The sequence below is a fragment of the Thermobia domestica genome, chromosome 11, assembly GCF_964235325.1.
Source record: "Thermobia domestica chromosome 11, izTheDome1.hap1.1, whole genome shotgun sequence".
Classification (NCBI taxonomy): domain Eukaryota; kingdom Metazoa; phylum Arthropoda; class Insecta; order Zygentoma; family Lepismatidae; genus Thermobia; species Thermobia domestica.
Window position 1 is genome coordinate 113,391,343 of NC_137464.1, and position 72,089 is coordinate 113,463,431.

The 72,089-nt window shown below is 36.2% G+C and overlaps 1 long non-coding RNA gene across 1 annotated transcript; it reads left to right on the forward strand.

The window, feature by feature from the left end:
* Nucleotides 1-46,194: 46,194 nt before the first annotated feature.
* LOC145663648 (uncharacterized) lies at nt 46,195-59,509 on the forward strand. Its single transcript, XR_014127210.1, has 2 exons — nt 46,195-46,607; nt 59,276-59,509. It is a non-coding gene; the product is annotated as an uncharacterized LOC145663648 (long non-coding RNA).
* Nucleotides 59,510-72,089: the final 12,580 nt, after the last annotated feature.

Sequence of the window (72,089 nt, forward strand, 5' to 3'; positions counted from 1 at the left end):
TAATATTAGCGGTACTCAAAACAAAGAATAAGAACGCAACCGGCCCGAATGAAATACTTGTGGAAATATGGATATGCCTCGGCGAAGACGGAAATGTATATTGTTAAATTTGATGCAGGGCATTTGCCGAAGAAAGAATACCCCAAAGAATGAAGAGTATAATAATACCAATTTTCAAGGAGAAGGAAGATATTCATGGCTGCGATAATTATAGTGGGACTAAGCTAATGTCCCATAAAATGAAGATTTGGGGAAGAATCCATGAGAGATGGCTTCAGGAGGAGACATCAATAGGAGAGGAATAATTCAGATTGATGGATGTCGAAGAATAACAGATATGATTTTTGCAATTATACAAATGATGGAAAAATATCAAGAAAAGAAGAAAGAACTACATGTAGTGTTTTTCCACCTGAAGAAATCTTTGTATAACGCGTCAAGAGATCTAAAGATTCAGAAGAAGTAGAGTTGTGCCAGAAAATTTGTTCGCCTCATCCAAAATACATATAAGGAAGGTATGAAAGACCAATCACTTTTGGGGTATGCATATGTAGATGACACTGTTTAATATAATATCAACAGAAAAGAGTTGGAACAGTGGAAAAGACCTTTGAGGATAGAGGATCAGAAACCAGTGGGGAGAAAACTGAATATACGAACTTTAGAAGAGATGGATACGAAACCGTACAAATGGAAGGACAGGTTGTAAAGAAAGTAAACAGACAGATTTGAATACCTAGGTTCCACAGTGAATAAGAATAGTAATTTAGATGTGGAAGTTGAGAGAAAATTAAGATGGGATAGATGAGATGGAAGAAGATCTCAGGTATTGTTTGTAATAAAAGGAAGAGCCTACAAGCATAATAAGACTCACAATATTGTATGGAACAGGGACTTCGGAAATCAAAAAAGATGTAGGAGAAGAAACTAGACGTGGCCAATACGAAAATGCTCAGATGAATTGTGGTGTTACCAAAAAGATCAATGTTGGACAAGATCATAAACGAAAAAATAACAGATAGTTTTAAAAAGACTGAGATATCTAAAAATAAATAAATAAATAAATAAATAAATAAATAAATAAATAAATAAATAAAAATTATGAGAGAGAAGATTCCAGTGGTATAGTCATATTATGAGAGAAAAGGATGATTATGTCGATAAGAAAATGGGGAAGCAGAAGCCAAAACAGGAAGAGAAAGACCAAAAGGAAGATGGATAGATTGTATAACTCCTAACTTAGAAGAAAAGAGGTTAATAGAGACTGGGGTTTGCAACTGAGTAAGGTGGAATCAAATTTTCAAAAATATCGATCCCACATAAGCAGAGAAAGAGTAAAAGAGAAAAGAAGGCAGTATATCACCGTCCAAAGTTCATGAGTAGAACAAGCGCTTTCGCGAAGAACGGACGTCGCTCGGGAATGACAAGCAGGATGGTGCACCGAAGCGTGTTACAGACCAGCATGTTGCTAAAGTGGATGAACTCATCAAGGAAATGTAACAGTCATCGAGTAACAACGAAATTTCAGGCTCACCCTTCAGTCCTTGTAGTCATACATCATACTGGACGCTATGAGCAATAACATACACAATGCAATATCAATGATAAACAATTCCAGCTCCACACAGAAGTGACGCCACTCGGCTAGTGACATGCTTTCCGTAACCACAAAATGCGTGCATGTTGTGTTGCAATTCTGGTTGGTTTGGGTATTCCCTCTTACTTACGAACTGAAGTGCTAGAGTGCGCGTATTTGGAAATATCAGTGTAATGTAGTATATTTATGTAAAAAAAAAAAATGCGGCGAGGTTCAGTGCTAGAGCGCTCACTTCTGATGCGTGAGTCCGTGGGTCAACCCCAGCTCCAGCCAAGTAAGCTATATGATGGACAAACACCGTGTGCATGGATTTTCTCAGGGTTTTCCGTTTCCTCCCACTTCCGTCATTCTATCATTATCATCCATCTCATCATCACCGTCTTCCTTAGCCTCAGTGCATAATTGTGAGACGTTAAACTAAAAAAACAGTTTTAAAATCTCTACAAATTGCAGGTGTCTCCGGTTCCACTATCGGTGGAAGATCAAATGGTTTCGATTTCATGTTAAGCTATAGATCCACGTCTCATGTAGTATGGGTAATTAAGGTAGAAAGAAAAAGACTTGAAAATAATAAGTTGTTACTATGTATATGACTTTTACGTATGAAAGGGTGTCATTATGCGTAGTACACATGTTGATGAGTAGAAATATGTAAAGTCGAGATTATGATACGAGATGATAGAAGCAGTGATTGAATTAAGCCGGTATGAGTCTGTGTGGCACACTGGCGGTAAATTGAAAAGCCAAAAGCTCATACCAGCTGTAAAAAGTTAAAAATAAGCTTTATAATATTAAAGTATATCAAAGACATATCTATGGATATAACCATACGGGTAGTATTTTATTTCCAACGTAACTATTGAATTATGGTGAATGTCGGAGTAAATGAAACGAATAGTTAGAAAAGAACAGAATATTGCGAATGAAAGAAGAGCGGGATAGAAATTTGATAAAAAGATGTAGATTTAGATAAATGATTATTATTAAAAGAAAGATATGGTGAAAGCTTCAGGAAGTAAAAGAATTCGAAAATAAATTATAGAGAAGTGATTATATCAAAGGATTTGAAACAAAAGAAGATAACACTAAACTCTTAATTCATTTGGAATAAAAGTTGTAGAGAGAGAACGAAAAAAAAAACAATTATAGATATTATAATGAATATAATAAAAAAGGATAACAAATGCATATTTAAAAAATAATGATAGGAATAACACTGGATTTAGTAAAGAATGGATTAGACGGTTGTCACTGTTTCCCAAGTTCAAATTAAGATCAAAACAGGTTATTATTTATACGTCATTTATGGAATTTGGTGGATGAAAGAGAAGACTAATTTACGACATCATTTCTCTATATTATGTAAATTGAATAGTATCCTTGTACGGTTTTAGGAATGGAGAGAAAAACTGTAAGAAGCAGACTTACTTTTAAAAAAAATAAATTAGTAGCTATTTATAGATGCGATTGGAATTATATTAATGTTTGATGATTGTTGGTACGAAACTGTAAGGCACAACCATGTAAAAAGTTAGGATTACTTGGATATCCCCATGATTCAGTTAACAAGTATCTTCTAGAAATGACGTAATGGATGTGGGTGTCGCAGTGTCAAATGTGTGTGTGTGTGTGTTAGATATTTGAGTTTAACATTCTTTCGTTAGCAATGAGGCTATATGAGACATGAACTACAGTTTAACATTAGATCTAAATAACTTGAGCTCCTGCCGAAAATCGGTCCCGGATCTCCCGCGTCAAAATGTGTGTCTCATATCTATCTATCTATCTATCTATCTATCTATCTATCTATATATATATATATATATATATATATATATATATATATACATATATATGTGTGTGTGTGTGTGTGTGTGGATGGGTAGGTATTTGTGGGGTGGGGGTGTTAGTGATGTAGATGAGGGGCGTGTAGTTTAATATATTTATACATATGTACGTGTGTATGCGTGCATGGAAGTGGTGTCGTACGTGTATATGTTTATGTGTAGATGTGTGTGTGTCAGAGTAATACCGGTCTGCCTCTTAATTGGGATGTCTCTAGACTTTAGTGGCATTGCCTCTGTAAGACATCCCACGCACCCAATCTGGTGCCACCCAAGAAAAAAAAAGATCAATATGTAAAGTGCCGATTTTGAAAAAAAAAAAGACGTAACTACATCCGACCGTCTGCCCAGCGGCCCAAACGCCCTCCTTCCACTGCCTGTTCCCCTGTCTGTTAATCCAACCACCATCAATCTTCACCTTTGACCCCTTGAAGTCTCCGAAGATTGATGGTACACTATCCCCACCCACCCATTGATCCGACCACCCCATTCAATCAAAGCTACGTAACCTAAAATCAGTTCTGCATACCCCTAGTGATCTGAAAATTTATAAAGAAATGGAATTAACTCGCCAAATATTGAGAACTGTTAAACACATTTATAATGAGAAACAAATAGAAACAATAGGAATCTATTCTTAATTCAAACCATATATAATATATAGTATACATGTAAAAATTAACAATTGCTTGCTTATTTATGTGTTATATATTATTTTATTAACCGCAAACTAAGGTTACCAAATACAAACTATCATCAGAAGGGCCAAAGAACTAATGCAGATTATGATGAAAGCGTTAAAAGAAAACCAAGAGAAAAAGATAAATTTATTTTTTCACGAACAAACCTTTTTCAAACCAGGATAGTAAATCACTGAATGTTTTAAAGGATTTGTAGTTCAATGTATGGATAATCCACTCTATTCACTATGATTATAATCTATTTACTAACATAGACTGAAATTTTGAGAAATTCAGACATTATAAGTACAAAGAGTAGTTTTCTGCAGGCCAGATAAAGTTATTAAACAATAATGCCCTAAATAACCATATATGTAGATTATTCCCTTTTTTTGTCACTTCTCAACCTCTTTCGTACTCTCAATACCTCTTTCGGTTAAATTATTCTTTTTAATATTAACTAATTTTATTTGTTTGAATTTTACATTTCACATCTATAACCTTAGGAACAAAGATGATGGTGAGAAATTATGATTATGATAATGAAATCAAGATTAACATTTTATAAACCTGAGCTCATGACATCTTAGCCTTTTACCACAGAACACTTAAGTATGTACCTAGTACAAAGTATTCAATAACATTAGTTAACATATGGACTTATATGCTAAACTATATATTTTAAGAAAAAAGAAAAGAAAAGAAAAAGAGTGAGTGTCAGCTCGGGGTAAGGTTCGTCATCTCTGTAATATTACGAAGTTTACCATATTTTGTTACTACATAAACCACCACTGAATTTTGTATATTATGGTTGATTATTATTACTGATGGATAATCTTACTTATGTTTATATACTAATTGGACATTGTCTATTGCTTGTTAGGTTTAACGGCAATAGAATAATTTATTATATTCTCTTCTATATCTAAATTCAGTACTGAATGTATGTATTATTCAAAGAATACTTATGTTTGACTGAAGTGGCTCACAGAATGTACTCTGTATTATACGTTTATTCAGTGGAAATAGTACATCGAAAAGTTCTACGATGGAATGAACTGAAAGGGGAAGATATGATTGCTCAGGATGAGAAAGAAGATTCTATACTGCTCGCTGAATTTGACAAGACCATAAACAAACAGAAGAAAGGAGGTATTGATATCGTTCCAACAAAACTTATCAAGGACACAGGTTGTCAAATACACAATGATCTGTTTCGCCATGTGCAAAAGGATCCATGCCATACAACAACTTCTCGAAGGCTTTAAAAAGTGTCTTACTGTATATTACGCAAAACAGCGTCTGGCGTCAAATGTGAACGATATAGAACTATGAGTTCAGCAACGTGGCGAAAATACTAACGGCCAAAGTTCTATGGACAACTGAAAGAAAGCTGTAATCTATCATTCAGATGATCAATTTGAATTCAGAAGAGGAAGGGGAAACGCGAAGGAGTATTGGGTTTGCATTTAATCTTGAAGAACAGGATACGAAATATAAATATACGTATAATGCCTTTGTCGATGTGGAAAAGTCACTTGGTAGAGTTGATTGGAAAATAATGTTTAGAATGCTGAAAAGGTTGAGCGTAAATCATAGAAATAGGCGGGTAACACAACGGTTGTATAGAGATGAAACCACTGTGATAAGATGTGGCGAATATATTGAGGAAGATGCTATCAAGCAAGGTGTAAGGCATCCTGCGAGGTTCCCGGTAAGGTGTAAGCAAGGTTCTTTATCACCTATTCTATTTAATGGATATATTCAATAGAATGGACGAATTACGAGAGAAAATAAGTAGAAAAAAGTAAAATAAAATAAAGGAGTGAGAATACATAGTGAGAAAGTGGATTTCTTTGGAAGTGCCGGTGACATGGCTGTGTTAGCAGAAGATAAACAAGAGTAGGAAGCCATGCTTAATATGATTAGTTAAAGTACTCAAAAAATATAATATGAAGATCAATTGCTCTAAGACAGCTAAGACAAAGATAATGGTAGCAAGAAAGAACAAAACAAAGTTAAGATGTTTTATTGAGAAGTTGGAGAATGTGCCAGCTTTCACGTGCCTTGGTTGTAACATAACACCAGATGTATAAGGTAAAAGTTGTTAATAAAATAAATCAAGCTAAAGCCACCTTTAACAGTAAACAGAATATATTTACTTTCTGTAATATTGGTAAGAGAATTCACAAAAGCTTGCTAACTACCTTTATTTTTAAATGGTAGCGAGACCTGGATGCTCGTCCAAATAGATAAGAAACGCATAACAGCCTTTAAAATGTGGTGCTACACAGTGTTGAAAGTGGGAAAAAAGCAGAGGTGGTATGTTTTATTATGATTTTGGCTCAACATACCGGCTATTTAAATATTGTATTGATCACTCAAAAAACAGAGACGGTATGTCCTCATTACTGAAAAACCAGAGGCGGTATGGCATACCACCGCATACCGTCTCGCTTCGATTACTGGTGCTACAAACTTGTTTTGAAAAATCCAAGAGTGGACAAAGTAACAAATCAGAAAATATTGAAAGGATTAGATACGGGAAAAGAGGAATATCTGGTGTGAAGACATCTTACGTCATGATGACTAGTTAAAAGGTTGCTAGAAGGATTTAGAGAAGGAGAGAATCCTAGGGTAAGACCTAGATTATAGTACATAAACCAGATAATTGAAGACACCGGTTGCAAAAGCTACGAAACACAAACAAAAGGCACACTGACAGGGGCTTGCAAATGACCGTGTATTATGGACTGGTTCACACCAATCATAAGACTAAATACAAAAGAAGGAGATTCCGTTTAATATACTACCCAAGATATTTTCCATGGGACGAGTTGTGCTGCAGAAAGAAACTGAAATAAAAACTTTTAGTCGATAGATTCACGTGAATAATTTTGGGGAAAAAAGTTAGGAAGTGGAAAAAATAGGAGAATCTGCGGGAATAATGTAATTAATTTGAACACACATGGCCCGAGATTAAAGTACGATACTTTAAGCCAGAAGAGAATTTTATAACACCGAGATGCTATTCTCACAATTATGTGGAAGAAAACTAGAACTAAAAATATAAAGCAAAATTTTTTAAGGACTAAAACTATAAAACCCATATGTTCCTTTTGTTTCCTTATACTAATCCAATTTAAAGTATGAGAACATAGTTTATGATCAATCCAAAAATTCCAAACGAGATTAGTTCTTCGCATTATTTTTGTTATAAATCATATTTACTACCCAACCAAATATGGACACGACGGCAATATGTCTGTTACGAAGATGGTGCTAAAAAATGTAAGTACTCCACTGCTGACAGACGTCATGACACAACACACACATATGCATATATACATATGGGCCGCCCGATTGCACATATGTATATATGCATATGCACATTGCACCGCCCGATTGTCATGGATTCCCTGCCAAGAAGTGATCAAGGTGCCAGAAAAGACGATAGTCGGTGGGAGAATCATCAGTAGAACAGAAGAATATGGTTGGCTAGGAAGGGTTTCATACTGCAACTTATGGAGAGTCTGCACGGTCCTTCAAGAGTAATATAGAAGTTCATTTTCATGAAACAAAAAGATATCATATCTGTCACTCATTGTTGGATGGTTGTGGACAAGTTTTCGGTGATTTGATGGAGTTGTCCACTATAATGCTCAGCAGTAACGGTTTCACCTCGATGGAGAAAAACATGATGCGGGTGAAGAGGTGAGTTTGGACGTTATCACGATCCAACCAGTCCTGACCTTCTGTGGTTGTCGCAGCAGAACCGTTTTTCATCCAATTGACACTCTGATGTAGGAAATCTTCCCGGTTATTAAGTACACTCAGAGAACTGCACACCTCCAGATGAGGATCCTTGTCGCCCAGTGTCGACTCATGTGACACCCTCCAACTGTTCCTCCTTATCGATTACAGGAAACCACCGAACGACAGTGGTAGAGTCTACGTCCAACTCGTCTGCAATGGCACGAACACTTTTTCCAGGGTCCGCTTCCACGATATTGCTGAGGTGCTCATCAGAAATCCCTTTTGTAGAGTGCTGTATTTCTCATTTATCAATCCCTAGTTATAGGCAAGAAAATGCACTGTTGATGTTTTCCGCGACTAGATAGTAGAATGTCTCAGTTTAATCTCATAAAGGATAACTACTCATAATTGTGTGTTAAAATTCATAGTTTATACTCGTAAAGTGTAATCACTCACAGCTGTGTGCTCTCCATGATGCATTTTCAAACAACCCTGTTGAACAATACACTTCATCTTGACTGACTGGGCACCTCAGTTTGTTTCGTGAACACCTACTGAGTTTGTGACGTCGTACGCGTGATTTCGGCTTATCCATTGGCTGCATTATAGAGAGTGGTTTCTCCTGCAGACATAAGAGCAGACATTCCGATCGTACAACCGAAAATATATTGTATTTCATTTATTCTTTTTTTTTTCAAATGTTTTCTATCTTTCTTGGAAAGTGGTTAAATTCTTTCTAAACCCTATATATACTATGTAGAATCAGTGATTTTAATAATATCGCTAAGCTTCCTCGTGGCTATACGCATCTTCGATGCTCAAGTCCCGGGTTCGATTTCCGGCTGGAGATTATGTGGTTCGGATCACACACTCTAGGTTCATGTCTCATATAGCTTCGATGCTGAGACGGACGCTAAATCTAAACTCAACCAATTAATAACATAGCTAAATGAATAATAACCACTACTATTTTGTCTTTCTATTATTTCAACCCAGGAAGTATTATGGCCGATTAGATGGATTTCAGTTTGTTGATGTGTGGTCAGCCCTTCACATCACTTCGTTTTTGGCTCATTCTGTATAGTCTGGAGTTCCTTTCCATTTAATCCAATGGTCCCGATTGTATCACGATGGTGAGACAACAAAAGAATGCTATGCATTCGTCAGGAATCGAGCTCAACACCATATTTCATGAAAGACATTGCAAGAAGGCCCTGTGGTTCGATGGGGTTCGCATAACAAATTAGTAAACCGTTAATAGAAATAAACATAAAGCGCTGTGATCCTCGAGAATATAAGTAACATTTTAAAAATATACATAAAAATCTCACCCTTTGTAATCGAAACCAAGTAAAAGAAATGTCTATAATTAAACAAAGATAAAGAGAAAGCTTACTTTCTTGAGAGGGATGAGATACATCTTGCTCTTCTTTATGTTGAATTACAAGGTAGTTCGCAAGATTAAGGTGACTCAACCATAGTTTTTTTCTCTCTCTCTGAAGACATCTAAAACCTGAAAAGAAGGAAGAATATTAAGATTTTGTTCACTTGATTCAATGATATTTAAGAAGTTATATGTTCTCTGTAAGAGTTTTCTTACCTTGTTTACTACAGTAAAACCTGGCTTCAAGGGACCTTTTATTAGACGGAAAACTGTCTTAAATGGAAATATTTCATAATGTCATGAATTTAGGAGTAAAACAAACGTATGAAAGTCGCTTCATTAAGTGAAAACTGTGTTATGTGGACAACGGAAAGCAAAATAAACATTTAACGGAAAATTCTGAGTTCCGGACTACAGCGTTTAGAAAAATTTTTAGACATCCTGTGGGGGACAAACATATACATTATACTATCTGCATTAAATTCTTCATTCCTTTGTTAAATCTTTCTGGACAATTTTCCTTACGGAGAAACGTCTCTGATTTATTAAAGTGTAGTATCCGAGGCTAAAGTGTGTGCGGAAAATGGAGCAGCCAAGCAGCAATATATACAAAAATCGCTACTTGACTATTGGAAAAAATAAGGGTAACGTGTGCATAGCATATATTATGTTTATTTGAAGATTTTGTGTATTAATTTGTAGAAGAAAGAAGTACTGTAATTGAACAACGTACGTACAGCAATATATTTTCCCAGTATGTCCGTTATAAGCATATATTTTTAAGGAAAATTCTACCTCCATTAAGCGGAAACCTTATTTTAACGGAAATTTTTACGACTCCTGCTTGATTCCACTAAAGACAGGTTTCACTGTATTAGATTTAAGTTGGAATTCAACATTCTCAATATCAACAATTATCAACGGATTATCCCTTTCATATCATTTTTTCATTGCAGTTGTTTTTACTTGCTCTTTTTATCTTGTCAGTCAAAATCATGGATCATACAATTCAATAAATGAATAACTAATAAACATAACTTATAAAAGTAAACTATAAATAATAAAAAGACCATGTTCAAGAAACAATGTGTGTAGTTAGTTCAAAGCATTGAGTTCACTCCTCCTTCCACTCCAGTACAGAAACGGTTCCTTTTTCCATCCAAACAACTTGAATACAGTGACACCTGTCAAATTGGGTTTTACAGAACAAGAAAACTGTACGCAACGTGAGTCAATCTCTCACTTATGTAGCAGAGTGAAGGTCTTGCAGTAAGGCAAAATGCCGATAAGAAGATACGTCATGGCTCTGACACATGGAAACTTTAGAACAGTGTCAAAATAATGGCTTTGTCATGAGATGGGCCAATGTTAGTGATTTAATTAAACGTTATGCATAGCATTCTTCTCTACAACTCTTATTACCAAAGGAATTGCATCCAAAGAAGACATCAGTGGTACTTACAAGATCTGTACTAAAGAAGATCTAAGATATGGCTGCCTATGAGAATCCACTACCTCTGCACGTTACGGTGAAACGGTTACATGTGGCCCAGTCACAGTCAGTCGTGCAATCCATCACAAATTGAGGCTGTAAACTGTCCGCAAGGGCAGCTGCATCCGTTAACATTATGGAGCAAAAGAGCAAGGGCAGAAGGATGTACGAGCGCCACCTATTTAAGGGAAGTTTGTTGTGACAATGCAGGAAGCTTAAATTTACCTAAAGGTCAAGGGTTTGTGGAAAAGTCGGCCATCACCTACAGAGCTGTTCGTCAAAAAGATCTATGTAACTTGGTACATCAATTCAAATTTTCTCGAAAGGTTTTATGACTTTTGCTTTCTCCTGCTATAGAGGAAAGGTCGAAACACAAGTCAAAATTAATGCTACTTATTCACAACATGTTCTATCCCCAATTTATACAAATGAAATACGACGTTGTATGGCGACGACATCCATTGTATGGAACTGCATCAGGACCATGGCCACCGGAAAGGAAAGGGTAAACGCTAAGTAAAAGCAACACTGCCATCACCATCTGCTTTCCCATTCATCTCATCTAAGTATTGCCCAAGTTCAGCAATGATTATACAGAAATCGATACATCAGAGACACTAGGGTGTTGGGCTGTGCTACTGGACAGTTCTAAGGAAGCTTTTACTGGTGAAAGCAAGGTGTGTGTAAAATTGACTAACAGCTTTTAACTCGTGTCTTCTGAATTGTTTCTTTTGATTGCCTAACAATTACCACCAAATAAGATGAATTCACATGTTTCGGGTAAGTGAAAGCGATTTAACTAACTCTTGACTTCGGGACAGTCATTTCGAAGGAATTTGTGAGAGTCTGGACCTGCGATAAATTTGAACTTGCTCAGCGAGTTTCCTGAAGCACAACTGAAACGATTATATGTATATAATTTTTGACTCTTCAACAAGTTTGTTTCTTGTTCTGAAAATAAAGAGAAAGATGCTACAGTAACTTAATGTTTAGATCTATCATTATACTTACTAATATCCATAGCATTTATAGCAGGCGTAGACAGTAGTTCTAACGTAGAAGTTGGTTGCAAAATCCACAACTATAACACCCATCAGTAACAGCGACACTTCATTGCAGGTACTGGATATTTCAGTTCTTTGAACATGTAACGTTAGAATCTTCTGCTAATTGCATGTAATATTGAGTATGATAATCTCAAATGCATTATAAAGAGTTAATAGCAAAGTCTTGAAGAGGTTAAAGAGTGTTGAACAGTCAATCATAAGCGCTGAAACATTACAGAATATTTCCTAAAATAATCACGGGAGGTTATTCAATGTCTCGACAATCATTTACTAAGCGTTGAGAAGCAACTTTGTACTCTAGATTCTTCTTTGGATGAACACTGTTAGTTAAAATTTGAATTTCTTTGTTTATTCACAATTTAAACCTTAATAATTTTTGAGTTTTCGTGTATACTGTTCACATGCAATTAGTCATAAAATATTTTGTACAAAATGTTTTCTTGATGTAAGTGTATTATGAAGTTTTCGAAGTATTCCATCTCATATCGGGACTTCCTGTCCATGTAGTTTATAATTGATTGAGTATATATTTTTCCATCTTCAACAACGTTATGTCCATGGAATAAAGAAGAAAAATATTGTATTGTTGAAGGTTGTATACAATTGTATATTCTTTCAACTTCATCTTTTCTAGATTCTTCTGGTCGTTTATTTGAATTGACTTGTTCTTCACTTTTCATTGGCATTTATTGGCAATTCAAAAAAAGTCTTGGTGTGTGATAGATATTATCGTTTTACACAGTTTTAGTTCCTTTTATATTTAAAACCTGATAAATCCCTTTGAAATTAGAAGAGCAACTGTTTTTGCAAATGCAATGGTTTTATACGGAATGTTTCTTCTCCAAATTTAGTTCCGTTACAATCTTCTGATAAATGGATCACAAAAATTATAGAATCCGTCTTAAAATTAACTTTTTTTTTTTAAAGCATATTAGAAGTACATAAGATCAGTGCATTCAAAGCAAGGAGTTATCGTATCTGTTTCATAGATGTGTTACTCATGATCATGTCGAAGCTATCTACTTTATCGAACTGTATTTTTCAGTATATTTTACTAATTTCTTTCTATAATATGAAGTTAGGCGGTATATTATTCTCTTAATCATCCAATCCAAGCATTTCTTGAAGATGTAATTAAGTACCATATGTACACATTTTCCCTCTGCATCACAAGTTATCTCTGTAGGTTTCGTACTCATGGCACAAAGAATATCAGTTCTTTTCTTCAATTCCATTCTGCGAAGAATATATCCAAGGTAAGTTTAGATCCATTACTCCTTCTAAACACATGTAACTCCTTCTTCCATCGTTTTGATTCCTTAAGGAGTATCTTTGAATTCAAGTATCTTTGAAATCAAAGGAAGACCTTTGATTGGTAGATCTGACGAATGAGAATCTGCCTGTAAAGACAAAACGCTTTAAAGAGTCTACACTTCTTAAAATATTAGGTATTTCAATTATGTTGTCTATTAATCAATGTACCATTATCACATTTTGGAAGAAAGTGATTACTAGCTGAGAATTGTGCTTTGCTTTATTGTACTTATGATTGCATATCTCATCAATAAGTATAAAACATCAATATGATTTTGTCGATGAATATGCAACACAGATATGTTGCTAGTGGAGAATATCTTTTGACGAAAAAACACACTTGTTGCTAATGTTGGAGCAAGTTTTCATAAATTCAAATGCTTAAAATTTATTAATATCTGAATAAATTATTATTTCGTATATTCTTAATTTTAGACTAGAAATTGAAAACAAACAACAGCAAATAATTACATATAGTAGTTAATATTGTGCGAACTCTCTGAAACTCTCTGACAGGAAGACAGAACGCACTAATTGCCCAGCACATCAAAGTCTTATCTGTTCTTAAATACTGTATTTTCCGAAATACATTTTGCTTTCAACTATGATAATCAGAAATACAGCCCCCTCTCAGGGAGCTGCTATTAATATTTGTAATTACTATTGTTTATTATTCTTGTATATCTTATGTATTCTTAGTTAATATAGATTTAGAAAGAAATCCCGGCCGAGTAAATTAATTATTACAGTATATTAATTCTTATCTTTAATATAATTTTGTTTAGCTTAATTGTTAACTAACAGCAGTTTTCCTTCTTTACGAAACAGATTTTTTTCTAACAGCTCACTTAGGGGAGAGTCAGTTACGAACGCTAATCTTGCTTCTTTTTTTAAAAAAAAATCGTTAATTTTAAAATATTTTAAACCAAGCGTCTGACTGGTGACCGTTGGCTGTGACTACTATATAAGAGAATCATAGGTAGGGGAGGATTAGGCTAATGTGATGTTTTCGTTAAAACGCGATTCTTTAGTATTCTTCTGCCAATTTTGGAGGATATGCACGGTAAAGGGTTCTCTCCTATAAAGGACTGGATTCATTACTTCCAGATAAAATGATCTGAGACATTTTTTCCTCTTAGTATGAATAAAGATTTACTATAGGGTAGTCCTTGGGCATTTTCCTTTTTATTTTCCCATAAAGGTTATTAGAATTTTTTTTTATTATTTTGAAGCATTGTTTAAACCAGAGATGTGCGGCCACGCGTAAAAAACGATAGTTTACGTTTACGTGTCAACTATGCGTAGACAATGTAAACAACGTAGACTATGTAGAATATGTCAACAACACGTAATTTAATATGGCATCGTGGACAATAAAGGAGCTTTATTTTGTCGTTACCTTGCGAAATTAAGTACAAAATAAAATGCCTAGACCAGCGAATAGTAACTTTCGAATATTTAGTTTCGTCTTGATGAAGGAAAATGAAAAATATTATGCATTTTGTAAAATATGCAAAAAAAAAAAAAAAAAAATTGGCAAATACAGCATATTCAAGCCTGAAAGCTCACAGGTGAGAATTAGTTTTGTAAATTTCATTATAAAAGCAGTGCTCGAAGTGGAAAATCTAAGGAAGTGGTATGTGCAGAGCAGAATAAACATACAGATTAGATAATTCCCTCTACTTTGTATATGTTACTCGTTTCCCTAATCTTTCGCTGCACGCATATTTGCGGATCCCAAACGTTTTAGATATCATCTGATCTGATTGGTCGATACAGATACGATATCACAAGACATAATCTACATATAGCACAAAGTAAAGAGGAAATGGCGTCGGCTCTGGTAGCCGAGTACGCAGTTGCTCGGCAGACGCCGTGCCGTTCACCTCGTTGTTCCGGTAGGTGTTCGAGTGGAAGTAGTGAGTGTGTTAACTTGCTTCAACTCAACCTGCATTGTCAAGTGGAGTATTTTCTACTACCAAGTAGTTCGAGTTATATTTACTCTTTTCATCATATTGTCTAGTGTGAAGTACAGGTTTACCTACTAAGTGCATTATGTCTGTTATCCGAGTGAATACTTTACGTTTGTCATTTCAAGATGTTGTGAACAAGCCTAACACATTGGTCTTGCATGAATGGATCCGCAATACTTTTCATCTGCTTCCTGATCAAGTTGTCAGTATTGAGTTTGATTATAGTCGCAAACAGTTATATGTTAAGTTAATCTCACAAGTGCTTTGTGAACAAATTTTGTTTCGAGTGAATGGAAAGGTTAGTTATTCAGATGATCTTGGTACTTATAACATTTTAATCGATTCTGCCAGATCCAATATTATGACTGTCCGTTTACATTTGGTACCCACCGAGTTGGAAGATCATCATATTTCTCGTGTGCTTTCTCAGTACGGTGAAATTAAGTCAATTGCAGACGAAATGTATTCTACTGGACACATCTATGAAGTAAGGACTGGGAGAAAGATAATACGTATGAGCATTAAGCGCCCCATACCTTCTTATGTGACTATCTGTGGTTTACGTTTGTGGTTAAGGTATGGAGGTCAAGTTAAAACCTGCGCCATTTGTGACTCACCAAATCATTTTCTGATGGAATGTACAAAGCGTCGTCTTCCTCCAACCGTACCAGCTTCAGTATCCAGTGTCTCACCATCCAGAGCCCCGCCCATGCCCGGCAATTTGAATAAAGTGGATACTCAACCGAACGTTAATTCGTTTACTAGTTTTCCTGTGTTAAGTGAGAAACGTCCTCCAACTTTACAGGAGAACCTTCCACCTTCAACTGCAACTGCTGCAAGTCCTTTTGCTACGGTACTCAATGAAACTGAATCCACTTGTCCGCTTGGTGTCCCCCCTAGTTCTACAGCTGCATCTCACACCAGTTCTCCTGCTATTGCCTCCCAGCAGACCCTTGCTTCTAATGCAACGCAGAGTGACTCTTCCAGTTCCACTACCATAGCGCCTAATAGTTCGGATATTCCACAACAGAGCATTACTGTTTCAGCATCTTCCGCATCGGAGATGGATACGCTACCTGAAATCACGGTAAGTACCCCACCGTTAGTGGGCATTGATGACTCTCACCAGGAAGTGACGGATTCTTTCGATAGAGATTCACCATCTACAGAAGCATCCCAGCTTCCCTCTCTACCCGAGAAGAGACGTCGCAAAGGTCGATTTCAGTCTTCCCCTCGTGATACATCCAGTAGAGCCAATAAACTTCAGAAAACTAAGAGTGTTCCCCCTGTAAACAACAATTGTGTGTCTGGTTTCACGAGGTCACGAGTAGATCCCCATCATAGTGAAGCAAGTACTAAGGCAAATGATAGTGCTACCTCTTCGGACAAGTGATCATATCACCTTCCAGTATAGAACGGGAATGTGTGCGAGTGTTGCCCCCCGTCTTTGTTTTTTCAAGTGTATTGTGTCATTTCTTTGTGTCGTGCTTTTTTGGTGTCTTTTTATTTTTCTGTTGCCATTAAATATGTATGCCACGCGTATAGCCACTCTTAATGTCAACGGCATTTCTAGTCTCACCAAGCAAAAAGCGCTAGCCGATTACATCAACCAATCGTCTCTGGATATAATTTTCCTTCAAGAATGCAATATTGACAATTTCTCCTTTCTTTTTAATCATTTGTGGGAAGTCAATCCTTCCGAAACTGGTTCTGGAACAGCTATTATATATCGCAAAGATATCTCATTAACCGCTTTCTCAAAATTTCCGTCAGGACGTATTATCGCAGCCAATTATGAAAGCATACACTTTTGTAATTTATATTCGCCGTCCGGGAATAACAAACGTGCTGAGCGAAACTCCTTCTATCTCACCGTCGTTCCAATGGAGTTACATTCTGGTACCAGAGATTTGATTTGTGTAGGAGACTACAATGCAGTGTTAGATCCTATAGACTCAAGTTTTGGTTACAATACTTCTCCTACATTACGTAAATTGATTCAAGACTTCAAGTTAGTTGACGTATGGCGTCATTATAAAGGTAACACCCCAGGGCACACTTTTTTTCGACGAAATGGATCCTCACGTTTGGATAGGATCTATGTCAGTACCACTTTAATTAATTTTGTGCGCTCCATAAAGGAGTAGACGTATTCCCTCGTATTAAGGAATTTAAGGCACTCCTACTCACTTTACATCGAAAAAAATCAAGGTTTTTTCACGAGAGGCAAAACAACGATGCTTCAGCATGAAGTTCCCTCTTTACATACAGTTATCTGTGAAAGGCGCAGAGGTAAACAAAACCTTATTTCCAAGGTCTCCTTTCCTAACGGTGTAGTTCACATACCAGAACCTATATTCCCCCGCTCCAACCCAATCTTCTGACCCTTGCTTCGAGCGTCCGACCGGTACTTTCAGCCCGGAGGCTCGTAACATATTCAATGCCCCTTTTACAGAAAAAGAAGTCAAGCAAGCTATTTTTGCGGGGAAGTTAAATAAATCTCTGGGACCCGATGGTCTTACACTAGAATTTTACCGCCAATTTCACAGCATCCTTACGCCTTTTCTCACAGAAATGTATAACGAACTCCGACTCACGCCCACGTGCATCTCTTCCTTTACCTCGGGCATAATGGTACTTGTACCTAAACATGCAGGTGCGCATGACTTTGATAATTTTAGACCGATTACCCTCCTTAATGTTGACCAGAAAATTTTATCTCGTTGCCTTGCCTCTCGTTTAGAACCGTTTCTGAATCAAGTCTTACACAATGATCAGTATGGTTTAAAACATACAAAACCTATGTTTTTAGCACTAAGCAATATACGAGAAGGTATTCATTGGTGTCAGAAAACAAGTTCTCCGCAGGTCGCTTTATTGGCGCTTGATTTTCATAAGGCATTTGACAGATTGTCACATGATTACATGTTTAAGGTACTTGAAAACTATGGTTTCGGAGACAGTTTTCTTAATTTGATTAAATTTCTTTATACTCAACGATATGTAAGATTAAAGGTTAATGGTGCACTTACATATCCTATCAATGTACGTCGAGGTATTGCACAAGGTTGCCCCCTGTCTTCCATTCTATATAGCTTGGTTCTTGTTCCCTTTCTTTTAACACTGGAACAACACATTCAAGGTATACAGATTGGTGCAACATCCTTAAAATTACAAGCATTTATAGACGATATACATTGTTTCATTACCAGTCCACAGGAACTGTCACGTGTTGAACTTTTCATATCGAACTATGAGTGCGTTTCAGGTGCTATTCTCAATAAACAAAAGTCACGCCTGATGTGTATAAATCCGGCTGACCAACACGTGTATTTGTCTACGTTCCCCTTTACTGATCGCATCAAAATCTTAGGCGTAACTTGGCAACGTCGCATAGCAGATACTATAGACTACAATTTTCATACCACAACCTGTACTTTGGTTGCACTCATACACCAAAGTAAAGTCCGGCAGGTCAGTCTTGCAGGCAGAGTATACCTTTTAAATGTTTTTATTTTTAGTCGTCTTTGGTTTCTGACTCAATTTTTTTCCTTGCCGAAAAAATACCTAAGTATCATACGAAAACACACAGGGCAACTGCTGTGGCATAATCACTGCCTAAGGGTAAGTCACGAGACTGCGTGTTTATCAAAACGTGATGGTGGCCTTGGCCTTAAAGATATTAAATTTCAGAGCTACTCGCTGCTGATTCATCGCGTCTGCCAAACATTATACTCCTACTCCGAATCCTTTTCCAGCAAGGCGTTATGTGTACCACTACGTCATATTGAGTTACAAGCTCCCCTGCATATACAACCTTGGATTTCCCTTGTGCCATACCTCAAGGACGTATTTCTTGATATTAGTTACTCGCTTATCGCACGGAGTCACCTTGAAGATCTTTCTGTTAGACAATTATATAATCATTATCATGGCACCACAACTTCGGTTCCCCGTATTGTAGAACATTACCCAATGACACACTGGAAGAAAATCTGGGAAAACATTCATACTCCGGTATTGTCTCCTGCCATGCAATCTCTTTGGTACAGTGTTGTTCATAATATATATCCTACTAACGGGAGACTTTATGAATTGGGTATCTGTAATATTTCTTTCTGCGGTACTTGTTATATTCTCGATACTCTCCACCACCGGCTCGAAAGCTGCTCACGAAACACAGCTATATGGTTTCATTATCTAAAAATCATTGCCCGTATCTGCAGAACAACTCCTTCTAATATTCACTGTACGTCATTCATGCTGCTTCCGGATTATCAATTTTATCCCAGCACTAAACATAACGCAATTTTATGGATCACGTCCCAAACTATCGATATTCTTTTATGTAATGATTTTAATAATAATGTGACTTTGTATGTCAATCAATTATTGTTCCGTATGCAAACTCTAGCACTTTCAATTCGTAAACAAAAGTTTGCTAATTTTCTAGCAGCAATTTATTGAGTTGTCTATTGTACTTTTTTTTTCTTTTGTTGGTATAATTGGATGCTCACAGTACAATTTTCTTTGTTAATCCTTTCTGATGTAATTGGCTAAATAAGAGTACAATAAAGTATTTAAAAAAAAGTGGGCTAGCGCAACATGCTAGAAAAAAATGTTTTTGGCGTGGGTTCAAATCCTGCCTACGGACAGCTTTTTTTACTACTTTTAAAAATTTTAATAACACTTCTTTCGTTAAAATAAGATTAAAAATAATATTCAAAAAGTGATTTAACGATATTTTTTTAAAAAATTTTCATTTAAATAAGTTTGCCCTTGTACTATATAGATCCACAGCAAATGTAGTAGCAGTACGTTGCCCTTGTACTATATAGATCCACAGCTAATGTAGTAGTAGTAGTAGGAACGGGTTAGAAGCAGGGCCGTGCTGGGATACTAGCGAGGGCGGTGGACAAGTCTACCAAAAGGGCGCCCATACAAACGTGAATATATATATATATATATATATATATATATATATATATATATATATATATATATATATATATATATATATATATATATATATATATATATATATATGTGTGTGTGTGTGTATGTGTGTGTGTTATAACTTAATTAATGTCTTAAACGTTCGAAGGTGTTTCCTGTCCCCAAGATGAAACGGAAAGTATAGACCAACCTGGAGCTATGAGCACCCGGAAATTTTCGGAAAAATTCAGAAACAGCGATACTCGAGAACAAAATGTCGGATCGAAATTGGGCAAAAGAGAATGCCCATTATATTTAATTGTACATTCCATTAGTGTACAATCGGGTGTAGTGCAATGGCGGTGCAAGGGTGACTCCCAAAGAAACTGCAGTATGCCTTCGAGTATTTTAGCAAACGTTGAATGAGGAAATGTACAGTACAACAATAAAGTACAAGATTTCAACAATCAAAAGTAATAGTACAGAGTTCAAATTAGAACACTTAGAGTTCGAAAGAGAAATACACATGTGTGATTGATCTATTTTGTCTCAGCTTAAAATAAACTCTCGGAAGAAAAGTTTAAATGAAAAGAAGTCTTTAACGCATCGCAGTTATATCTTCTAGGCTAATGGTAACGGATGACAAATTAACTGCTTCCTGTCCAAAGTAAGAGTGTGTGAAAATGGAAAAAATAACTTTGATCCAGATTAGGTTTATAACGACTGTGCATAAGACAGTCAGGCAGCAAATATCATGCATGATGAACGAAGAGTACAAGAAGGGATTCTTCACATCACAACAGTGATTGTCACAAATTATTCCAACACAATTTGGACGAAAGTAAGTTGTATTAAAAGATTTCCTCCTTGTAATACGTAATTCTGTGAAATATAGTAACTCCGAGCACAGAAGCAATGAAACTCGACGAAACAAGCTGTTGCGTGTGTTGCACAATGATGCAAAGAAATACAGTTTCAAACTAGCGATTTATTCTGTTTTGTAAATTTACAAAGTATTATAACTATGAAATACTCATAGGTAACTTGTACAGCATTTGTGCAATGCAGTTTGTGTACACGAGACAGATGTGAATGATAAGAGTTCACCGTATTGCAAAGATGATATTGGCGAAGAAAATTTTTCCACATGCGGTGAAACACACCTGAAATTCCGGAGATGATTGCCGCAACTATATTAATTCGAGCAACAAGTTCTTCAGCTGTTGTAGCTGGTGTTGCATACAAAACGCGTTTCAATCACCCCCATAAAAAGGAATCAAAGGGGCATGAGGTAGGGTGAACGAGGTCGTCATAACACAGGTCGTTCTCCCCAGTCCAAAGATCTGGAATGTTTCATTTAGGTAGGTCTGCATATTTTTGTTAAAATGTACAGGTGCACTGTTATGCTGCGATCACATCTGCTGTCTTATGTTCAAGGGTATATGTTCTATCAATTTCGGGAGAACATTACGTAAAAATAAAAAATACGTCCTCCCACACAGGTGAGTCCGTAATAAATAAGGTCCTACCACAAAATTATCCACCATGCTGCTCAGCACGTTCGCATTAAATCTCTGCTGCTGATCCTTCACTAGAGTTGTATGTGGACTTTTACATCCTACACTTGGCTACTGCTAGCTTCAGGACGGTCTTTGATCATGCCAAGTTCGCTGTCTTCAAATTCAACTGCCCACATGGTGCGATTCCGATTTCACGTAAGGGAAATTGAAGAGACCTTATCTCTCGAATGCGAATATGGACGTTTGAAAAAAAAACTACAAGGAAAATTAGTCTCCTTTGAGGGCGACGGTCATGATATAAACGAATCGCCTCTGGGCTATTTCTTTAGCCTCTCCATAAATGAGGTGCATATCTGCTAGCTCATGGATAGGGTAATCTGCCATTGCGCAGGCACATACAGATTAACACAATCAATTTTACTTAAACACCAACGTCTACGCTTTTAATCGACCGTAAATACCTAGACACAACCCTCTAACGTTGAACGCATCACTTTCTATTCTGTTATACAGCAATTCCATCGGACTACGTATATCACTCAAGTTACGTAGATGTCTACTATAACACAGCCACGCTAACTGACGCTATTCCACAACAAAACTGCAAGACAGTCTTCTGCGAGCCACTCGTAATAGACACACAAGGGACGATAGTTCCGTAGTGTGCGACCAAAGCATAATGCCCTTAGTGAAAGTAATATAAGCTACGTATGTACTGCTACATGTACGGAAAAGTGCCACATTCTCTTTCTTCCATGTAGGTATTCCATCGAGGTACAAGGTACATTAGAACGGAGAAAAAAGATTTTCCCCCAATTTTGGATGAAATTCCAACGAGCTTTCTTCTAGAAATTTTCTACAGTAGTGACAAAATCAGAATGTAAGTGAGCTACACTAGGACACGATTTTGGTATATTCACAATAGCAATGTAGTTTTTCGAAGCTCATGGATAAGGGGCGGTTTTCCAACTTCATGGGAGGGGAAAAGTCCCTCGAAAGTATCCCTGGAAAAATATTCACCTAACGGATAAATCAAGTACACTGTTTCAGTGAATTTCTTCGTATCGATATGTAACGTGTACAACAACTCGTGTTTCGTCTACTTGTGTTGCTTTTGTGCAAAGAAATAATATATACCACGGAATTATATATTACGAGGATAAAACCCTTTAATCCAGCTTACTTTTGACAAGTATATATTCAGGAAATATTTGGGAATCCTAGTGTTATGTGGAGAATAAATTGTACATTCGTTCATCACTTATGATCTTTGCATTTTTGGATATTTCATGTTGTGTTTATTTACATGCCACCTGGCTGTCCTATGCACAATCGTTTTAATCCTAATCTTAATCAAAGTTTTTTTTTTTTTTATTTTCACACACTAGTAACTTGGACAGGAAGCTGTTCATTTATCATCTGTCACCATTAGCCTAAAAGAAATAACTGTGGTAAAAGACATACAGATTTCGTTTCATTTAAATTTTTCTTCCGAGAGTTTATTATGTGCTGAGACAAAATACATCAATTACACATGTCTATCTCTCTTCCTTTCGAATTATAAATATTCTTCTAACTTGAACGATATACTATTATTTCGCCTGCGATGAAATTGCGCACACTTTTCCGATTTTATCAGTTTTATCTGATAAGCCGTTGATAAGCTGTCATAATGTACAAGATTGCGCACAAAAATATTAAGCAACGTTGTCGGATGGATAGTATTTTCTCTTTTGTTATGTTTGTATATGTGTGTGACTTTATTGACAAGTGTAATTTTGAAAATACGGAGGAATTAACACATAAGCGTATGAAGAAGTGCAGAGAAGTGAGGTACTGTATTCGAAAATAACTCACACCAGTTCGTCCGAGAAATAGTACAGAGGTTGTTCAGCAAACGGTTGAAAGAAAAGATGAGTTAAGTCATGATGGAGAAAAAGTTTCTATTTGCAAATGAAGAAGCTAAGATTATCGTCCTTGGCTAGTAGTGGGAAGTATGCCGTCATATTATTATTAATAATAATAACTTTGAGAATGTCATCGTAATGGTTTGCTTCGTTTTATTTAGGTTTCCACCTAGAATATGGGTTTCAGAACCCTCAGTAGCTCTTCGATTACAATGAACAAGTCTATTCCCCGGATATAAATATTTATTAAGTGATTTCATCTTTGGTGAAGATACAATCAGAAACAAAATTGAAATTAAGATCATTTACGAAAGGATATACCAATACACAAAGAAAGGAAGATTTGAGGAGACATAACTTAATATTGAAACTATATCAGATACTTAAAGGTGATACATATTCAGTGTATCAGACGGGAACCGGTCAAAACCCCCACAGCCAAAACACCCACACTCAAGAAATGTCAAAACGCCCACACAAACGGTCATAACCCCCACACAAATGGACAAATCTCCCAAACGCACGAACGGTCAAAACCCCCACAGCCAAAACCCCCACACTCAAGATATGTCAAAACGCCCACACGATCGGTCATAACCCCCACACAAATGGACAAATCTCCCAAACACACGAACGGTCATAACCCCCACAACCAAAACCCCCACACTGGTAGACGGTCATAACCTCCAACGGTCATAACTCCCACACAAATGGACAAAACAGCCACACATAGCAACGGTCACAATCCCCACATAAATGGACAAAACCCCCACACAAATGGACAAAACTCCCACATGCAGAAATAGTCACAACTGCCACACAAATTGACAAAACCCCCATACTCATGTATTGCCCTTGTACTTTTTAATAACATTTTTTATTCCACTTAAACTGATGTTGCAACTATTCTTCTTGGGCGTCATAAAGAGCCGCAACAAAGACGTGAAATGACGATCATTTCAGAGTGTGGGGGATTTGTCCGATTTTGTGGGAGTTTTGTCCATTTATGTGGGGATTATGACCGTTGCTATGTGTGGCTGTTTTGTCCATTTGTGTGGGGGTTATGACCGATTGTGTGGGCGTTTTGACATTTCTTGAGTGTGGGGGTTTTGGCTGTGGGGGTTTTGACCGTTCGTGCGTTTGGGAGATTTGTCCATTTGTGTGGGGGTTATGACCGATTGTGTGGGCGTTTTGACATTTCTTGAGTGTGGGGGTTTTGGCTGTGGGGGTTTTGACCTAGACCCTATCAGACAAGGAGAATTAAATTTCTAAAAATTGTAGGCTTAAAATTGCAACCAGGAAAATTATAAATATGAAAACTTGGTTTTGGAGATACCTTGACTTGTATTTACTGATCAAATTATATTTAATTAAGACGCAATATAATTTGCATTTTATTTCTAATTTTTGTTTCTATCCTAGTCTGAAGGAAAATCCTATTTGCGCACAGATTTTAAAGCTATCATTGTGGCAGTGTTGGACAAAAATCTGTGTTCAAAAAGGCCAACAAGGATTTGTGCGCAATTTGGGATCTAGAGTGTGCGCAATCCAGTTGCTCCCTATTATTCTGATTGATGAAATCTTGAATTTGATTTTTTGTTCATTTCCCTCACTCAACGTTTGATAAAATACTCAAAGGAATACTCTACTTTCTTTGGGAGTCACCCTTGCGCCTCAATTGCACTATATTCCATTGTACACTAACTGAAGCTAAAATTAATGGACATTCTCTTTTATCTGACTTTGATACGACGTTTTGATCTTGAGTTATGGCTATTTTTACATTTTTCGATAAATTTTTGGGTGATCAAGGTGCCGAAAGGAGGCATTTTTACACCCAGCTTGGTTCATATGTTTCGTTCTCTTTCGCTGTCAGAAATCACCGCCCGAAATTTGTTATAATAATTAAGTTACACATATATAATGGAGCATATAGGTCTCCATTTTGTGTATTAAATTCAGCCAATTTATTTAGTAAAATAAATAGCTAAACCGTGAAAACGTCTTTATTAGAGAAACATTATTATTTCTTCTAATAAATTTTTGTCCAACAAAATGAAGCTAAATATATACTAATAAATGAATGTAGTTATATTGTAGAAATACAGTAGGCACTGATTGTTCGAACACTGTTCTAAAAACACCCAGGAACAATCAAATTTGTAAATAAAGAGCTTAAAATAAACTTGAATTCTTTAAACTGCGCTATATCTATTAGGCTTAACTTCTGAAACTTTTTTTTGCCAATAAATGACTAGCAGCACAAAAAAAAAAAAAAAAAAAAAACTCCTACATTATCTTATCAAATAGACTTGCATGATAATTGCTTTACTAGCTTTATATATAATTTGAAAAGTGATTGTACTCTTTACCTGTTCTTCCTCAATAGCAATTCTATGTATGAATGCATAATAGAAAACTAGTACACAGAATTTTTTTTTTAATATATTGTAATGATATTTCGTAGGACGTCTTTCATAAGGGCGTACTATACCCTTCGCAGGTTCTTTACCAACAGTCACTATAAGAATTTACTTTACGGTACTGAAATGGTATGCTACAGAATAACTAAAGCCACTAATATATAGTGATATTTCGCAGGGGGCTCTGTGCGTAGGGCGCACTGTATCCTTCAAATGAGTCTTAATCAACAGTAAAAGTATGTATTCATTGTACAGAACTGTGCTATACAGAAGAATAAATAAAACCGTTTATATTTGATGTAGTTTCGCAAGGGCGCCTTACATAAAGGGCGCAGTGTACCCTTCTCAGGTTCTTTACCAACAGTAAAAGTATAATTCATTGTACAGAACTGTGTTATACAAAAGAATAGATAAAACCGTTTATCTTTGATGTGGTTTCGCAAGGGCGCTTCATATAAAGGGCGCAGTGTACCCTTCACAGGTTCTTTACCAACAGTAAAAGTATGTATTGTATAGAACTGTGCCATACAGAAGAATAAATAAAACCGTTTATATTTGATGTAGTTTCGCAAGGGCGCCTTACATAAAGGGCGCAATGTACTTATCACAGGTTCTTTACCAATAACAACTATAAGAATTTATTATACAAAAAAACTCCTACATTTATTTATAATGTGATGGTTCGGAGGGCGCACCGGGACATGTCCCGGTGTCCCGGTGTGCCAGCACGGGCCTGGTTAGAAGCCCCGCAGGGGTCGTTTGGGTTCTGTTCTCGACATCAAATTGGCAAGAATGCTGAAGTGTTTGGGATCGGCAAAAATGCTCGCTGCACCGAAGCGAAACAACGGAATGAGGAAATATGAACAAACGAGCAACGAAATTGTTCCTTACATTTGATAGTGGTTGTCTACATAGTCTACACGGGAAAAGGTGTAATGTAGATTACGTATAGATTACAGTAGACAATCGCGTAGACGTAAAATTATAGTTTACGGCACATCACTGGTTTAAACCTTATGCATCTAGATCAATCTGAGTACATTGCTTAGAGAAAGATACTTTGAGGGCTCGTTTTCGTTTTTTTTATTTTTTTTTTTTATTTTTTGTTAACTATGCTATTCCTCCTGAGTGCACACAGATGTTAAATGAGCCGCTTATACTCTGTGGACACAAGTTCTGTTCTCGGAATGTTTCCTTAAACGAGGAATGGTGATTAGTGAATGGGGGACGAACTTGGAGGTGGCAGAAATAAACTCTGAATAATTCAAGTACAGTAATTAATTGTAAACAAATATAACTTTAGTTTCATAATTTAAAAAAAAAATGTTTAAAACCTCTGTTTGTTGGGGAAAAGTTTCTTCTAGTTACGCCACCCAGAGTTGTAATTGACCCAGCACACATTACGGAAGAAGTAGAAAAACTAATCGTGCAAAAATAAAATAATTGTTCCTTCTGGGAGGAGGAAAATTCGGTGTAGGAAAATTCGGTGTAAGAAAACTCGGTGTAGGAAAATTCGGTGTACAGAAAATTTGGTGTACGGAAAACTCGGTGTGGGGAATGTTAGGTGTATAGAAAGATTCGTTGTAGTAGGCCGTAGGATTTATTAAAAACTCAACTTTGAGGACAAATGAGCGTATTAGTTTTAAGTTCAAACTTTGTGTAGAACGTACTTTTACTGTCTACTATAACAAATTTTTAAAAATTGTGATGGTGAAATAATTTGAATTCTAGATTTCAACGGATTTTAACATTTCATGGCCCTTACATGACGAGAAATTTGTTTTTCGATGTCGGTTCGTGTGATTTAGCGAAGCGACCATCGCTACCAATCGACATTTAATTTAAAACTTAAGTTTTTATGCTGTTTTGGAGGATGTCTCCTACAATTTTCTACTTTAAAAAAAGCTAGGTTACTGAACGGGTAAAGTTGAAAATTGTAGATTTTTCAAAAATGTTCTGACGATTTAATGTCTATTAAACGACATAGTTTATTTATATTACTCAAACGTGTAAAAATAAATGCCTCAACTAAAGTATCTACGCCTGATTGGAGAAGAAGTCAATAAGGAGTCAATAGGGTTGCAGTACTTGTTTACCTTAACTTAAGCAAACAAACTAAAGTGTCTGATTGGAGGAGAAGTCAACTATTTGTACAAATATTGTCTGATAAAACCATCCTGCTTTATATTGCCCTTTCCACTAAGACTTTTTTGATCAATATATTTTTGCATCTTACATATGTATATGCAGAGTGATTCTTTCAAAACTCACGGATTTCATTTGGCTCTAGAATTTCTAACTGAAGTCCGGTTTTCATGCGGTTTGTTGCAAATCATCAAGGGAGGATGGGAGATTTATGGGACTGTGTTTACTGGTTTAAATTCATCCGACGTAATATCGAGCAGGCCGCAAGAAAAACAGCAAATATTCGCCATTGTACGTTACAGTTCGAATGAGATATTGAATATTTCAAGCGAAATTGAAGAATACAAATTAAGTGTTGGTGAGAATACAAATTAAGTGTTAGTGGTAACACACATAAATCACATTTTGAATAGAGATTTCTTGGGTGACTTAGAGTCGGTAACTGACATCTTCCACAACATCCGCCAGCGGGGTCCGATGCTTCCCTGTCTTACTCAGAAGCAATCCTGTTTCCTGCAATTTATTCACTAACGACCATATTATGTTCCTTTCTGGGGCAGAACATGAGGCAAAGTTGCGTGTAACTGTCCTTTGCGTAGCAACAACAGATCTCGGTCTCCAAAATATTTTTAACGATAAAATCACGTTGCTCCAAAGAGTACATTATTGTAACTGTGTCCTGATGATATTGGTACAGTAGCACAGCATAATTCTCAATAACGGCCCAGTTTCCTGTTTCTTATTGACCGTCGCGAGGTTGCCATCTAACGAAGAAACTCAAATCTCCACACCGCACCTCACCTAATTCCAATTCGGTACAGTGGTGAATATTTGCTGCTTTCCCAGAGGCGTGGCCGATATTACCCCAAATGAATTTAAACCAGTAAACATAGTTCCATTAATCACCCAACGTTCCTTGATCATTTGCCGCAAACCGCATGAAAATCGGACTCCAGTTAGAAATTCTAGACCCAAATGAAATCCGTGAGTTTTAAAAGAATCATCTTGTATATGTTCTATGATGTACTGCATAGGAAAGGTGTTTTTAGTTGTTAGTATAACTATTTTCTGAACTTATAGATGTAATTGTTTTATTTCTGACAAAAAGTGTCAGCTTCATTGTGTGATGAAAAGTAGAGATGCAAGGGCTCGGAAAAAAACCGGCTTTTTTGGAAAAAAACTCGTTTTTTTCTGCTTTGCTTTTTTGCTTCGGAAATTTTGGGCTTTTTTCAAAATACTGCTTTAAATTGATAAAACAGACTTTGTATCGCTTCTCTATAACACAAAAAATCATTTAATTAGTGGTTGATGCTGATAATAATATAAAACATCGAAAATAAACTATGAATTTCGAAAAAATATTTCAAACAATTTTTCTTCAACATATTTACATTATGAATTCCACAGGATTAACCAATGTATATAATAAGAATTTTTTAACCTCCTATATACAAAAGTAAGCAGAGTTGGCAAGAACCGTGGTTGTTTTTGAATATGCCAAAAACCCGTTTTTTGGGGGGATGTTTAAACCAGGCTTTTTTGACTTAGATTTTTTGCTTTATGTATTTATATTACATATTCACAGAAATAGCCTAAGTTTGTTTCGCCTTGATGTTATTATGCAACAGCGGGGTTATGCCGGAAGAACTCCCATAAGCTTAAAGAAGTGCGATCAGTAAATTTCTTAAGTTGAGAATCTCCCGCCCTAGCCATTGGGAAAATCCCGTCATTACTTGAAATGTAAGACAATAACCGGAAAATCCTGTTATTGCTTTGCATGTAAAATTTAAAGGTCAACGTACCATAATCAGTACGCTAAAACTGAGGTATTAAATTACAAATTTAGTACCGGTACGTAGATATCATTGAAAGTCCAATCCAAGCTAATGTTGGAAGCTACGTAGGCAATCGATAAATTTTGCCAATTTCTATCAATATATTTAAGCAATATTGGCTTCTTTATAAAACAACACGCATTTAGGCATGTAGAAATATACAATTTGGTTTGTTTCGTATATTTAGGCTTAACATCCTACGAAATACCGAGGTTATCAAGGAGAAGACTTTCGCTTAAACTGACATCCGAACCGCTACTTGGGTTACGCATGAAAAAAGGATTGTGGTTCGACCGAGAATTGAACATGGGACACCTTGATTAAAAGGTGAAAGGGAAATAAAACTATTGCAAGTGGTTTGATATCTGGAAACGTTACCATGAAGTTCACACGATTCGCATTTTTCATTCTTTTTATTTTTGTGGTTTAAACCAGTTATTAAAAAAAAAAAAAAAGTTGGTGTAAATCAGCCAACCCTAAAAGTAAACACTTCTTTTTAAAGAATACACAAATAACTAGCAAAATAGTATGTATAATTTTTACTTCAAAATATTCCATATCCTCTTTTTGAAACAAAATAAAATTAAAATAAAACATAAGAGAAATACTTAGATTTATATGATACACTTAAAGGCTGCACATCTAGAGCTTTTGGTTCTGTATATTCTTGAAATTCTACAGTTAAGTTTTATAGAACCACGATCACAGTTTACCCAATCCTCAAGTTTTCTGAATTTTTAACAAGAGGGATTTAACGGGATGATCTACCTTTTCTCGGCACAAAAAAATTTATATTGGACCTTATGGGGAGAACATGGCTACCGAATTTCCTTAGTTTTTAAGGAACTAGGTATCTCTAATGGGAAAGAAAAATTTTGCAGAATTCTACAGAAGTTTATTAACGGGTTGAAATACTTAAATTGTATATTTGTCTGCTAGTTTAGCAGAAATAAATTATTAAAAAATAAATAAATTAGTTTCTTTTTATACAAATTATAATATGTCTAACTTTGGAACCAATTATGGTAGAAAGATCAACTTTTTTTTTGTTTTATTCCTTGAGAAGAAACGACTCTAATAGTTTTAATCACAACCATATCTGATACGCCAATTAAAAGATAGTATTTTAATATAAGTATTAAAGTCCACCTGTCAAGAAGTTTGACGAGGGTAAGGCATCCGCGCCCACCCTTTTCTTCTGTTTTCGTCCCGAGAGATATGAAGGGACCGTTTTCACAGCAGGTGTCAATGCGAATGTAAACATCCTGTCCTCACGTTCAATAGCCCAAGTTCGGCCACTTTCTCTCCCTTTTTTCTCTCTCTCTCTCTCTCTCTCTCTTCCGAGGAGGTGTTTCTACCCTGTAAGAAAATTATAGATATGTAGAGAAAATGGTGATCAATTATTTCTGATAGCCAGATGATAGACAAGCATTCTAAAATGCCTTCGAATTCCAAAACTGTATCGACCATAACTTTACCATCTGGTTATTTTCAGGAGGCAAAAGTTATATTATTATTATTATTATTATTATTATTATTATTATTATTATTATTATTATTATTATTATTATTATTATTATTATTATTATTTGGAGTTAGAGTGCAAAGCCACGAAGATACAAATGGCTCCATTGGCTAAACATACACATAGCTACCCCCATTCAGAACATTCCTTTGTGCGTTAGAAAACATGCTATAACAATGCGCCCCTCGCAAAAATCTAATTCAACTCTTATTGACATCAGTAGCGCTTACTAATAGCGTAAATGCTATAAATCAGGCATTTGCAAGTAGGAACAGGAATTGGCCGAATTACAGAAATCTTACTGTCCTCACTGGCTGTAAAAGGTAATATATGACATTTTCACAAGAAATAATTATCTGATAATTTAATAACGGACAATTTCGCGGGCTGTATAAAAGAACTCGGCGTGTCAGATCCGGCCCGCGAACCGACGTTTCGATATGCCTGCGTAAACATTCAACAAAAATATTTCCCCCGTAGGACGCATCTTTGTATTGAAGAGAAGGCTAGTTCCGAGAAATGCCCAAACAATAGTAAGGAATTTGAATGTCAAGTTCTGACCACCAGAAATTCCCGCGAAGTGATAATCTTATACATCCCAGCTAATCATTCCAGTTAGTGACCAAGTACAGGTCAGATCTGTGTGGGAAGCGAAACCGAACTGTGACAATTTGCGTAGTATAACACATTATGGAAAACGGACCAATAATGAAACGAAAGAAGAAGGGTCATTTTCCCTTATAATCATCCCTTATAATCAAGGAGTCCCTTGTTTGATTCCCGATGAAGACACAAGTGGTTCGGATCCTACGTTAAGCTGTAGGTCTCACCCATAGGACGTCATCATTCTGAAAGTATGTTCTTTTCTGCGTATCTTGCTTCTTGTTTCAACTCTTTAGGATAAATCGAGACTAACTGACAGTGCGTAGTCTTAGCGGGGTAAGCGCGGATAACGAAAAAGTCAAAGAAAATAGAGCTTTGCTCCCTTGTCCCCATATAACAATACATAGTATGGACACCGTTCCAAATGGGTCTTATAGGAGCTATCATGGCAACATTTTTGTATAAGACAATTGGTGTGTGTCGTCTGCAAGGTTGTCTGGGCACAAAAAAGGGCAAACATGTTTTTCAATAAATAAATAAAAGAAAACGTGTATTTTTCAATTCCCATATCCTCGTAGCGCAACGAGCCTAAACTTTAAATGCTTTGAAAGTTTTTTGTTTTTTGCGTATCCTGCTTCTTGTTTCAACTCCATAGGACAGTGATGTTTTCAGGGTTGATTCTGGGGGGGAATTCTCCCAAGAGCTACGAAATTCACCCTCGGGTGCTTGAGATCTTCGCAGAAATTTCTGTGGAGCACGCAATTTTTAGTCGCTTTCCCCCCTGTGCGTGGTGCCTCCGGAGGAAATGATCTGAAATTGACACTCTTATAGGATAATTGGAGATTGGCTTACAGTGCTCAGTCTTAGCGAAGTAAGCACGAGAAACCAGAAATATCACAAAAAACAGGGCTTTTGCTCCGCTGTTCCCCCGTGAAAATGCACGGTTTACACACAATACAGATTGGATCTAACAGGGCTATTTAGAGAACGTCTTATAGAGCATTTGGTGTGCAGTGTTATCTGCGGACAAGGAGGCAAAACCGTGTTTTTCATTAAAAAATTGAGTATTTTAAATTTCCCTCGCCCCCTCAGGAGACGCTTCTTCAATGAGACCGTATCCTGCCTCTTTCTCCTATTCTCTAGGCTCTAGGCCAATTAGGACTGACAGGCATTTGAATAAGTCCATTACTTGGTGCCTACTAATTAGCCATCATATTGGCTGCCATATTGGATTTAGACAAATGTTCTCTCATGTTACCATGTAAAATATGTCTTGTGATGAAAGCTACCAGAAAAAGTAGGTTTCGTTTAGTCCTAAGGAAGTGCGCTACATCCTAGAGTAATGCGTGCATATACGCATTTGTAACTTTGTACAGTTAATCGTTAGACAACAGTGTTGCCAGGTTGTAAGGTTTCTAAGTGGCAATAAACAATGCCATATTAAATTCATCGGCCTCAGAAACCTATAGTTTGACACCAAAATTATCTTTCTAAGTGCCTTGGTTCACGATCTCTCTTTATATATATATATATATATATATATATATACGTAGGGCGAAGGCCATATTTACGTAGGGCGGCGGCCATATTGGAAAATGACGGCTATCAGGAAAACACCTCAAATTTGAAATATATTCCCAAGACATTATTTTAAAAAGAACTTAGGGGACATTTTTTACGGACACCTATATATGGGGGCCAGGACTTTACATTGTCGGAATCCTGTGGGGGCACCCCTCTGCCCCCCTTCCCTTCGCCACTACTGTATGCTATAATATTTGTCCGGAAGGGAAAAAATTTCCCAAAATCCGCGCACTCTAGAATGCATCTTGATGAACTTCCAGAGGTAACGGGGAAAAGAGGATACTTCCACCACATCGTCCAGTCTCTTAGCATGGAACCATTTAGGGAGACAAACTCTATAAAGCTAACAGTATTTGGCAGCTGACAGGTAATCTCAGAAACTGATCGAGAACCTGTTTCATTCAGACATCCACCCCCTTCCCCCTGCATTTCACCAACCCCCGCCCTTTCCGCGGCCAAGCTTAGAGTGGGGCGTGACTTATCCTCGTCAAACTTTGACAGGTGGAATTTAATACTTATATTAAAATACTATCTTTTAATTGGCGTATCAGATATGGTTGTGATTAAAACTATTAGAGTCGTTTCTTCTCAAGGAATAAAACAAAAAAAAAGTTGATCTTTCTACCATAATTGGTTCCAAAGTTAGACATATTATAATTTGTATAAAAAGAAACTAATTTATTTATTTTTTAATAATTTATTTCTGCTAAACTAGCAGACAAATATACAATTTAAGTATTTCAACCCGTTAATAAACTTCTGTAGAATTCTGCAAAATTTTTCTTTCCCATTAGAGATACCTAGTTCCTTAAAAACTGAGGAAATTCGGTAGCCATGTTCTCCCCATAAGGTCCAATATAAAAATTTTTGTGCCGAGAAAAGGTAGATCATCCCGTTAACATATCATTACGGAACTCCCCCCCCCAAAAAAAAGACTACGGAATATATTTAAGTTAAGCTAAATACAACTGCACAACAAACATGACTGAGTGATTAGCTTTTGCGCTTCTATCGGGAAGTCCGGGATTCAACCAGCATTCGACCATTCTGACAAAGCTTTTCTTCATTCCATCTGTGAATGTAGAAATAGTGCGTGTACTGTGAGTTGGGCGACTTCCTTTTTTATTGTTTTTAAATCGTTATTATTACTAATTACCAGCAGTGATGGTTTTGCGAAGGTTAGGGGAGCGGTCTTTCGGACTGAAGCCCGTTCCCCAAAGTTACGGAATGTCTGCAACAAACGAAATATCTATTATTTATGCCTTTACTCATAAACTTTAAGCTCCCGTCAAATAAAAATTACGAATGTTTTAAAAAAAAAACTAAACATTAGTAAGAAACCCTTCCCAAAATACTTTTCTAAATCCGCCACTGATTCTCAGTATAAAATGATTTTTAAAGTTGTATCCGGAAGATTATTGCTAAACATATAAACGAAACGAAATATTATTTATGCCTGTACCCATAAACTTCAAGCACTTCCCAAATAAAATTAGGACTTTTTAGGAAACGAAACAATCAGAAAAAACCCTCCTAAAGTACTTTTCTAAATCCGCTACTGATTATTTGTATAAATTGGTATTCAAGGTTGTGTCCGGAAAATTATTGCTAAATCACTTCACAGCTACAGTATAAGAGAAATGTGGAAGTGCGGTTTGACGGATATATTGAAAAACGTACGCTTTGACGGATAAATAGAAAAACGGGCAAGTTTAACTTTTGCGCTAGAAGCTAGAGTACTAAAAGCTCTTAGAAATGAAACACGGATGACAAACTAGAGAAGAAAAAAGATGTCGATAACTCAAAAGTTAAAATAAAGTTAAATAGCCTCTAAAATTACCCTCAAATACTACATTCTTCATGTTAGCTTTAATTCGTAAAACATGTGCTCCATCCACCTTGATGGTGAATTTCAGAGCGAAATATCACATTCAGGTCATGGAATTTTTATCTAACTATAGAATATACTATAAGAAAGCTATTTAGATAGAAAAATCATGAAGTTGAAAAAAGCCAAAATTTCCAAAATTCTCGTTTTTTTCCCAAAAAAGCCGGCTTTTTATGTGAAAAAAACCATCGATTCAAAAAAGCCGGCTTTTTTGCATCTCTAATGAAAAGTAGTTTATAGTAATACCCCGCAAAAGACATGCAAGAGGTATTGGACTCAAGGCAAAAATTTTATTCGTTACATTTTATGGTTTTCGTTTTCACAATATGAAGTGTCGTAAATTATCGTAAGTGGTAATATTCAATATGTATTACACCGAATCTACCTTACACCTAAATTTCCACACACCAAGTTTTCCGTACACCGAATTTTCTGAACACCGAATTTTCCTACACCGAGTTTCCTTACACCGAATTTTCCTACACCGAATTTTCTTACACCGAATTTCCCTAGACCCGTTCCTACCATCAATGTACGTATTCGTTTCCTAGCTATTTTGTACTCTATACAGATAGATCTGCTTGTATGAGTCATGTAAACAAAATCTCTATAGAACTATAGCAAAAGCTATCATTTTCATAACAACTGTTTGAGACTCTACAATAGCAGAATAACCCTTTAGTGCAATTGAAATCTGAGCAGAGAATTCGATTAGATAATGTTGTCATTTGTGACGTGAAATTGCAATAGATCTTTTCGCTTTTGTTTTCCAAAATGTGTTTGATGAAGTTGTTGGAGTGTAAAACACCGTGGGAAGGAAACTATAAAATAATATAATGAAAACATTTAAAATTCCCAGATTACAGTCAGACGAAAATATGTGTAGGGGTGATTGCTTATTCCAGGGATAGCATATGCCAGGCACCTGCAGCCCTCCTGAATTTCTTTGGCAACTTTTTCTTCTACCAGTGAAGTTGTTTTTCCAAGAGTAATTTGCATCCCATGAAATAATTTCGTACAGGAATAAAACAAGTTAGCGGGAAGGTCATTTATATTTTCCGCGTATAAAAGTAATTTTTATGTTCAATATTTGAAACTATTTACCCTGCTACATATAAATGAAGGTGACAAGCAAATACTCCAGTACATTTATAACGTCCATCCACTGTTTCTACATTCAGATGCTCTTCATTACTAGAATTTGATTTTGTTTATGAATAGGTCAATGATTCTACCGAAGGACATGAGCCTTGATGTACCAAAAGACCATGGGCGGAGTTATGAGGGACATGGGGGGAATTGTCCCCGAACTTTTTGAGAAAAAATAAAAATGCCACCTATAAGATGGCCACCTACCAAGACCTCCGAGACCGACCAAAAAGTCTGCCCCCCACTGCCCTCCCACCAGACAATTCCTAGCTCCGGCTATGCAAAAGACAATACTTTGGATATAATGATCACTATTTTTTTTTTTTGCAATGATCTTGTCAATATAGCTAATTTTGGAACCAATGTCTCTAATTGCATATTAATTGTATGTTCTTTCAGCAAATGGTCTATTAAAACTGTGAAATGCGCCGGAGTTCCTTTGTATTATCCTAAATGCTCTCAATAGTGTCAAATAGTTTCCTTTTAAATGCGATTCAGGGTAATGAAACGTAACCTAAATGGTATGTTATAAAGTTATAGCTAAAGCTATTATACATAAAATGAGTATGTCATAAAACACCATTTACTTAAAGACTTAACAGGCTTGACAGCCGTATGCCAAAAGTAACACATAATCTACTAGGGGATCTGATTTGATGTTATAGAATTTTAAATAAAACATGAACACATTATTTTTTGAAAGGCACTGCAGACTAAAGTTAAGGTATAGAGCTGTGAATTACTTTTGGTATGAGCTTTTAAAGTGTTTGGCGTAAGAGTTCCCAAGTCTCGGTTTGGCACATCATCTTGCTTTGCAGGTGAAGATCCATTATCTCGCTGGTCGATCAGCTGATGTGAATCCATCGAAATCTGGTTCTCCAATCCCTTTCTCTGGTTGATAGTTTTGTTCTCGGTTCGTTTTTCGGGCTCCACCTTCGGTCTCTTCCAATTGCAAATATGGAAACTGGTGCTTAGTGTAATATCTACAATTATGACGAAGATAGCCGTCATCTCGGGTGTCCATGAAAGTTGTGAACCTCAGATACGTACGTCTTCTTGAAACCTTCTTTGATGCCATCGTACCACATCGTGGAATCTTGATGTAGCTAAAAGGCGGAATGAAACTCTTGACGGTGACCAAAATTACGGAAGAGTCTGTGAACTTTTTTCGTCCTCATTAAAAACAACTAGGAAGTTTTAATTCTATTCCATCAGCAATCCATGTCCACAAGCTGACACATGGGGAAGCAAAATACAGACAAAGGGGTGCAATGACATGAGAGAATAAGGAATTGCTGTAAAAGACAAAAGTACCGAAAGTCGGCTAAGAAGTCTGCATAATGTACCTGAGTACAGAGAAAATTAATTTTAAAAAAATACAAGTTACAAAAGCGCTCAAGAGAACTTGAGACCACATCAATAATGTGTTTATATATATAAAAAATTAACGATAATTCCTTGAATTGACATCAACGGGGATCGAACCCATGGATTTTTCGAACACAATCATCAACAGTAGGGAACAGGAAAAAGTCACATTGAGTTAGATCATATGATTAGGAGCAACGGTGTTCGACGGTGATGTTGTCTTTCTGCAAGAAGCGAAACACCATTCCTTAAGTGTGACACAGACCGCTGTCATAGTGCAAATGCTGCTATCCAAGTGCCCATTTGTCCGGACGTTTACGTCGAACGGAATCGCGTAATCGTCGTAACACAGCTGCGTAGATCTCCTTATTGACAGTTTGGCCACATACAGCAAATTTACGATGTGCGATCCCGAACATGCCAATAAAATGCAACACAGTAACATTTTCAGCAGGATTGGCCTTCTCTGGCCTTTTAGGATGATTTCAATGGGATGACATTAGCTCGGTTTTCTGTACCCATAAACCCATCATTCATTTTGTATGACGATTAGGGTGGGCCGAATTTTTTTTTTTTTAATAGATATTCAGGATTGAGTAGTTATCAAAAGTTGTGCATTGATACGAAATGAAGCCATGTCAAATATGTTGATTTTAAAACAATATTTAACCGGGCCCCCGTGGCCCTAAAGTGCCTAATTTTTTGTTCAAATAAAATGATTTTAGGTAATAAGAACATTTTACCAGACAATACTATTAATACATAAAGCATGAAATACATGGCTTCAATATACGCAAATAACTATTAAGAGCTTAACTAACTTTCATAGCTACCATATTAACATACAAAAAACCTTTGTGTTGAGCCCAGCTCAGAACTCTCAAACTTTAAGAGAATATCACTTTTTCGCATCTGGATGCAAAATGCACAACACTGGCTTCCCGAAGGCGGCGCTTACATTGCTGAATTCAAATAAACTAGAAACGATATGGCTGCGAGCCTCTCTTCCTGTATTGTCCTTCCTTCGAATTAAGGATATGATTTTGAATTACAACTCAAAATGCAAAACGATCATTAACCCCATTAAGAAACAAGATACTCTCCATTAAGAGCCAAATTAAAGAAATTTAATGACGGTGCTCAGAAGTTATTTGATATTTTCTCTTGCAAATGCTGCGATAGATTAACCTGTAAGTGTGATAAATCAAATTAAATACCGCTTTTGGGGAGGGAGCTCATATTAGATCAGAGAAATCAGAGACAAATGACGAGTTACAATATAGATAAAGCAGAAGCCCATAGGCTCAAAAGAAAGCATGACACACAGATCGATTATGATGCTGCGGTACCAATTACAAGAGGGTTACAATCGTTAGCCTCAATCCCGCACTTGGAACATACATTAAGCGCTTCCACCCCGAATTCAGACGATGAAGAGTTCGCATGGAGCTATCGTTTAGAGAATAAAATCTAAAGTAAACCTAAATAAACAATAATGAGTCCTAAACAAATGAGTACCGCAAAAGATTTAACAGGTGTCTCAAATAGGTCGGCTGCTAAAATTGTATCCGCTGTTTTAGAAGATATGAATTTATTGAACAAAACTAACCAAGACAAGGTAGTAGATAAAAACAAAATCCATAGGAAACTAGCAAAAAAAAAAAAAAAAAGTCTACAGTGTAAAGCTACTAATTTTAAGGGTCTCTATTTTCATGGCCGAAAATACAAAACTATAGTTCTAATTGACAATTGCAGTAGGCAAAGCACTGAAGAATATGCGGATTTGACCGTTTGGTCAGAAGTAATAGTAACGAAACCTCCAATTTCGGTTAACGTATAAACAGAAGAACTAACCGAAATGATTGTGGAAAAGAGGAGGTTCCACAGTTTGTCACGTTCCCCTTCCACACACAGGCTTTGGACAGGTGTGTAAAGGTAGAAACAGAATCTTCTTCAGAAGTATGCGGTAGTGTTGCACGAGACGGTTATATTCGCGCAAAACTGGAAGCACGTAAAGTATCTACCAAGCTTTGGACATAAATCTCAATATTTTGTTCCAAGATTCAACTAAGGAGCTTTAAGTAAGAGGAGGGTGGGTGGGAGGCCACCTCCACGTGGTGAGATCTGGGCTGGTTTGGTGTTTGTTGGTCAATTTTTCAATCTTACCTTATGTATTTTTGTCCGTACTATTATATCTGCTAAACACCAATCAGACGAAGAGCTGCACATCAGATCAGAACATTTAAAATCCTGGGGTCAAGTTAAAGTATTAAAAACCTTAACCATTTTTCTATACATACTTAGAATAATGGTAAATATTAAAAAAAAATAACACTTTTCGGACCCGCAGGGCCTGGTGAAATATTTTTATCTGCCTCTGTTTTGGGGAAGAAACATAGCATTATACAACTTTTGCACAGTACTCAAACTTAATTTTCTGAATACAAATATTTCAATAATATTTTCACTACTCACAACCATATTTTTTCAGCATTAACGTTCTTTTGGGCTCCCGGGGCCCGGTTAAATATCTTTTTATCTGGCTCTGTTTTGGCGAGGAAACATGACATTATAAATTTTGCATGGTACTCAAACTTAACTTTCTAAAAAAATATATTTCAATAATATTTTCACTATTCACAACTATCTTTTTTTTAAAAATAAACGTTCTTTAGGGCCCCCAGGGCCCGGTTATATAACTTTTATTCCGGCTCTGTTTTTGTGAAGAAACATAACATTATTCAACTTTTGCACGGTACTGAAACTTAACTTTCTAAAAACAAAATATTTCAATAATATTTTCACTACTCGCATTTTTTTTTCAAAATTAACGTTCTTTAGGGCCCCGGGGGTCCGGTTAAATATCTTTTAATCCGGCTCTGTTTTGGTGAGGAAACATAATATAAAATTTTACAACTTTTGAACGGTACTCAATCTTAATTTTCTAAAAAAAAAAAAAAAAAAAAAAAAAAAAAAAAACGGCCGTTTTCGGCCCACCTTAATGACGATACTGCCCAGAATTTTCGGATCATTGGCGGCTGTTTTCTTCAATCCCCTGCTGATGGTGTCATGAGCGTTCTTCTGGAACTATGTGAGAAACCTCGACAAGAATTTCGCTAATACACGCCTAGATCTTCATATATGATTTGGTAAAATTTGGAGTCAATTGAAATATTTAACGCCCCCGTAGTTTTACAGACAGTCAGTCTATGATGGAATTTCTCGGACCGAAAGCGCGTACGCTAACCGTAGTCACAAAGCTCTACACTGATTTGAATCTCATCAAATTGTCAGTATATGTCTCATATAGACTCAATGCTGAAAAGAGGCAATGGACAATTATGTTAATTGAAATTTTGTATTCGTGTTTTCGACATACTAATGTGAACGTGATGCCTTTAATATTTTTCTCTAATGACATCCCTCACTGATAACCTGCAAATAAAGGTCAATAGAAGAAACACACTTATTTTATTCTACTTGATAAGGAGCTTACCAAAGCTGCCTACACAGCACACGTGACCCACTCGGATCAAGACAGATTCTTTCGCCAGTTGAAGGAATAACATTCCTTAAATATGTAGGGTCACACAGTGACATCAGGTAAACATAATCTGGAAATAAAATGAAATAAATAATAATTGGCATGCAGTTTAAAGTTATTTATTTATTTGTTTAAAAACTCCGAATAACACAGGGTGCCCAAATTATAATTTAGAACTTTTAAATTACACATTATTACCCATTTATTATATATGACAGTTATTATACATTTGAACAAACGGGTCTTTTGGTTTACTAAACTTTGCGAAAGTAGTCGTAAGTTTGTAAATTTGTGTATTTGGTGCTGACGGTGCTAGTGTACCTTAAGAAAAAGTACAATGTGCGTATACTATGAAGTGTTAGGCAAATGCAATGGAATTTTCGCCGTGTGTTTTATAAGAATCGTTTGTCATGTACCATATTATACTGCAGTACGTTGACTTAGCTGAGGAAAAGTTCTAACACGATTAACAATAATAACAGTACTGTTTGAACATGGGACAATATTTTTTCTCTCCCTTATTTTTCAAGATATAACATCGAAACTTCGTACAGTTATTACACATAGTATGTAGTATGTTTGAGATTCTTTTGGGGCTCTGTAGGTTGACACAGGGGCCTTCCAGAGGGGCCCAAAATCGGGGAAAAGGGGATTTTTTTTTACAAAAATTTCCTTTTTTTGCGATTTTTTCCACTATGGTACATGGTAGACACACGTGGGTGGCTCCGTTTGAAAGACTGGTTCATGCCAAAGAAAACGAGGTACGTATCATGACTTTAGAATAAATAGTGATAATACTGTAGATACTTTACTAAAGTAATTGACTAAAAATGTGTAAAAAATGAAGAAAATAAAGAAATCGGGATTTTTTCGACACACGTCTGTTGACTCTAGCAACATGAGTCATACCTCATTTTCTTCAGCGTAAGACAGTCTTTCAAATGGTACCACTCAAATTTTGCTATCGTGTACCTTTGAAGAGAAAAATGGGGAAAAGGGAAATATTTTCTTTAAAAAATCCCCTTTTTCCATTTTGGACGAGATTTTCCCGCTTCTGGTACACGATAGGGAAATTTGAGTGGTACATTTCGAAAGCCTGTCTCATAACAAAACCAACGAGGTACAAACCATGATTCTAGGATAAATAGTAATGTGTCAGGGAGTATTTGAAAAAACTTCTCAAATATGTCCTTTTTTAAAACCCATCGTCCATGTTTGTGACGTCACAGCCCCCAGACAGAGCACGCGAGGCTGCAAAATGCCCATAAAATATGTTCTATGATGCTTCATATTTGAATGAATGCAAGGAAACGGTCTAAAAAGCTTTACTAGAGACTTATAAAGCAAATTCCGAAGGTCGACGCCATGGCACAGGTGTTGTGCCATCATAATTTAAAAGGGTTAATGGTTATGATCCAGCTCAGCACTAACAAAAAATGTCGAAAGACAGAGACGATCCTCGAAAATTATTTGCCCTGGCATAGATTTTGAAGAAAATATGAATTTAATGATTGAACAAAGTAAGTTTTTGTCAAATCTGGCGAATAAATCTCGTTTTATTGAGCAACTCACAAAAGAGCTCCAAAGCAGAGGAATTACTGTTGTTCAAGCAAATGATGATGCAGATAGGCTCATCGTGCAAACGGATATCAAACTGGCTACCAGCGTTAATAATAAGTCTATAGTTGTAGTAAGAGAATATGTTGACCTACTGATTCTGCTGACATCATTTATACCCGATGAGATACCTATCTACCTTTTGAAGCCAGGACGAGGCAAAGTTTCTGATAACACTAGTTAACAAAGGTTTTGTTATATAAAAGGAAATACCTGTTCTTAAAGGAACTTTTTGCGCTGAATTCGAATATGCACTCGGTTTTTCTCCATCACGTACGATTTTCCCTAACAGAGGGATTTTCGGGAAAATCCCTCAAAAATTCCCCTTTTCGTTTATTTTACACCCCAAGATCTTGTCCCCTTGCATATACTAACATAGAAATTATACCTAAGTATACTTTGATTCATATTTAACAAACCCTCCAAGTTTCGTAATAATCGCTTTATTCTTTCTAGAGAAATAAATATGTTTGTATGTATACTGTGTGTACTGTTTATTGCACCTTATAGTAATGCTTTCAGATCTCTTAAGTTGAGGTAAAACGTTTTGCTTTATTACCACAAACACATATATAAAATATAATACAATATAATTTACAAGTGTGACAATTTACAATAAACAATAATACAAATGTACCAAAAGGTCATGAAAAGACAATCAAAACTATCACAATATATGAAACTTCCATTGGGTTACAAAAACGTACACTACTTCCTTCTTTTGCAAGAAATGTTGCATTCTCTAACAACACCCCAACAATAGTCCCCCATCATTGAAGGATCCCATCGTCCCTGGTACCTTTTCTCCATTGCCTTTATATCTTGGTGGAATCTTTCCCCCTGTTCGTCGTTGAGAGCACCTAGGTTAGCAGGAAAGAAGCTGAGGTGGGAGTGCAAAAAGTGGATTTTTAAAGACATCCTACAACCCAACTCTTTGTATTTCTGTATCATGTCCTGTACGATTTCTGTGTAACTCTCAGCTTTGTTATTGCTCAGAAAGTTGCGCACAACACACTTAAATGCTGTCCAGGCAGCTAGCTCAGCACTGTTTAACTTGCTGTCAAAGCTATCATCAAGCATTAATTTCCTAATTTGGGGACCAATAAACACTCCCGCTGAAATCTTAGCATCACTCAGGTTAGGAAACTTATCTCGCAAATACTTGAAACCTTCATCAGATGTGTCCATGGCTTTGACAAAGTTTTTCGTTAAGTCCTAACTTGATATGAAGTGGCGGTAGTAATATCTTATTAGGATCTACCAAAGGAGCGTATTTGACGTTGCATTCTCCAGGTACGTAATTCACTCTAGGTTCCCATTCCTTCACTTCATAATGTTTGTCATCAGCTCGGCTATCCCATAAACATAAAAAACATTGGTACTTCGTGTAACCACACTGCAGTCCTAATAAAATACCAACTACCTTGAGATCACAACATATTTGCCAACAATGGTCCTTGTAATTTATAAGATTTAGCAAAGTTGACATGGTGTCATAGGATTCCTTAATCTTCACTGAGTGCGCAAGTGGTATAGAAGGTTTTTTATTTCCATTATGTAAAAGGACAGCTTTAAGGCTGACCTTTGACGCGTCGATAAATAACCTCCATTCTTCTGGAACGTAAGGAATTCCTAGCTCCGCTATCAACCCATTTATATCCGTACATACGCACACATTATCTTGCATTGAGAAATAGCTTGAAAATTGAACATGCCTTTTCCTGTACACTGATATGTTCGTTTCTGCATCCAATAAGTTTCACTGCTGGAGCCTTGATCCCAGAAGTTCCCCCTCTTGTTTTGTCAGGTGCAAATCACGGACTAGGTCAGGACAAAACGAAAAAACTTGGAGAATTGTATATATATGTATTAAGATATACATATACTGTACGTTTAAAAAAATATACGTTGGAAGTACTAAGTTTCACTGCTGGAGCCTTGATCCCAGAAGTTCCGCCTCTTGTTTTGTCAGGTGCAAATCACGGACTAGGTTAGGACAAAACGAAAAAACTTGGAGAATTGTATATATATGTATTAAGATATACATATACTGTACGTTTAAAAAAATATACGTTGGAAGTACATTCTATTTTTATACACGTTTCTAATTTACAGAGAGCAATACAAGTGTGTTGTTGACTATTGTAAATATTCATTTTTATGTCTGTGTTTGTAGTAATAAAGCAAATCGTTTTTACCCCAACTCAGGAGATCTGAAAGCATTACTATCAGGTGCAATAAACAGTGCACACAGTATACATACAAATATATTTATTTCTCTAGAAAGAACAAAGCGATTTTTACGAAACTTTTAGGGTTTATTAAATATAAATCAAGGTATACTTAGGTATAATTTCTATGTTACTATATGTAAGGGGACAGGAGCTAGGGGAATAAAATATCTGAAAAAGGGAAATTTTTGAGGGAATTTCCCGAAAATCCCTCTGTTACGGGAAAACTGTACGTGATGGAGAGAAACCGAGTGCATATTCGAATTCAGCGCAAAAAGTTCCTTTAAGATCAGGTGATTTTTCTCATGTAACAAACAAAAAGTTTAAATTTGTTAACTAGTGTAATTCTTCTATTGATGTGCAACACTGCTTTAAAAATATCAAAGATCAATTTCAGTTTTTATATGTATTAAGTGGCTGTGACACCACATAATCTTTGTTCATGCAAGGAAAGAAGAAAATCTAATTTCTGAGAACTTCAAAATGCAGTTTCAGTTTTTAATGATCCATCAGCACAAGCATTGATAATACTGGCTGAAAGAGAAAACTTCCTTCGAGTCTACGGAGCTACAGAGACAGAGACTTCTTTAAATACCTTTAGATACACTAACTTCTGCAACTCGCTTCTAAAGCCAAAATTGAAGTTAACTTGGCTAGTCTTCCCCCAACAACAGAGGCTACCCAACAACACCTATTCAGTGTTTCATCAAGTGCAACTATGGAAGGTAATGTGTTATCAGCAGAAAACTGGGGTTGGCAGAAAGAAGATGGAATTACTTTGGTTCCAGTCACCACGCTTAAACCATCCGCTCCCAAAAACCTTTTGAAGCTAATAGCAGGTAAATGTCAAAAGGATTGCTATTTAGGTTGCAGATGCATAAATGCAGGTCTTCGATATTTTATTGTATGTTTTCATTCTAGAGGATTGCGATGCCACAACTTGCCACCTACTATGTCAACTGAAGAAGAAATACTGGGTGAATAAGTTGAAGAACAACTATTTGTTGTTGAAGATAAAAACAAAAGAGAATCTGAAAATGTAGAGTTGTGCACTTTTGGTAGCAGCATTGCGAAAGTCACAGACAGAATGGCTGACGAAATATTGATAACAAGAGAGGACTGCGAACAGCCAGGACATTCAGATAAAGATATAAATGGAATTCGATTAAGGAATGATACATGAAGTTAGCCTTCCTCAGTTCGACCCTGACAACTCATTAAGAATGGTAAGCAAACTATTTTTAGTTTCTTTTTAATTTATCTCTAAATTTTAAAGATTGAGTAAATATATAACGTAACACTCCCTTAGTAAAGATGTTTTTAAGATTATATAAAAATATAAAATTAAAAAATCAAAATAAAAGGCAAGAAAAAGACAAAGAAAGGGATAATGGTCTTGAAAAAGGAAAAGGGCCATTCCATCGTCACGGGCAGGGCATTTACACTACATTTTTGATGCTTTAAAGTTGTATATTTCTAAAAGTACAACATAAATTCTGCTAATTGTATGATACATGAGCAGTACAGACTTAGGAGTATATGTAGCTGATGTTTTCAGTAATTTTTTTTTTTTTTTAGTAGAAAATATTAATTCCTAAACGTCTGTCACGGGCGGGGACAAAAAAGAGAAGTGACTTTCGACACACCAAGTGAATGTTACAAAACTGTGAATTCTTAGCTCAAAATGTTTTTATTTAAACGGAAATGTATAAATGATGAAATTTTTAAACAAACTTTACACAATAGAAATTTGCCAAATATTTATTTAATGAATAAACTAAACTTTACTGTGTCACGCGCAGGACACATGGTTGTCACGGGCAGGACACCGTGTGAATCAACACACAACATCTCGATAAGAATTACTTCAAAAATGAAATAAAATGGAAAATAAGTTAATTTCTGCTGTTCTGTTCTAGCATTTTACATAAATAATTATACTTACTTTAGTTGAGGCTCGCTTTTACCACATAAAAATAATAATATGCCGTACACTTATTTCTCACCACCTACACTTTAGGAAATGGTTTTATTTGCCCATTTACACCGACCTTGTAGGGAAATTCGTACAAAACACTGTCTAACAGTATATAAAATAGGTGCTGGTATCCAGTGCCCGTGCCGTGGAAAATCAGCGCCCGGGGCGAGACTATACGACGCGTCGCAACGGCGCCCCCGTAAATATGAGTGAGATCGACAGACCAGCCGCAAAGCGTCACCATGGTTGGCGCGATGCGTAAGAAAATTTTCAAAAATAAACTCTGCTTTTCCTTGATTTTGAGCACTTTTTAATACTGTTTTCCTTCCATTATATATATATATATATATATATATATATATATATATATATATATATATATATATATATATATAAATATATAATTTGTTCCTCCTGAATTTTGCGCCCCCTTACTTTGACGCCCGGGGCTGTAACCACGCTCGCTCCCCCCGGGGCACAGCACTGCTGGTATCAAAGGTATTATTTGATCGAAACGCACGTAAGACACATCTTCAACAGTCTTGAAAATTTTACCGCAATTGCTTACGGTCTTCATACGAATTTCCTTGACGACTTCGTCCTCTTCTACTGGGCTTTGTGCGATAGTTGCATGTCTATGTTTTATTTTTCTGTCCACTAAAGAAAAATTCCATCAACAAAAATGTTTATTGTGTTATATCTTCAACAGCTGGTCTAACACAAGCCTTGTTAACATGCACAAGCCTTGTAAGTCGTCCCTCAGGACACCTTCATGGCTTTTGGAGTCATCATTTTCAGAATCTGAATAAAAGTCTGTTAAAAATTTAAAGATTTTATACGGATGAGGCTCTAATTTAAAAGTTCGACGAACTACCAAATTTTCACTGTCAAATTGCAGGAATAACTGTTTTGATTGGGGACATTCAATTGACAAGAGCATTTTCCCGTCTTTTATTCAAAACTTTTTTTTTTCAATTTCTGCTGATGATAGTAGTAAAACAGATATATTTTGAAACGAAGAGTTTAAAGCTGCTACGAAATTAGCAGCACATTCTACAATTACTTTGTTTTGTTTCACAAAGTTCCATACTGGCCGTTTTGTACGTACTTCAATCCCATCTACTGCTCCCTTGAAACGAACAGAAAGGTGACACTAATGATAATATTTATATGACATTTATTTTAAGTTAAAACATCATACTGACAGTAATACATAATCCTCTATTTAAGTAAATAATGTTCATGCTTAGAAAACTTTATTTTAGTACACATGGAATAATTTTCTATCGTGAATAACCAATGTACACAAACTATCCCACCAGTGGCATGCCCACTGTCACGGGCAGGACAAGTTTTCAAATTGAAATAAATCGAAATATATTGTTAGAATTAGTCCAAAATTTGGTAAATGTGAAGTACACGTGAAAATTGTTACTTCTACTAAGTACGAACCACATTCACAAATTTAGTAATTCAGTACAATAACTTTTGGTAGTTTTCTGTCACGGGCAGGACACTCAAGTTGACGTTTATATCTTTAATGGTATTATAAACAATTTTTATCCTGTAAACACTATTTCAACTGCAGCTTTTAGCAAAAAGAAGCATCTTGAATAGCTCGAAGTTACTTCAGCCAAATATGCACAATATACCGTAAAATGTTGCCGATAACAAGAATAAAAAATTTCCTCCCAGCTGACATGTTACAAATTCACAACTCAGACTTAAAATTTTACGTGAATTCTAAGTATAAATAAGTTTTTCTTTGTGAAAAAGTAAATTTCGTTCTATTTACTTCGTATATACGTAAAAATGCATTGTTTTTAACAGTTTTCGAAAATTTGGGTTCAGGCTCACTTTCGCGTGGAATGACCTAAAATGGAAAAGGGTTGTTTTAGAGCAATGGTTCCCCGACACCTTTTGGAGGACTTTATTTATCTCCATCATGAACGAGACTCCAAGAAACCTGAATCCTAAAAATCGTGATTGAAATCCCAATCATAAAAAATGCAATGTGTCCTATCACCAATTAAATATGTTAAGACAAAATATGGTTAGAAATTTTAAAAATGATATTATAATGTTTGATGAAGGTTGGTTTAAGATAAAACCCTTTTCCCAAGTATTAATTGCGTGTCCTGCAGTGAATATCCACTGACCTTTGGAAATCTCTGCTTTTGAGAATTGCAATTTTCTTCAATTTTTTGAAATTTAATGCTCTACAAGAAAGGCCCAATAACATTTTTGCGTATCTTGCATAGTTTTAGCACAAAAAAAAAAAAAAAATTGTCAAAAAAAAAATGTTCGAAAATAGTTTTTTTCAAGATGGCGTTTTCCCAGGTTTCCCACCATTAACATCAATTGAACTCTCCAGTATTGTTTTTAATGCTATTCTGAACGTGTGTACCGAAAATCAGCTTGTTCCGAATTTGTTCCACTGACAAAGCTAATTTGTCTAGGCTGTCTTTATTGTTAGAAGGTACCAGTTCGCCGGGTTGTTCATGGTGATAATCATTCTCCGCCGCGAGCCGCATTACATGCACATACGGAGACGGTTGTACGTGCGAAAGCAATGATAAGGGAAAAAAACATTCAGGACGACGCCAACAATGCAGCGAACACGCAGCATGGACCATAGACACGCAACATAGATCGCAGATTAAAATGTGTAATATGATCATGTGAATCGTCGTTCGTCTTATTTAAAACCATGGGCCGCGTTTAAAACATGGTGCAACGTTACATTCCGCAGCATTTTTGCCCAGTCTTGAAATGGCGGAGGCTCTGTGATGCTGTAGGCCACAATATCCTGGTTTGCATTGAGCCCTGCGCTAATGCTTACCAGTCCGCCTCATTGTCTGTGATTATGTCGCTAGTTTAGGAGACCATGTGTATCCTATGCTTCAAAAGTTGTTTCCAAGTAATGATAGGATAATAATGCGCTCATTCATACAGTTGAAGAACACTGGGATAAAGTTGAAACATCTTCCCTGGCCCTCCTAATTCCCAGATCTGTACATAATTGAACATCTGTGATCTGTTTCGGAAACACAAATCTTCTGTAGATTTCTGCCTCCATCCTTTGTCAGGGAACTGAGTGATGCACTGCACGCGAAATGGTATAAAAGTCCACTTGTTACCTATCACGATCTTTATGACTCCATTCCTCGTTCCACTCCATTTCTTCCATCCATACTGTTGTGAGGTGGAAAGTTGGTCCAGCGCCATATTAATTTTTGTAAGTTGTACTTTTTCAAAAGACATTTTCTCACATTGATAATTATATATATGTATATTATGTAATACTTCCGGTATAAACTAATTCACTCTGTATCATTTACGCATTTTCCAACCTAGTTTGTCTCACAAGACTGTATTTGCTACATTGATGAGACATAGCGTATAAATAAATCCTTGTACGAGAGCGATACACAAACTTTTCTCCATATTATTTGCAAAATATATGTAAAAACATATATTTGACCAGTGATTATGATATATTACTCTAAGATCAATTGAAGGTGTACAAAAACTTCTAGAATATAATTAAATGAGGCACTAATATGACTATTTTAAAATTTAAAAGTGTATCACTCAACTCTCATTTACGGTATTGTCTTGCACACTGTTGACCAATTATAAAGGGCAAATCCTGAAAGCATTACTTCTCATAAGTTTTAAAAAAACAGAAAACACTTTTATATATATATATATATATATATATATATATATATATATATATATATATATATATATATATATATATATATATATATATATATATATATATATATATATCAAAAGATCACTTATATATATCAAAAGAAATCGTGCTGAAAGTTATCGTGCCCATTTCTGCTGTTTCCCTTATGTAGCTATAGACAACTGTGGCGTCGTTTCAGATTTTGTTTCTGGGGGTACATGATCCTCTACCGAAATAAGAATGTCACGTTTTATTTATTAGGTTGTTAGTATTTCTTAATTAAAAAATATGTATTTATCAAAACTCGAAAATGACGTCCGTGATAGATTGTGTACAGCAAATGCACCACTATATGCAAAAATTGCACGCCAAGAAAGACTTGTGGGAGTGGAGTGAAATTTATGTAACAAATTCATTACATGACTATGCAGAAATAAGTACAACTACAGAACTGAACAACCCTCTACCCTTGCATTCTGATTCATCAAGATTACGTCTACCAATCAAATAGGCGTTGAATGTATCCTCCAAGAATCGCCTGCCACGCAGCTGAAGTTAAGGTTACTAGAAAGCAAAATATGTATGTCCCTTGACAGAAATTGAAAAGTTCACGGATTCTCTGAGTTAGGTAATCTTGCTAAGGTTCGTGTCAACAAGGTATCGACACTGTCTGTTAAAGGTCTCTGATGAACAAGTTACCGACCAACAATATCATACTTATGTCCGATGAGTGACATATCAAGCGACATACAAATGAGGGAAGCAGCGTACGTGTCATTCCTTTAAAGGAGCAGTTCGAGTTAAAAACAAGTTTGGTGCAATAGAAAGAGTAACAAAAAATAAGATACCCGTATTTTTTTATATCTTGATAGGCCGTCTCGTTCAGCTTCTACAGACATTTGTTTTTGATGAATCGTAAATAGTGACGTCATTGGTGGGATAAGCGAGAAACTCAATGTGAGTCAGCAACCACTCCCTTGTACGCAGCTGATAAACCTTTAATAGTGCATTGGATTTAATAGATTGTGTTTTGGATTTGTTAGCAGTCTTGCTCTGTTGAATTCTTGAGGGAAGTTTTTGTTAGTTGTTTTTCCTATAGCATTAGTATAAAAAAGAGTAGAGAGAGAGCAGTAATTACGTTTGTTGTGCGAAACAGTGTTTCTTCCAGACATGTTTTTAGGGTGGCACTGTCTCCCGGAGCTCTGAGAGATTCCCCCGGAGAAGACCAAAATAATACGTCTATAATGTAATAAATATAATAGTAGTGTGTAAAAATAATGTGCCTCGCCGAATACTAAGGGTCCCTTTGCCTCCCCCCCCGGATTTTTTTTCTGAAAGAAACACTAGTGTGAAGTAGAAAACACGTGTTAGTATAGCGCGTGCTGTGTCTGTGAAGTGAAATAGAAATGCCTAACACCTGCTGTGTTTTCGGTTATAATTCTTGTGCAATTGAAGCTGAGGACGTAAAGTATCTTTTCTTACGTTTCTAAGTCGTGAGAAATCACCAGATCGATATAAATTATGGCTCAAGAAAACCAATGGGAAAAATGTACCAAATAAAATCACTCGTGTTCCAAACATCTTGAAGAGCCTGCCTTCAAGAAGTCAAGTCTACTGAAAGAAAAGTTAATGCCAGTGGCGGATCTAGGCTGGGGCCGGGGGCCTAGGCCCCCCAGTTTTTGAGTGACAGAATTGATTTAAACTATTATTTAGATATTTTTGAAAGTTTTTAGTAAACATGATATACATATCATAGTCTGGGTTCTGACTCCCCCCTCCTGAGTTTTTACCGTCTACATCCACTTCTGGCTAATGCCAGGAGAATTATTTACACGCAAACAGAAAGAATGCTGTTCCAAGTATATTATTGAAAGGTTTAAAATCCGAGCCATTGAACGAGCACCGATCTATGTCCAGTTACCAACGTACAAGTATCGTACAAGACGCAATTAACGGTTGTAGTCAAGACGAGGCATTAGAGGGTAATAGAGACGATGTCACTCATGATTCTGAAGATACTGCTTTAGAAATAAGCTATACAATGTGAATTAGGGAGTGAAATATACCGGCTTGTAGAAGGAATCAGTGACGATGACTGTTCCTCAAGACATTGATTCATCGTTTAATTTCTCTGTATCATGTGACAATGATGAAACGGGTGATGAGAGTTGTTCCGCGGACAGCTATGAGAATAAAAGAAATTTAACCGGTGAAGTGTTTTTCGTATTCTGGCAAACTTTACAGATGTTATTTCATTTTTGCCTCATATGTTGCGCTCCTGTACATACCTTAAAGCACAAAATTATAGGGTCAGCATTAAAAATTGCAACAAAACGTGAAAATGAACATACTTATGTTCGGGAATCGGAAGAATGCTTAAAGAAAAGGTACTTAGGTATTGCAGCAATCTCGTCCGCCATCTATTTACATACTGGTTTCGATTTTTTTTTATTTTTTTTGAAACGCTGAACTCATACTTTATAGGATACGTTTTATAATATATAAACGTTTGTACAGCCCACCATCAGATATCATTTTCTACATGCAGATGATATTTGTAAGTCTTTGCAATCAGTTCTGGAAAAGGAAACCGCACTTAGAACGTGCCACCGCACCTTTCACAAACGAAATGCTTGGCACTGTGTAGTGTGTAAGCCTGCTCTCGCTACTTGCCCACCTATGACGTCATCACAAAATCTTTCTTCCTCTGTTACTCGCTAACGACTGAACGTATCGCGATCAAACAAACACCATTCCTTTTAGAATTTTCAACTCTACAAATGGAAATAAATTGTAAAAAATGCATTTCTAAGTCGAACTGCTCCTTTAAGAAGACGTCTACATTCTGGGATATATGTGGTTGGGCATTATCCTGTTAAAATAGCATCCGTGTTGTGTGAAGGAACTTTTCGGATTTATTTTCCACTTGTGAGGTTGCTCTGAATTGGTAGTAGCTGAGGTCGTGTGTTGCACCCAATGCAGTCGCCTCAAACCGTTATGCTTGTCTTTTGGCTGCCATGATACTCGACAATACGGTAGCAGATTACACTCATAATGACAGCGTCTAAAAGTAGGTAGCCGTCACAGTACGACTCGTCTGGGCCGCTCAACATGGTAAGCAACGGCATTCACATGCCCACTGTAGCCTGAGACGTTTGTGGTTCTGAGTCAATGGAAGTCAAGTAAAGCCATGCGTGTCCCAGTATAATATTCCCAGACACTGTCAAACAGTCAACTCAAACAGTTCTACATCCATTATCCTTTACCGTCTAGCTGATGCTGTGTACGACGGTGTTCGCTGTCATAGCCATCTGAAAAATATGTCTGTTATCCAGTGGTGTGTCCACGTCCCAATCGTTCCTGCGTATGATTATCTTCTGTTTCCACACGCGTATCACTGTTTTGGCGGCATGCTTTGCACGTGCACAAACTTCTCATGGTCTTCCTTTTTTGTAGGAAAACCTAGGACTCCATTGAACAGGCTACATTGAGCCCTCCTATGCTGACGTGGCATATTGACACTTGGGCATATGGTATGTTTCCTGTTCAATTGGCCATGCTCTACTAACTGAATGCTGTGTTGATCGTCCTCTCGCTGTGATATTCCTTAAATATAACTAAAATATATTTCCTTGTATAAATTATACTTCTTTAAATATAGTTTTCAATGTTTCTCGCGAGTTGCAACTTATTTTCTCTCAACTTCCTCAAATTCTATTGATCCACGTTGGAGCATAACTATGTTAGAAATATGAGAATTCATTGATATTTTTACAATTAAAGCTAGAAACCAAATAAAGTGGTGTCTTAAATGATTCTTTAACGATTCCTTTCTTTTTAAATTATAAATCATGTTTGACTAACTAACTGTAGCAAATTATAGTAGCCACGCTCATAATTTCACCAATCGTCAAGTTTTAATCGTAACTTAGAGAAAACGCTATGAGGACTTCGGCAGAGGGTTTACCATTGTGGATATTTGCTTCTCTTCACAATGCATTACGTAAATACGTTTACATTATTATATAATGGTCAACTTTAAAAAATCTGTTCCAGCTACAACCCACTGTAGCTAGTATCCTTCTTACTTACTGAGAGGCACTCCCTAAATCCCAAACAATATAAGCATTCTATGAGATAGATCAACAATCGTCTGAGACAATAGCCAAGCTCATACTCAATAAAACTATGTCTGGCCCTATACCCGCTTAATCTTAAACAAAAACACTCTCAGAATTGTAAATTGCACAACTTGATGCATACTCAATTTAATTTTCAAAGAAAATTCCTCGAATAGCAAAAGACGCCTAGGCTATACAGATAAAACCACAGCTGCATTAACATCTATCGTGAAAAGTTGATCCACTTTTTAATCAATGTCATCTGTCGCAGAGACGGTAAGTAATATAAATTTACATCAAATTTGACAGAACAAAAACATGCTACATAGCTAAACCCAAGGTTACACCATCTGTCGCGAAAAGTAATTCAATTTTAAGCTTGACATAACGAAGACAAAGTTACTGAGCTAACCGAAAGTTGCATCAATGCAATCTGTCGCAAAACACTCGAAAACCAGTCCTACTTCTCGGTGCCCGTAAAGGCGAATTGGAGCGTATATTACGAACTACAGGTAAATCTGTCAGAGGCGTACGCAAGGAGGATTTTCGGATTTTAATTTCACATTGAGAAAGATATTATGGAAAAGTAAAGTTCAGTCACGTTTGTACTGAAAGAATATGAGTTTGAGTATCTGAACCCGTTAGTTAAAATTCTGTGTACGCTACTGAAATATGTAATTTTTCAATGATACTAGATTTTACACCTAATCCCCACCATAGCTGCATTATGTTCATCTTTCCAACTGTTAGATAAGGACCGTCTCCTTTAGCTTAGCCAGCATAATCGTAGGACGTAAAACTTAAAGATTTAATTTAATTTATGGTACATAAGGACAATCATATCCAGTTTTAAATGAGAATTACAACCAAATGTTGCTATATACATTATATATAAACGAATGATTTACTAAATAATTTTAAAGCATTAGAATTGTGAATTTGGAAACACTAATCACCACTATTAATATATAACATGCTTACATGCATATAAATTTTCATCAAATAGTTTAGGCCAACATATGTAAATTTTCATTCTTCCATTGCCCTATTGTTTTATAATAAGATTAAATTCAAACCTCGTCGTAGATACTTAGGCTACACACCCACTATTATTTATAAATAAATATTACCTATTGAAAATCCCGCATACGTATTTTTTCCTACAAGAATCCAAATTCTCCACACTTTATCGTAAATTTTGCAAATGAATTAATCAAAATATATGAATAAAAATGAAAGAAAGAATGAGAGAAATTACTATCAACTCACCTTGCGTCCATATCTTGCGGATATCTTCTATTCTTAACATAAAAAGTAGCGTGTTCATAGTAATAGATTTTTTAAAGAATTACAACAAATAAAGTAAATTCAAAATTTTATAATTTAAACGAATTTCTATTGTTCCTTTCTATTGTTGATATAATGCTCTGAGCAGCCAGTATTTCTCATATTTTTTTATTTTAATTTTATTTATTTAATTTAGTTTAACATCCAATGATTATGCACTGAGGCTAAGGGAGACGGTTATAATGGAATGGGTGATGATAATGGTGGAATAAAGGAAGTGGGAGGAAACTATAGAACCCCGATGAAGTCCATGCACACGATGTTTGTTCCCCACAAAGCTCACTTGGCGAGAGCTGGGATCAAACTAAAGATCCCATGCACCAGAGGTGAAAGTTCTACCACTAAGCCACGGTAGCCCAGTACTCTTAATAGTGATGTATCGCTCGCGAGTGAGTCGACTCTTCTGACTATGAGTGAGTCGTTGTTCACTAGAAATGAGTAACGATTCTTCGAGAGTAGTTACTCTTTGAGAGTCGTTGTTCTTTGGGAGTCGTGGTTCTTCGGGAATCATGATTCTTCTGGAGTCGTGGTTCGTCATTGTTCTTCGGGAGTCGTGGTTCTTCAGGAGTCGTGGTTCTTTTTGAACCACTATTCTCTGGAAGGGACGATTCTTTAGGAGTGACAATGTTTAGAGAACGTGAATCTTGTACGTCGCTCACTCGCGAACCGCCCTCTTGTTGGTTGATTCAGTCAGTTGGTGTTTCGCTGATTCTCACTATAGCGAGCGCCTCTTCAGTCGAGTTCAGCAAATGTGCGTCGCCTTAGTGTATTTGCACCTCTGGCATGAATAAATTAAAAAGAGTACCAACAATGTAAATGTTTAGCACTTTGATGTGGCAGTTGGACTCACATTGATATTTTTCATATAAAGCAGGGGTGCCCACAAAGGGGGGCCATGACGCAAACTGCGTCATTGAAATACTGGGGGGTGAGGTCAAGTACGTAAAGGCCCGAAAGAGCTGGTTCTTTCCTGTTCCCTGGATCCGCTCTTACAATCGCACATAGACAATTGAATATTCAGTTGAGAAATTAATGAAAAAGAGAGCGCACCAGCAGTAGAGATTAGTCACTCTGCATTTGATCGTACTTCAATATTGTGCAACTGTTAGTTTTAAACAAAAGTAGGTGTTATACAATTCTTAAGGGAAATGGCATGTTAAAATGAACATATGTAATTCAAATAAATTCGTAATAATTACAGTAAATTTTAAATATATTTTATAATAGGGGAGAATTGATCCTGATTGTCTTAGTTCATTATTTTCGATGCAAAAGGTAATTTCAGCTTAAATAACGAAGGTCTACTTAAGGGTATTTTAAGATACTTTTATAATATAGACCTATATGGAAATTCTTAAGACTGTGATGTACGAAATTCAAAAAGTATTTCTCGTAAGTTGTACCTACAACATAACTGAATTTTATGGAAGCACATACTGTTGGGATGGGTAGAACCGATGCCCCTGTTAAGGTTTTCTGTACTTAAAACAGTCCTTAAACCTCAATGTTATGTTATTGACACAATACGTCTATTATATAAAAATGACAAGAATCTTGTAATCACACCAAGAGAAAACAGTTGGTTATTAATACCTACTTCGAATTCAGTTTTTATCATGTTACTTTGATTTGATTCGGGTCCGTATGCACGGCGGGTGCGGGGGCCAAGCCACTTCTAAATTTTTATTGTCTCCCCTAAAATTTTCATGGCAGGCTTGCAAATGACCTATAATATGGTGTTGAACTATAATATTGTTGGATCGCCCATCCCGCCCTTCTCGGCGCGTAAATAGGACATTATGCAGTGACGATCATGGTTCTACTTTCGAAAATTGCGAGAACTTCCAGGTGCAGACTATGTTCAATTGATGGGTGGGCAAAGTATAGTCACTATTAAATACTCGAATGCTGAATGCGAATGCCACTAAAATAATTATGCGTAAATTGAGGTAAATTTATCACAATATTTTTGATCAGTAAAAAAAGTGGGTGGGCCCACCTTTGTTCCTGGAAAGAGGGAATTCCCACTATAGTATCGCCTATGGTTGTGAGGGTTAATATATTTTTCCTTTCTTGCCAACGCCCTAACATCCACGTCAGGAGACGCTACTGGCATACAGCTGTTTTGCATTTGTGATGCATTTCACACTTATTAATAGTAATTTTATTTAGTCTAATTTGTATGTGTATTTTGTATCTGAATTGCATTTTTGTGTGTTACATCTGTTAATTGTAATTTGCATTAGTTTAAAAGTATAACTTCCTGTGATTTTTTAAAGTTAAATTTGTTAATAGCAGTATGCTTGTAATCTAAAATTGGAGTTATACCTTTCAAATTCATTTTATGTAATGCATTTAGTCTGATAATACAATTTCAGTTTTTAACTTCCCCCTCCCCCTGATATAAAAATATAAGTGAGTCACTGAGTCGTTCAAATGATTCGATTCATTTTAGTGAGCGAACTATTGAGCGGCGAACTCAGAGGTGAATCGCTTTGCCCATCACTAACTCTTATTGCTAAGAATATTGTGTTATCTCCAAAATGCTACTTGTGAGAGAAACAGAATGGGGAAGAACTTTTATAAATACTTGTTAAATGTATATACAATACGATCCGAAAGTCTTGTCCCTCTTTTTTCATTTGTATGTATGTGTATTATTGTTCCTTTTTTTTTTTTAGATGGCTGACATCTCCCCCTTTTCTTTGTACGTATATGTCTATTTATTCTTCAATTTCTTTTCAGATTGCTAATACAAGTACCTACAGTGTGGAATTATGTATTCTGGCAAGTGCATGCATGGGCAGCAAACGATACTGCTTTTTATAAGAAAAGGACGGTCGACCATCAACATGACAAGAAATATATGAAGCAGTGGCGGATTTTGTAGTGAGATTTCCCCCTCCCCAATGGTGTTATTCTATTTTTAACAGCTGGTTATATATATATATATATATATATATATATATATATATATATTACTGGATACCACAAATAACAAATAGAGACCTACACAGCATTCTAATACAAGATGGTGTCACAAAATTAGGGGTAGCGCTGCGAATATCTTGGAAACAAATTAGCCAAAGATAGATGGTTGTCAAAAAGTATTTGAAAGACCTTAATCCAGCAATGGATAGATAATTGTTGATAATGATATGTATGCGTTTCAAATATAAATAGCCCTCACCACTACACCCATGTGAACCCACTTCTCATTTATGATATCTGAACACTTGGGATTAAGAAATAAATGCTTATATCTTGTTCTGAGAGATCATATGTTTAACCCTGTAACTGTAAGAATTTTTAAAAACAAAGATAGTTAAACTAAGATTTACTGTTCCTGACAACTGGGTAAAATTTAGTGTTATGTCTGGATATAAGAAACGGTTCTGCAAACTCGAAATATTTTAACAACCGGTTCTAGGGAACCGGTGCGAACCGGCTGAATAGTACCACTGCCCTCCCCCCAAGTAATAAAAAATCATTGCGGGAAAGATACTGTGAACTTGGACTTCCAAAAGTGAACACATCAAAAATGGTCTTGAATGTACATCTTTTAGGCCATCATTCGTAAATGAGATGAGAACATGCGACGAAGACATGAAGCTTGCTAAAATTTGCTCAATGTGTTTGTGAGAGGCAAAGTTTTCTTCTCAGACGAAAATGCACTTTATTGACCTTGTCGGCTTTTTTCTGAGCAAGAAAAATTTGGAGCGGCGGAAAATTTCACACAGGACATGGCGCCACGTCATATTGGGTTACGATAATGGTGGTACCCATACTGATGTTCTGGATCACTAAACAAGCTGGAACAAGAGGAGTAACAAGACTTTCGGACTTTACTATATTAGTACAAAACATGGAGCCCTTGGGAATATTAAAATTGACAGTGGCGTACGCAGAATTTTATCACGCGGAGTTCAAGCATTCAATCCTATATCCTTTCAGAAGTACGATTTTTGCATATCCTTATATAGTAAAAGGGACCGCGGTGGCTCAGTGGTAGTGCGTTCACCTTTGGTGCATGGAGTTCGTGGTTCCATTCCAGCTCGCTCCAAGTGAACTTTGTGGTGGACAAACACCATGTGTGAGGGTTTTCTCAGGATTCTCCCGTTTCCTCTCACTTTCTTCATTCCACCATTTCATTCATTTCTCTTCCTCACCGTCTCCTTTAGCCTAGCCGACATAACCGTGGGCCGTAAAACAAAGATTTAATTTAATTTTTCTAAATATAGTAAATGTTGATTTCTCCATAATATATTTCTCAAGGAGGTTTAAATCCCCTTGAACAAAAATTTTGTAAAGTTAAACATTTATCATACAAGGGGAGCCGAAAAGTTCGTAGCCCAACCCAGAAAGAGTACAGGTAGAATGATGAAATTGTATACTTACAGTTTTAAAGAACATTACTCTGTACAGATACAAATTTTCTTAATTCTTATTGTGTTTTTCAGGCCTTTGAAGTGATCATGTATGCCCAATCAACGAAATTCACGATCATGGAGATAAGATCACCCGTCATTATTATTATTATTATTATTATTATTATTATTATTATTATTATTATTATTATTATTATTATCATTATTATTATTATTATTATTATTATTATTATTATTATTATTATTATTATTATTATTATTATTATTAATTAGGAATGGTACTGAGACCGAGACGAGGCTGAGACCGAGACAGACCTCTATAAATCGGGATGAGACTTAGGTCAGTCTCGAAAGTCTCGGTCTCGTCTCGAATATTGATAGCTATTTTGCCTTTACTCAAAATTTCTTTCGTTGCTGCGTGAGTTAATATGGGAATGGTTGACTGATGTAAAGTGGCGTATTTAAGGGGTAGGCCTAAGTAGCGGGTGCAAGCCCCTCTCGATATAAATTTGTGATCATTTTTCGCATTGCACGTACAATACAAATGTTTCGTACCTGTTCCTCAAGCCTCTCCCGAAACAAAATCCACTGCTGATGTATATAATCTTTTCTCTCTCTCTAGTATATATACAGCAGCGGATCCAGGATATGATCAAGGGAGGGGCTAAACCATACTTTGCCGTTTTATCCAGTGTAAAGCAGGATTGAAGCTCATTTTATCCAGTTTAGACCTCAGCGTTAAGCGTTATAGCCCTTCCCTTGGATCCGCGTCTCTCTCTCTCTCTCTCTCTCTCTCTCTCAATATATATATATGTATTGAAGGGAAAATTCTTCTAGATACTCTAAGGACAATATAGTATCACTAACATCAACATTTTGGAAATCTCTAATAACTCAAATGGCATAGACGGTGCAATGCGGATCATTTATATTTTAGCGTCAAATACTATGATCTTGGTATAATGCATTTCGAATGAATGAAGGGACAAAGTTACAAGAAATGGAAATTTTAGCATTTTTTAAAGTCTTTACTTCGAAAACATGCAGACATATCACGTCTCATCATGTAGATGCTTCTAAAAGACTTAAATGATCATAATGCCATTTACAACAATTATTATTTCAAACAGTTTTAGGGATACCAAACACATGAATAGTGATACTGCTTAAAATAACGTATTGTCTGTTTACTGTAGCTTGGCGCTGTGTTTTGACACAAAAACTGGCCAGCGAATCTTAGCAGTCCTTCCCCTACATTCCCCTTATAGCAGTGGTAACAGTGACACTAACTCATCAATTTTAGCACTAGTAGGGTTTGGTATTTGCAAGTTGCGTAAATTTCGAAAGAGTTTACTTTTTCTCTAATCAGGACCGTAACTTGTGTGGGGCAGGGGAGGGGCAACTGCCCCCAGGGAGGTTCTCCGCCGTTCGAAGGGGCCAATTTGGAGACAAAATTTTCTTCATCCATATACAATACGAACATGAAATTATAAATGAAGCATCAAACAGTTTCACTGCATTACATAAAGCAGCGCACAAAAGGTAAATAAAACAAAAGTGAGTCGTGGGCCCACTTCAGTAAGAAACGTCTATTATTAGGGGCCCTAGAAATAACATTTATTCGTATGGCTTTGAGATTTGTCTACATTGTCCCCTTAATTAATTTGTCATGTATGGAACGGGCCCAGGGGCGTAAGTAACGGCCCTGCAGACCTTGCCGTGAAGGAGGGCCCACAGGCTCCGGTGGGGCATAAATAGTAAGAGAAAGATAGAAAGAGGGGGGCCCAAGAATGAGAAAATCAACTTTTTCTAGGAGGCCCAAATACACGTATTAATGCTTGCCCCCAGAAAAAAAAAATCTAAGTTACGGCGCTGCCTCTAATGTGAATTTATTGGTACAGTTCTACTAATAGTTAACTATATCAGGTTGGTCTCTTTGAACCTTGGGCTGTGGAGAGAAACAATCTTACAGGAGGATAGTATTCAAATTTTAAGGAGGTGGGGAAAGGAGAGCGAGGATGAGAAAGATAAGAAAAAAGAAAGAAAGAGAATGAAAGAAACACTTCTACATTTACTTCATACTGAATTTAAGCACATATAAACGAAAAACGGATATTGGAACCCACCATGATATTTGTGGAAGTGTTGGCAACATAATATTCTGAAGGAATATATTTCCCGCCAATTCTGGGGCCTCAGTGTTTGGCCCAATTCTGGCCTTACAGCAGTGGCAGATCCAGGGGGCGATCGTGGCGATTGCCCCCTCCCCCAGGAAAGGAAACTTTCTCATTTTATATATTTAAATAAAACCCAATCCCAGAGTTTAGAGCTGTTAAAAGTAGCTCTAAGTAGCAGTATTAAAACCCACCGCCCCCCAGGGGTCCGTCCTGGATCCGCCCCTGCCTTACAGAAGCTACCATCTAGTCATTCATCTCGTGGGACTGAGGAAAACCTTAATAAGGAATACCGGTCAGAACCGGGTTCATGCCCACGCTCGATCTACCTATTTTAATGCTTTTTTTTTTTTTTTTTTTTTTTTGTGGAGCACAGTGTCTGGTAAGGGCGCCCAAACAGGGCAAATGTGTACAACTTTAAAATGTTTAAATGTTAAAATTCGCTTTATACTGTACTTTGAACACGTAATTCAATGTGTATTATATTCTTCTTACAGCAGCATGGTCTATTTCCTAATACTTTAAGTCTATGGTTGTTAGTAGCTATATAATTATTGCATCATACTAATCCTTCTCAAAGCTCGTTCAATTAGTATGAAATTCTAGACTTAGCAGTTTGCAACATTGCAAACTTTCACCAACAGGCAATATGTGGCGAGAATATTTCCACCTATACTCGCATCGAAATTCCCAGCCTTTGTTTACAATCAGTACAATATGTTTCTGTCGCCTTGTCATGAAAACAACGCTGTCCAGCGAACCTAACGGTCTTCTCTCTCTCTGTTTATTGTTTACAACACAAACTGCCATCTTCCAATATTGCCAGGCGTATAAGGTTTTCGCACACTTTCGAACAAGAACACTTGTACAGCGGGGGACACTTCTAAATGGTACAGCCATATGGAGATTTACGGCTAAGGTGTACCATTTAGAAGTGTCCACCGCTGTACAAAATTGAGTGTGCATTATATGTAAGATTGTATTACATAATTACTAACTCGATTTGTCATAACGTTAATATCTCAGTCATCTCAAAATCAGCAATTTATGTAGTAATAGCACTTCGTCCACGACTGTGCAGAAGTAGGTACATTCGGTTCGGCGATCATGTGCCTGGCAACCATGAATTAACCATGTAGGGGTGAGAAGCAAGGTTTTGACGCTCGCACTACAATTGTTGTTTGTAAACAATTTTCCATCCTAGAGTGAACGGACAATACTTGTGTTAAATGTTGCTTTCGTTTGCTTCTATAACTTTACAACAATAGTTTTTCTTGGTTTTAATTACAACAAGTCGTAGTTCCATTATTTTAAGCAGTGTTGCCAACTTAAATAAATTGCTAAATATTATTCTAAATATAGTGCAAATAATGTAGCTAAACTGCAAAATGTTTTAAAATTACTCGTAATTTGTTTTATGATGCAAAGATGTTTTCAAAAGACGACGATTTTCATAGTCTTTATAATGTTAATGCTAATGTCAAAGTTTTGGTTCCAGCAATACATGTAAATGCAAATTTTAACTGAAATTAAACGTAACTGAAAACTTCTCAGTAATACTAGTTGTTCCCCTTAGCCTTAGGCCTGATGTACACAAAACCGCACTTAATTAAAAGTTCTAATTAAACCCTAGTTACATTTCACTTGTTTCAGTTTGACCACCGACCACATCAAACTTGATTCATACCATATAGCTATATGCAATTATTCAAGGACTTACGGTACAGTTAGTAATATAATTACATCGTGTTGACTTTTGGTTTCTTTTAGTTTAAAGTCCCACGGATATGCTAGCGTTGCTAAAGGGGATTCGGAGCTACTGATTATAGTGGAATTCGAACCACTTAGGTCGTTCAACGAATCGAATTCGGGACCACGTGAACCGAAGTCAAGTGTGCTAACCGCTAGACCAAATGGAAGTCCTCACATTGTGTTGATTTAAATCATTGAGTCAGATTCGAAGATCAAAAAGTAGTGTATGTGCGCTCCAAAAGTGGCGGATTTGATGAACTATTTGTAGCCCAAATATATAGAAATGAATTCTTTGGCAACTAATGACTGGCACTAATGAAATAATTTTAACATGGGCCGGAAAATGTGCTGGACATATTGCAAGAAATTATGATTGATGGACGAAAACAATTCTAGACTGGATACCACGGAATAAAAGGTACCTAGGAAACGTCTTTATACAAGGTTTGACGAAATCAATAATAACTTGCGAGTAACCTGAAGAAGAATTGCTCAAGATAGATAGTCCAGAAACAGAATGGAGAAGACTTGGAAAGACCTTGATTGATAATGGTTGATTATGATTTTATTATATCTGGACCTCAGAGGTAAAATAAACAAAGTCATAATTTCGTAATTTTACAGGAGAAGCGGAAAACCGGTTCCTTAAGTAAGACCTATAGTACTGTCTTTCAAACTATACTAAGTAGTTACAAAGTAATAGGATGCGTTTAGACTTACATTATTACACCACTAGAAAGAACATAGTCTATTAAAAAAGTATTCTTAACTCAATTTTGATCTAAAAGTAACTCAGCGTAGTCTACCTCTAAAGTTCATATATATATAGGGCCGGATTTAGGAGGGTGCACCGGAGCACATACACCCCCTTCACTGTAAATATACACTATCTAAAATGAGAATCCAGCAGCGAAAAAGCAACATTGTCCGAAACTTTCTGCTGTCATTGTCCGTTTGAGGCTTTAAAGAAAGCTTACTTTTGCAAAAGCAATAGTTTAAGTCGATTTTCTGAAGGTTGAAGGAAAAGGATTCACTGAACAAATATTCCTCATTCACACCACAAATGCCTAAAGGCATTTAAATACTTAAAAGTTTACAATTTAAATCAAATAAAATGGTAGTTATTGGTGCACCCCCTTCAAGAAATCCTGCCTTCGGCCCTATATATATATATATATATATATATATATATATATATATATATATATATATATATATATAACTTTTAGTAGGTAAGATAGGGTAAAAATGGATCCAAAATTTAACGAAAGTCGTACAGGAAAAAATATTTTTGACTTCAATCCTTCGTGTTGCAGAAAAAATACGAAAATTTATACAAAAGAAAACTAGAAAGTTAAGAATCACTTGTTTTGGTAAGAGAGAAAAAATAGATACAGATAGCTTGAATTACCTATATATTTATATAATATGTATGTCCATGTTTCGCAAGTAATTTTCAAACAATATAAAATTTCAACGTAATGAACACACGATTAGTTTTCTCGAATAAAGATCACATGCACCGCTGAGAGCTCAGGAATTAGCTTAATCTATGTTACGACACTGGATATATGCTTATGTAATATGTTACGACCTTATGAACTTTATAAGAAACAGAGTGTACTTAAAGTCAGACGCGAACTGTACGAAACATCGGACTTTAAATCTAACTTGTTTGGTGATCCAACCCTAGACCTCAGATAGCAAAGATGAGTGTCGTAGCTCCCACCACATGGTTAAGGAAGGTTCTGTTTTAAAGTGTCAATTAAACACTGAGATGTGAACGGTTATAAAGCATTCGATCAATTTGAAACAAAATATATTGTTGTAATAATTTACCCTATGTTAAGATAATGGCCGTTATATTCTGTTTTAAAATGACAGTCAAAGCAGAATGTTTTGGATAATAAATAAGAAATTTTAAAATTTCAATTTCGGTACGATTTAATACATTTGTGCTGCGTTATCCGTTAGGAGGTATACAATAATTCTGATCCAAAGGAAGGAAATACACTACTGTATAGTACTGGTGTTAATTGAATAGAGTTTAATTGTACAAGCTAGATAGTACTGAGGCTATATGTACCGTGTTATGCAAAAGTGAACTAAGCGCCAAATTTTGAAAATCCACGTAAATGCGACGATTGATTCCTGATAAGCATTAGAACGTTTTGCACAATTGAAAAGAGAGGAAAACCAACACCTTTCCAGAAAAAGAAACATAATTTCACTTTTGATTACGGCTACATTAATGCTGGACATCAACCTTTAAACGTAATTTTCTTAAAAGTATGAAAATGGCGCTTAGTTCGCTTTCGCAGGACACGGTACATATGAGACAAAGTCTATTGTTGAAAAGTGAAATATGGGTTACCATTAGGATTTTATTTCAAGTATGTTATACCCACTGATGATTGAACCTGGAACACACGCATGGAAATCATTAGCGCTATCAAATAAGCTACGAAGAGGTACATCATACCATAATTCTAAGTAAAGAATGAAGGCAAAAAAAAAAACAAATAAATAAATAAATAAAATAAGAAGCGGAAACGACAGACTGTACGATAATAAAACTTTCACAATTTTAATTTCACACTTTCGAGACCGAGACCGAGATCGAACAAGCATCTGTTGAGCGAGACCGAGATCGAGACAAGCATCTGTTGACCGAGACGAGATCGAGACCGAGACGGCGATTTTTGACTCGAGAGGAGATGGAGACCGAGGCTGCTACTTATCAACCGAGACGGGACCGAGGCTGTACAAAGTCTCGTCTCGTCTCGTCTCGATACCACTCCTTTTTTGTTCATCAAGGAAAGTCTCCGAAGCAAATTCGGAAGGAAATTAATGAACCACTACGGGACTCTCCCGACATGTAAAGAAGTTGGTGGCACAGTTAGATGTGGTGATTTCTCAACATGGTGCTTCACATGCAGAAAGACGAAAAACATTGACTGTTCGCAAAATCGCGGATGAAATTCTTTATATTATTCTTGAAAATCGCAGAATCTCAGCAAAACGTGTTGCAGAGATTGTGGGCATTTCTCGGAACGCGTTGGTCGCAATGTCGACCAATTTCTGTCACAAATAGTAACCATGGACGAAATATGGTTGTACCACTATGATCCTGAAACGAAACAACAGTCAATGGAGTGGTGACATTCTGGTTCCCCACACCCCAAGAAGTTCAGGAGACAGAAGTCGGCTGGGAAAGTGTTTGCAATATTCTTCTGAAATAAGGATGGACTACCTGCCCAAAGGTCAGACATTTAATGTAGGGTATTTCTCTGCATTTTTCACAAAACTGAAAATGCAACGCCACGGGAATGTTTTTTTAAAAAGTGAAATCTCCCCTTGAGTACAACAGCCCTGACCATTGAGCATTTCAAACACAACTGGCATTGCACAATCTAGGGGTTTAAACGTCTAGATTATCCTCCTTATTCCCCAGATCTAACTCCCTCACACTGTAACTTATTCACCAAACTCAAACTTGGACTACTTCGACTACACATATCAAAGTCGTACACACTAATAATTCAGTTAAATATAGGAACCTTGCAATGCATTTATTTTTAAAATCCATTTTCTTTTCCAATGTTCTGTATTTGCATTCGTAAATGTTAAATTTTGTTGGATATGCTACGACAGAGTTAACAAAAATTAGGAATACATAATAGGGGGAGAGTTCCCGATATCGCACCGGGTTCTAACTCGCACCACCCCCAGTTTAAAAAGAACGGTATTACTAACATACCATCTGGTAGTTAAATTAAATATTTAAGCATACTCCCATAGCTTCACAGTAAAATTACGACGTTTAGTAAGTTATGTGTGTGTGCAGATGCAGTACAATAAAATTTTAATATTCCTTACTAATTTTCTGGGTATTTCACAGCAGAATAGGAATTAAGGTAAGAGAATTAGCTTATGTTTCAATAAGTAGTAATAAACAAAATACCATTAATTTTATAGTGACAAACTCAAGTTATTCTTTTTTTTAACTTGTGAGGTGCGTAAAGAATTTTTTTTTTTTTTAATGGCATAATTTCCCAAATCGCACTATTACCTTGTATCCGAAACCGTATCAGTGCAATTTTGGCTCCCGTGGTGTAATTGTTTTTCCTGGTTTGTCGTTACTGTTCACACAAAGTGGGTACACGACAATTTGGAAAATGTCTCCGGAGTCTATGAATCGTGCTTTGAAACAGTCTATTGAAAACAACGTGACGCTGTTAGTCCAATAGCAGGAGGAAGAAGGATTACCAATAGGCAACCACAAAAAACAGAAGCACTCTCATTAAGTCCTTACAAAAAAACATGTTGAAGAATAACGGCAAAGGCAATCAAGAGTATCCAAACGTATGGAGAGACCTAATCTTTCTGAACGTTCAGCTAGGTCTGCATGTGCTTCAGGAAACCTTAACACCAAAAAGTGTATTCGAAAAGTAGATACAAACAAATCACGGTGCTCCGAGCTACATATTCGCAGTGTTTCAAATGTGGCTTTTAAAGTCAATCAACAAGATTGGTTTTGCATCCTTTGTCAACAAATTTTAGTCCAGTATGTTTTGTGTAAAGTCTGGATACATGAGTGTTGTGCGGATGTTTCAGGAGATGAACGTGCATTCTAATGTGATTTTTCTGCACATAAGACGTAGCTGTCCGTGTTTTCCATAAATATAGATACGTTTACATTTCATACGATCATGAACAACATTGCTTATGGATTATTGTTCATTGAATCAAAATATGGATATTTTTTTCTTTAATGATATATTCCTCCTCGTATTAATAACATTGAGATAAAGGAATGTGATATATCATAGAAATATTAATTTGTTTTATTTGTAGGTTGCATTTCTAGTTAGCTTATTTCTAAGGTGTTATTTCTGTGCTTGGTTATTTATATTGCAGTATCTTTTCCTCTTTAAAGATGTATTATTCCTCATCTTAATATAACATGAATAAAATAATGTGATATTCCATGGAAGTGATAATTTGTTTTACCCATATGCTTTACTGTAAAATTTGCATGTATTCAAATGGCGGTGCGATTTTGGCTTCACATAGTGCGATTTGGGAAACCTGTTGCGTAAATTGCACCAATGGCAGGCTTCTAAAATATCATCATTTTTATAATGATAATGATAAGATATCGTTATGAAATCACTGTAAAAGAATTGAAAAACTATGAAGCTCAATACGATCAAAAAATCATTTTCAATTTCTTCAAAAGTTTCGAATTAAAACCATTTATGTAAAAAGTGGTGGGATTTTGGCTACTCTCCCCTACAACTAATATGCTGGAATTTTATGAAGGGTTAATTTAAAGCTTCTGGAAAGTAAGTTTTTTAAACATAACTGAGCAATATTTGTTTTTCGGATACATTATAAAAGCGAATGAAATATATTAAGAGAAAAATGTATTCCAAAGAGAAATAAAACACGCAAATTTAAGATAAAATAATTTCACTTTAGATTTGTACATATTGTATAAAATACAAAGAAATCATTAACATTTTATAAAATGCCGTCTTAACATCGGGGATAACAAATGGAACGTACTAAGTGTAAGCAAAATCCATTTTCGATATCACTGCACTAATGGGGAGGAAGGTGTGAGTTGGGTTGAACGTTGGACCTATTGCTACGCAACTAACTCACTCAGAATTAGTATTGTGCACGAGATGAAAATTGTCTCGTCTTGAAACGAGATGAGAAGGGAATTTTCAAATTATAGACGAGTCGAAAAATGACAATTCTCGTCTAGTTTTCGAGACGAGACGAGAAATTTTCGAGTGTCGTGGGCAATATTAGTTGACCCAAGTTTTACATCTCGAACACTGTTTTGGTATTACATGATACACGGTCAAAAACTATAAATTGATAAAGTTATTGTACAAACATAATGACGAGCATTTATCAACGTTTAAAGAGCATTTATCGACGTTTAAAAATAAACAAGGCATTATATAATATAGTTCAGTAATAAATATATTTTAAATGTTGTTACGTCACACCCATCATGGACCTCTCGTGTGCGGAAGGATTCTGGTAACTTCCAGACAGGCTCGTATCCACGAGGGGCTAGGGTGGGCCGGCCCCCCTGAAATTTTCACTGGCCCCCTAAAATTTTTTAGTAAGCTTGCAAATGAACTATAATATGGTGATGAAGTATAATATGGTTGGGTCGGGCCCCCCTAAGTTCTACCGCCCCCCTCTACCTACCTAAGAATTTTTGGGCTGGCTACCGGCCTGCTTCCAGATGAAATGAATAAGAAAATTGAGAGAAACTTTAAACATAAATTTACGAAACAACAATTAAAAAAGGATTCCGAGAATCGAGACAAAACGAGAAAGAACGCTTCGAGAATCTATAGATGAGACGAGAATTCGAAAAAAATTACAAAACAAAACAAGGCGAAAAATCTTATTTCTTGTCTCGTCTCGTCTCGTTTGGTGGGCCACACTACAGAGAGTTTTAATTCCTAACCTCTTAAGTATTTCAAATGATATTGTTGCACTCTTACTATGACAAGTACCACCGTTGCTTTATCACTCCAGTCAGCTGGATTTTCCATCCACCACAACATACACATTTCCAAAAACTCAAATACATCTTGTTTTCGTAATATCCACATTTCTGCTCCGTGCATTGTGATACTCATCTGAGTATTTTTTTAAAATACTTTTTCATTTAGTACTCATAGAATATGCATCCCATCATTATAGTGTACAATCATGTTAGAGATTTTCACAATTTTTTCCGTTGCTTTAAACTTACCGTTCACATTTCGTATCTTGTTTAATAACACTGGCCAGGTATTGAAAACTATTAATTTATATTTAAAAATAGTTCTATTGGGTTCGCACCTTGAAATTAGTATAGAAATGCAAATTAGAAATGTATCGAAGAGTGACCTTGTTTTGCTAGTGGCATGATCTTTAGTTCTTTGGCATGAAGATAGGCCTCGACGAGGTTAGCAAGCATATGACATAATATGATGCAAGGACCCTTGGTTACCGAGTTATTGTCCATCAAAATTGGTAATGTACTCGGTAAATCAAGAAATTTCATTAAAACGTGCTTGATGTAACTCATCCGATTTTCACCAAAATTGGCATGGTGGTAGAACTTGATGAGATCACAAAGCATGCGAGATGTTATGTGCTCACTTTTGGGTTTCGATTACTATCTATCAAAGTTGGAGTTCGGACTAATTTTTTGACTAGGTTCAA